Raw genomic sequence first — 72089 nt, forward strand, 5'->3', positions numbered from 1 at the left:
GCCCCTACACGTACAGTCATGCTCAAAACTATCCTAACGCCCGAATTGAATTTCGCCTGATTCACATGCAACCCACATAACGCAACTGTCTAGCAGGTCCCCTTATCGCTCCTTGGTACAGTCTTTTGACTATTGAAAATGGTTCCAACAAATCACCACAAGAAAACACTGTTCTGTATCGCAATAACTCAAGATGTAAAGTAATACCACGATACTACAAATGTCACGGAACACCTTATCACAGATAAGACTGCCCTTAAGGCTTGTAGCTCACATTTATTACAATAAATGACATACCTGACATTTTACCACTCTCATTATTATTACGTCAGATAGGTAATGCACATTGTAAATTCGTCGAATTCATGATTTACTCTTCAAAGTAACATACCGTACTTATTATTTAACACAAAATAAGATTAAAAATTAAAGGTATTCACGAGCAGCTAATTGAGAATATTTATGAACTTCAAATGACACGACGAACCGTCTCGTTCTGCATATGGATGCAAACTCAGGTCATGCAGACTAAGCAAAGATTTCGTGCCTGACGGAAACTAACAGTCACTCGTGATTAGGCATACAGAGAGTGATATACCTCGATTTTAGACTGAGCCAGTTTGCAAATACCAACTTTAAATTACATAGCGCAAGTATTTTTGCCGGACGCGAATTCCTACCCAGCACCTATTCTCCCTGTTAACGAACGACGAGAGATGTTGAATCTTGGTTCTTAACAAGTAACTTACTTGAATTGCCGTGAGGTAAGGCTTTGTACTGGGCAGGGATTCGAACTCAGAACTTAATCGAATAGATATCGACGCACAATCAACTGTGACATTTCGGATTTTCTCGGCAGTAGCTAGATGTTTTAACTGAAATGACGAGACGAAACATACATTTTTTTTCCTTCCCAAGACTCCAACCCGGCATCTATCGCTGTTATATTCTAGAGAAAACGAACGTTAAATATGGGTTTGTTGCACCAGCAGCGGCATGTGAGCGTGTTGGAACTAGAAATAATATGACGAAGAGTTCAGTGCTCACTGGGAATACAGCTCCACACATCATATCGCTTTTGACTACACACAAAGATACGTCAGCTTCCGAATTTTTGTCCAGCTCGGCCTAACATCTTGAACTTAACAGTGATCTCGCAAATAGTCCTGTGTCTCACTGGGTGTCAAAACGTCACATATCGTTAGTGTTGACAACGAATGAAAATACATTAAACATTAAAATAATTATCCACCAGCAGATAGGTGTTCTCATGCTAGAGCTTGATAATACATAATGAAATCTATAGTGCCGGGCCAGGATTCGAACCCATTCACGCGCAGTATGTGGAGATGTTGAGGAATCTGCAGTTCTGAACAAACAACAAATAGGAGCCGTGCTGTATTCTCACGAAGGGATCAAATTGAGCGTTAAGTACGGTCTAAGTTGCATTCCCAGTTCAGAACCGATTTTATCGACATACAGAAGCTCAGATAAAATATGGACTAAATGTCCTTTGAGCGTTATTTAAGCATCACAAGACTGCACATACATGCAATCGATTTCGAGGTGCAAAGTGTTTATCTTACTTTGGTGACAGGTGGGCATAAGAGATTTCCAAAAACTTTTTATCGTACTGAAATAATCTTTTGTCGGAAAGAAACAAGGTAAGTGTTTTATTTGTATATATTTTGTAGGAAACTGTAATCGAGATGGAAGATTATACACCTTAATGTTTGACACAACTGCTAGGAGAAAACGCTGCATCCTAACCAAACCCTGCGGTTCCTCTCCATATCCCCGTAAGACACGAGCAGGGGATTCTCCACGCATACCGCTACACAGCTGTTCCTAGCACACCTGAGATTTGGCAACATCGTCACAAACATTAGGCAACACTGTGACAATGCAATCACTTCCGCCTATGGTACTGAATTGGCTCACTAAATTTACTTGATATTACCTTTCCATTTGAATGGCTCATGCTGTATAATCCTTACGTAAACTAAGATACTGAGGCAGAAAATTCAATTTTTTGGCTAAAGAAATGCTATTCTTCACATAAGTGGCAACTTTTATTATCTTTCACGATGCGTTATGAGGCTGAGCGACCAATACCATGATGAGAGTGGTGCAAAGGTAGCAGTGTGTCTGTAACCCGGTGGTACCGCCCATGTCTCGTGTCAGAACGGCTCAATCAGTCGTCAGTTCCAACTGAGGTAGGGACCATCGTGTGCGAGCTTTTTTTTTTAAGGAGCTGCGAATTTCCAGAAAAAATTATGTATCGAAATCGGAAGAAAACCTTTACACATCAAATCTTCTTGGTAGCTCGACTCAGTAAGTTGTGTTAATCGTCATAGATCATGGCGTTCTGACTTCCAAGCTGCTTCGCAATACCAGCGTCTCTGAAGAAATTCGAATCGATCATCAACGATACGAATTTCAATACTGTTCTTCACTTAAGACTCACATTCCAGGGTGATAAGTATGAAGGAAATGAGCCTCTTGATTACTCTATGCTAAACTTTCCTGCAGACATGTGCTGACAGTGTCTCTAGCAACTTGCTTTTTCTCTGGGTTGCTTCAAATGTGGCAGTTTTGTCGCCTTAAATCCAATTGAATATTCTAAATATCATTTGTGAACAGCGTTCACTTCTCCATTAATTAATTTATGGACCTCAAAAGAAGCAATTTGCCTTAGTAGCTATAGAGCAGGTTCTGATAGGAATTGACGCAATCTTTTTCATCCATTTACCATAGAAAATCAAAGAAAGAAACCAAACATTACATTGCATTTACTCCCTGTGCCTTGAGTAACACATATGAATCCATGACAATAATAAATTATTTGAAGAATCTCCTGTGCAAGGAAAAGAACAGAATGGGACGCTTTAATTATAGCGCACTGGATCAGAAACAATGAAATTAATTCTGTGTCACATTGATGTACTGCATTCTAATGTAATAAAATAATCATCAAATAAAAACGGTTTTGTGCCTCCTTTGCTATCAAGAGTGAAACACAAATCGTAGACAGATTTTATGGGTCACTACTCAACAACATTAAAGCATTTTACATGGTTGAGAGTGTGGAGTGGAGCAGATGTTGTCGGCAGAAGGCAGCGCAGTGCCTCAGCCCCCGCCGGTAGGCAGCAAACGGGTCCCAGAGAACTCAGACGCATGCGGTGTTCAGAGGCAGATGCTCGGTAAAGAAATCTTTCGCTAAAACATTGTTCAACCAAACTATTATTACCAGTGTGACACAAAGCGAAATATATTGTAGATTCGCTTGAATTACACGCATAGCTTCAGCACCGAGAGGAAAGGGGCGATAAAAATTTTGTCGTTGTCTGCTTCCGGTCGCCAGACGTCATATTAGCTAGTCTCACGTTTTACCTCAAGACTACGGCCTTAGTCAAGAATAATGTACTAAGACTGAACTCAAGACTTCCTCTGGGAGGTGCCGCAGTCTACAATGTTGCAGATCGAACTTACTGCCGGACACAGTATCATGAGAGGAGCACGACTGTGTTGTCCACCTTATGTGGACGGCTCGGCGGTCAATGTTTTGCTCTAAGGCTGTATCTACAACACATATTGCATCCTGAACATCTAGAAGAATTAAAATAACAAAAGTAGTTTATGAGAGCAACGTTAACTATGGCGTTCGAAGTATTCATAGTGTTGTGTTCGTGTGTGCAAACGCCTTCCAATGCCCACTCAAGGAGGGCAAGGATACAAAGTCTAGCTTCAGTATTATAAAATCGCTACAGTCTGCGGATAAACTCAAACTTGGGTTGATAATTAATTTGAATATTTAGCAATACTATACCCATTGGTGTTAAACTCGTTATTAACCAATGATTCCCACAGCTACAGGGACACTACTTGTGATACTTAGGCAGTGCTATCAGACGAAAAGATCAACCTGACACAAACTGTGGGAAGTTTGTTTTACAAACTTCGTACCAGGATAATGAGCTTTTACGTATTTGGGATGTCTGTGAACGTTGCTGCTTGAGACGATTTAAGACGAAAGTAAATTCCTTTAGCAACGACAATGTTTGAAGAAACCGTCTTAACGGGACTAAATCGTGATTTGTAAATCGTTTACCGGCCGTACTCTACCGCATTTCGCTGATTGGAAGGCAAATAGATTACGGAAAAATGTCACAGAAGGAAAAGGGAGAACGAAATGTCTCCCACTGGAAGGTCATGTTGTCTTATTTAAATGATTACAAAATCAGGTAAAACGACCAGTCAGATTGTCAGTATAAGAACATTATTGTTGTCAGTATGATGTAGCACTGCTCAGGGCCTGTAACGATAAAGGGCCCGTTTAGGTCAGTCATATTGTATAAAGAAGTGGAAGAGAGAGCACCGCTAAATTCCACAATCCGTATGCATTGGAGACACACAGAAATTACTGTTACAGTGTACTAATGGAGCCCAATTAATGAGAGAACTGCGTATTATCCGGTGAGAGAGAGCACTGGCAAATAATCTTCGCTAAATTAGGTTACTTAATCTGGTGTCACTCTGAGCCAGAATTTATGGCCGGCGGCTGAGTGTAAGGTCAGTGGGCCGGATCCGAGTTTTGCAAGTGCGAAATACTTTCCTACATTATAGAAGCGAATATTAAACTGGAACTAATATTCCAAAAATTTTGAACTTGGATAGCTTAGAATGAAAATCTTTTTCTTTATTGCAAAGGAAAACAATTGATTTTCTAAAACATTCTCTGTCATACACAACTTGAAACAGGTCACGTCGACCAAATCATATGGAAAAATTGCCAGCGGCGTATATCGGCAGGCAGTAAGATCTCTTGGCTTTTGGTTTGGCAGTACTCGACAGCCATTTCTAGGCGCAAGTAATAGAAGAAAGGCAGAGCGTTATTGTTATCAAGTAACGTCTTCATCGATTACTTTAGTTTTAATGTAATCTATGAGTAATTACTCATAGATATTAACATGAAAAGAATTCTGTAGACAGAGAAAGAACCTCTTCTTGGGAAACTACTTGTATAGTGACCAAAAGGCACGAACTGATATTCAAGTACAGTGTTCCAGCAGCGGCATGAAGAAAATGATAGTAATAATGACGGTAATAATCCAATTACCCGGTAACTTCACACTTCCCAGTGGATCTTCACGAACTAAGAAAATATCTGAATTTGTGAACATTTCAAAATGGCTTCACATCGAGCCTATGATGCCTACAAGGGTCTTTACATCCTGCTGACATGAGAATAGCATAATCTCCGCGTCAGAAGCTTGTTTCTACTTAAAAATTTAATAGACTCGCGTTTTATCCACCGTGACTACTTTTGTAAGCTCAGCACATCATCCGTTGCAGCTCACTCCTGGGGCTGGGAAATATGGGCACAATGGCCTGGTGGAACTATCACAGGAGCAATGCGTGGGTTCAGACATTTACTTTTAAGAAGCACAAACAGATTTACTTTGCGTCTGGTAACCTCAAAAGAAAGACGTTATAATCCAGAATTCGCAATACAAATCACGTTCCATCATTACCAACTGGGCAGAGCCAGGTTACGTTGGGAAATGACATAGCGGAAGTCATCGTAAACAGAAATACAGTCGCCAGTAAACTTACTTACATTAGAAAATTTTATTTTATTTTATGAACCGATAGCCATTTAAAGGCTGGGGCTCTTATTTTACTTGTAATTGATTCAACTAGAGACGTTGAAAAATTTGGTGCTGGACTGTGATTCGAATTCGTTTCTCCTCTTTCGAGGATCTGAATCTCTCGGGACATTATAGTTCAACCATTTCGTCCCTTTTCGCAAGACTGCAACCTTCTCTGGGTCTCCTCCAAAGGTAAGTATGTGGGTCCGAATCCTGATCCAATACAAAAATATTCATAGTTTCAGTTCAAGCCCTATAACGTGCACACCGTCCCGCTAGTGAAAACCAACGTGCGCTTTTAATGTCTATTCATGTGTTGCCAACAATCGCAATAGGTGTCATTATTTCTTGTCAAACACGCACACACCTTACCGTTGGTGAGTAAGCAACTGATATTTAAGCTATATTTGTGGATGCACGGTAGGCGTGTAGTTAGATTGTCGCTTAGGTACAAAAGTTTGTATCCTTAGTTTAGATTCAAACACCTAGCAGCTGGTAAGAAAGACCGATACGTAAATTTGATTTTACTTAATTAACAATACGATTACGTGTTGGGTTCGTATCTCCGTCATATAACTTCACATCATGCACTTAATCTTTAAATGCATGCGCACTTTGTTACTTGAGCATGGAGGTATATCAGACATCTTTCGTGGTTAGTTAACAGGGACGAAATTGTCTTGTTAGGAGTCCCGGTTTATTAAAAAAATTGTCGTCTTTTATTTTCAAGTTTAGATTTCATTACTGGTATTGGCAAAAATTTCGGTAATTCATGACTCTTCATGGATAGCCATCAATATGATATGATTAGATTACATTAGATCAATTCTTGTTTCATAGATCATGAATACGATATTTCGTAATGACGTGTAACGTGTAATTTTAATGAAAGATTTCTTTACATACCATGATTCAATTTCTTTACAACAATTTCTTACTCTCTCTCATTCTTTTTGATTTCTCTCTCTCTCTCTCTCTCTCTCTCTCTCTCTCTCTCTATCATACACACACACATTCTTTTTTTCTTTATTTGTTTGTTTTGCTCGACTATCGGCGAGGCATGAAAACGTCTCTGAATGAGCTTCTTAGTTTTTAGTACACTTACGAAATAAATATAAAAATAACTGTGAGAGTTACTGATATATGATGCTTAGTTTTCAGTCAGTTCCGAGTATTATTAGTAACCACGCTCCAGTCCCTAAACCTAGTTACAGAAATGCGAATCAGACGCATTACGTATTCCAGGCCGTAGCAACCGCGACTTGGAGACACCAGCTATGGTCACTTCCCAGACCGCTGTACGATCACATCGGTTCGTCTTCTTTCTGCTGGTACTGTAACTGAGATTTGACAACAAGGCAACGTATGTTTGGCAACTCTGTGATCGACCAGTTGCTTCCTGGTGTGCACGGAATTTATCCTCAAAGTTCACTTGATTTTACCTGTCATTTCCATTGAATAATCTGATTTATTATCGCTTTACGTGTAACAAAAGATTGTAAATTTACGGTTTTCAGCCCAGGAAAGTCGTTCCACGTGGAAATCGCAACTAATCTCGTCCTTTAAATAGCGGTTTACGAGTGCTAGACATTATCGATCTCGTAAGAGTAAGCTAAGACACGTACTTCTACTCCAGCTCTATGGTAATGCGCTGACCTGAGAAATAGCATCTGTTATGGTTCGCACTTCCAGTCTCACTGACTGTAACGTTTCTATCCCTTCTGTGAAAGAGCTACTAACAGTCAGATAAAACATCGATAAGGAAATCGCAAAAAAATACTTTCGGCTCATAGTTCAATGGTGAAAACTTACAATGCTGCACAACGGGTAACTCCTCTTCCCGCCGCTGACAAGCAAATTTTGGGTTTCTAGGAATACAAAACTTTACTTATGAAATGCGACATTTGTACTGCACGACGTTTTCAACAAAGAGATGGCGCAATACAGTAGCTCAAGTGGAAAGAAACACTTCCTTTTCAAATTTGTGCATCCTACACTGTTGGCTGTTCTGTGTAGGTGGCAGGTACGTGATTTTATTTCGGTCGAATTTATGCACTGGGTAGTCGAGGCAGCTAGTTCATTGTGATTCGGTCAACCAAGTAAATGAATTTACTGAACCTGCTGCAAATTACTACAGGAAGCCTGTGTGTCAATTCTCATCCAGTGTGGTGCAACGGCGTTACGATAGAAAAATGAGCCACATACTTATAATATGCTTGAATATCTATGGACTGGGTTCGATTCCAACTTCTGTCAATGATTTTAGATAAGAAGAGACAGATTCCATTCTCTTCTGGCTACACCAAGTGAAGAAGATATAATGACATTGTGGTCTGAAATTGACATGAAAAATGATATTCCTTTTCTACAAAGTAGACGTTAGGATGAATCACAATAAAGACTGGAGCGGCGACACGTAGAAACCTTTCTTATACTTGTTATTTATTTCTAGTGACGAAACAAACGCTATGTAGGCTCACAGGACATTTAGTCCATATTTTATCTGAGCTTCTGTATGTCGATAAAATCGGTTCTGAACTGGGAATGCAACTTAGACCGTACTTAACGCTGAATTTGATCCCTTCGTGAGAATACAGCACGGCTACTATTTGTTGTTTGTTCAGAACTGCAGATTCCTCAACGTCTCCACATACTGCGCGTGAATGGGTTCGAATCCTGGCCCGGCACTATAGATTTCATTATGTATTATCAAGCTCTAGCATGAGAACACCTATCTGCTGGTGGATAATTATTTTAATGTTTAATGTATTTTCATTCGTTGTCAACACTAACGATATGTGACGTTTTTGACACCCAGTGAGACACAGAACTATTTGCGAGATCACTGTAAGTTCAAGATGTTAGTCCGAGCTGGACAAAAATTCGGAAGCTGACGTATCTTTGTGTGTAGTCAAAAGCGATATGATGTGTGGAGCTGTATTCCCAGTGAGCACCGAACTCTTCGTCATATTATTTCTAGTTCCAACACGCTCACATGTCGCTGCTGGTGCAACAAACCCATATTTAACGTTCGTTTTCTCTAGAATATAACAGCGATAGATGCCGGGTTGGGGTCTTGGGAAGGAAAAAAATTAATGTTTCGTCTCGTCATTTCAGTTAAAACATCTAGCTACTGCCGAGAAAATCCGAAATGTCACAGTTGATTGTGCGTCGATATCTATCCGATTAAGTTCCGAGTTCGAATCCCTGCCCAATACAAAGCCTTACCTCACGGCAATTCACGTAAGTTACTTGTTAAGAACCAAGATTCAACATCTCTCGTCGTTCGTTACAGGGACAATAAATTCGCGTCCGGCAAAAATACTTGCGATATGTAATTTAAAGTTGGAATTTGCAAACTGGCTTTGTCTAAAATCGAGGTATATCACTCTCTGTATGCCTAATCAGGAGTGGCAGTTAGTATCCGTCAGGCACGAAATCATTGCTTAGTCTGCATGACCTGAGTTTGCATCCATATGCAGAACGAGACGGTTCGTCGTGTCATTTGAAGTTCATAAATATTCTCAATTAGCTGCTCGTGAATACCTTTAATTTTTAATCTTATTTTGTGTTAAATAATAAGTACGGTATGTTACTTTGAAGAGTAAATCATGAATACGACGAATTTACTACGTGCATTACCTATCTGACGTAATAATGAGAGTGGTAAAATGTCAGGTATGTCATTTATTGTAATAAATGTGAGCTACAAGCCTTAAGGGCAGTCTTATCTGTGATAAGGTGTTCCGTGATATTTGTAGTATCGTGGTATTACTTTACATCTTGAGTTATTGCGATACAGAACAGTTTTTTCTCGTGGTGACTTGTTGGAACCACTTTCAATAGTCAAACGACTGTACCAAGGAGCGATAAGGAGACCTGCTAGACAGTTGCGCTATGTGGGTTGCATGTGAATCAGGCGAATTTCAATTCAGGTCGTTCGGATACTATTGGGCATGAATGAACATCACGTGTATCGATTTCCATCGCGCTGGGGTAAGTCCTCCGGGATACGTTTATTCTCCTTAGTGTGTAAATATATTTGGAGCATGTCATTCAAAAACGTTTGAAACGACATAGACGGGAGCGGGTTGTTGTTAGGAGAGCAGAATGTATTAGACTCGCGGATCATGTGGTGTTATTGGCAGAGAGCGAAAGAAGTATGACTGAAATGTTAAAAAATTCAACAAGAGGCGTGAGTAAATTGGAATGAGAAATAATAAGGAAATCGCCAAATGTCCGGTGATAGGTGCAAGAAAAGCAAGAACAACTATAATGTTAGGCAGGAAGATACACAACAATTTAGTGTTTTTAGATAACTGCGACGTGCTATTATGGACGACATTGGAAGTAATATGGAGGTGAAAATACGTATAGCAATTGCCAACGAGACGTTTCATAACAGGAGGCTTTTATGTGGGTGCGTTGATAGGGGATAAAATAGGCAGGCACAGTGAGAAATGAGGTGGTGTTGAGTGGGAGAACAGAGAGAAATTTTAAAGGTTGCAGGATGAGCAAACACAATTGGCATGGACACTGAATGAGAAGAGATTGTTTATTGATGGTATGGAGGAAACGGTGAATGCAAGAAGAAGAAGAAGAAGAAGAAGAAGACGATGAACATACCAGGTGATGGACAGCGTAAGAACAGAAAATAGTTGTGAGAAAACAAGAGGGTAACAAATGATGGGACTGCATGGAGAGCTACATGTGAAGACCTGCCCTAGGGCAGAACACTCATGGTGGTGGTGTTGATGAAGAGGAGACTTATGTAGGACATTTTGCAAAACGCCCATTTTCTTGTAATCCAAATTTAAACAAAACATAGGCAGCTTATAATTTGTAGTCTATAAATGACCGTGAATTGCGTGACAGATGGAACTTGCCAGTATACCTGTTATTAGGACTTATTCCCACTCCACTGACGTATGGAGCGTGCGAACTGTGGCTGCTTAAAAGCCTCTGTGCGTGCTGTGCTTAGTCTCTTCTGGTCTTCACGCTTCCTACAGTTACAATACGTAGGCGGTTTAAGTATATTCCATTCCTACTTTCATCATGTAACGTCAGTTCTAGAAACTCTCTAATTAGGTCTCCTCGCGATACTTTGCTCTTCCACGGGATAGTCTGTGTCTACCATGAACTGCCCGTTAGGCAGTAAGTGGAATAATTGGTTTTCCGACACATGTCACCATGTTACTGTCGCCCTGTCTCCACGTCAGAGAGACGGAAATTCTGTGTGCCACATTTGAAGATGAGTCTGTTAAGGTTACAAAACTAGTTAATGGAATTACAAATAGTTCAAAAAGTGAGTTTTTGCAGTTTTCCGTATTTACATTCAATGCACTAGTCACAGGCTCTAGGCGATCCTTAGGGGATGTGACGGTTCCATTTAAAATCTCTAGAAATTTTTCCACCCAGGTATTCATGTGGGTTGAGCGATTGCGAATTTGACTCGCTGCACTATACTCGTAGGATAAGGTTATATCGTTTTGTGAACCGAACAATTTTACATTTCGGGAACATTTAAACTAAGTTGTCATGCTTTGCACTACACTGAAATCTTATGAGGGCGTGGCTTCTTTCAAACAGAACTTTATTACAGGCAACAGCATCATTTGCGGAAACACTGAAGATCCAAATAGACCGCGTAACCACCGCCCCTTCTCCTCTCCAAATTGCTGTCTCAAAACGGTAAGTCCCATATGTAAACCACCTTCAGAAGTTCGTTCACTTTCCGTATCAGTTAATGTGTTAAAAACTTGACCTGAAGAAACATAACCCTTTGCAGTTGAAGACGCTCTGTTGTAAGAGAAGCTAGTTTTTCGAAAACGTCTCAATATTTATGTACTGAACTAGGTGTTGTACAATTCTATAATTTTCAGGTACATTTGGCGACGTATGTGGATACTGTCTGACAAATGTGTTGCGAATAAAGTGAGTAGTAAAGAAGTAATGAAGTGAAACATCAAGCCTGATGCTGACACTTTACTGCACGAACAGCGAAAATGTAGAAGTGATAAAAGTCTTTTTCCTTTCATCATTCTGTCAGGGATGTCAGAGGGAAAAAAAGTTTCGCCAAGTTTCGAAATTATGTGTGAAGTTTGTTGGAAGTCGCCACGTGCTGCCTTTCACAAATGCTCGGTGAATTTAGTCTCGATAATTTGCGCTCCATGAAATTATGCTGCCTTAGACGAGTACGCAGTTTGTAACTTTTAACGCCCGACTTATTGCGTAAACCTATGCCTTTAAATGAAGGACGGAAGGAGGATTGCATTTAATGTGCTATCGATGTCGAGGTCATTAGAGACGGAGCAGGAGTTGGCAATGCGTCAGGGAAGGGTAAAAGAAGTCCGCCGTTCCCTTTCAAAGGAATCATCCCAGCATTTGCTTGGAGCGATTCAGGAAAGTTACGGAAAACGTATCAGGATGGCCGGATGCGGATTTAAACGTCATCCTCCCGAATGCGAGTCTAGTGTACTAGTTGACAGCTCGTCGTGTAGAAGCTAGCGTTGCTGGTGATGGGATTCCGGGTTCGATTCACGGCTGGGTTGCGTTCTCCGCCCGGGAAGTAGGTGTCTGTGATGCCATCATTTCATCATCATTCGTGAAGGTGGCGAAACTGGACTGTGTAAAGGTTGGGGCTTTGTACAGGCACTGATAACCGTGCAGTTAAGCGCCCCAAAAACCAAACATCATCATCATCATCATCATCAACATACCATGTACTAACCACTGCGGCAGCTCGTTCGGTATACATTTAAATGAGCAGATTAAGTCAGCATTTTTAGTATTTACATTGACTTCGTTCTTCATAAATGAAAGCAGGAACTACGACAAGACAAAAGAATTGGGATAACGAATGAGAAATACCTGATTGTGCTTCTGTTTGTAGATGACATGATTCACGTTCACGAAATGACCTCCAAAGATCTATATACCACCTGAACGAAATATGCAATGAATACAACTTTAAAATTTCTAGTAATAAAACGAAAATAAGTGCACTCCGAGGAAAATACTCAGTCATTTTAAAACTAGTTTTGGATAATCCTGCTTTAGAACTGGTCTCTTAATCTTTCACTTAGGCTACGCTGTAAGATCTGATTTTTACTCTGATACTTAAAATAAATTACACAAATTCTAAGCTGTCTGTGACACTATTATCTGAATATTGGGCAATAAAGTACAAAAAGATTGTTCCGAAATTCTATAACGTGGTCCCGGTTCCTGTATTATGCAATGAAAGCGAAAACATGGTTAAAAAAAAAGCAAAAAAAATCACACGGCAGAGATGAGGTTCCTAAGAAATTCGAAGAGCTGCACAACAAGAAATGATTAGGAATGAAGATACTAGAGAAAAATTAAGTATTTTCAACAGAAACTAAAAAATTCAAAAATATCGTGAAGACTGGTGAGAATGCTACGTCCCAGACTTCCCCAAAATATTCTGAACTACAAACGGAATGGAAGACGTGATATTGAAAGGCCTCGGACGTGGGAGCAATTTCGTTTGAGAGACTATCCCGCACGGCGACTACTGAAGTACTTATACATTATAGAATTCTTAAGTTATACAAGCAAAATAAGTAAGTTTTAATGTAGTTTACGTTCACTGATGCAAAAAAAAATTTTTCTTGCTTTTTAAAGTGGGCTATGTTCTTTCTCAGAGTTCGAACTGTCTCCATGCCAAATTTGAACAATATCTGTTAAGCGGTTTGGACTCGAAAACGAAACAGACTGTGTTTCAAAGCAGAAAAGCAACTGAGAGAAAGAAGCGGCGTCGGTTTCTGCAGGAGGCGGACATCATTTTGTAGGACAATGTTCGGGCACGCTCGGTTCAAGTCGTGACTGATTTGATCGGTATATGGGGATGGGGAGCGCCGCATCACGCACCACACTCATCTACATCTACATTTATACTCCGCAAGCCACCCAACGGTGTGTGGCGGAGGGCACTTTACGTGCCACTGTCATTACCTCCCTTTCCTGTTCCAGTCGCGTATGGTTCGCGGGAGGAAAGACTGTCTGAAAGCCCCTGTGCTCTCTCTAATCTCTCTAATTTTACATTCGTAATCTCCTCGGGAGGTATAAGTAGGGGGAAGCAATATATTCGATACCTCATCCAGAAACGCACCCTCTCGAAATCTGGCGAGCAAGCTACACCGCGATGAAGAGCGGCTCTCTTGCAGAGTCTGGCACTTGAGTTTGTCAAACATCTCCGTAACGCTATCACGGTTACCAAATAACCCTGTGACGAAACGCGCCGCTCTTCTTTGAATCTTCTCTATCTCCTCCGCAAACCCGATCTGGTACGGATCCCACACCGATGAGCAATACTCAAGTATAGGTCCAACGAGTGTTTTGTAAGCCACCTCCTTTGTTGATGAACTACAGTTTCTAAGGACTCTCGCAATGGATCTCAACCTGGTACGCGCCTTACCAACAGTTAATTTTATATGATCATTCCACTTCAAAAAGTTCCGCACGCATACTCCGAGATATTTTACAGAAGTAACTGATACCAGTGTTTGATCCGCTATCATATAATCATACAATAAAGGATCCTTCTTTCTATGTATTCGCAATACATTACATTTGTATATGTTAAGGGTCAGTTGCCACTCCCTGCACCAAGGGCCTATCCGCTGCAGATCTTCCGGCATTTCGCTACAATTTTCTAATGCTGCAACTTCTGTGTATGCTACAGAATCATCCGCGAAAAACCGCATGGAACTTCCGACACTATCTACTACCTCATTTATATATATTGTGAAAAGTAATGGTCCCATAACACTCCCCTGTGGCACGCCAGAGATTATTTTAACGTCTGTAGACGTCTCTCCAGTGATAACAACATGCTGTGTTCTGTTTGTTAAAACTCTTCAATCCAGCCACAGAGCTGGTCTGATATTCCGTGGGCTCTTACTTTACTTATCAGGCGACAGTGCGGAACTGAATCTAACGCCTTCCGGAAGTCGAGAAAAATAGCATCTACCTGGGAGCCTGTATCTAATATTTTCTGGGTCTCATGAACAAATAAAGTGAGTTGGGTCTCACACGATGGATGTTTCCGGAATCCGTGTTGATTCCTACAGAGTAGATTCTGGGTTTCCAAAAACTACATGATACTCGAGCAAAAAACATGTTCTAAAATTCTACAACAGATCGACGTCAGAGATATAGGTCTATAGTTTTGCGCATCTGCTCTACGACCCTTCTTGAAGACTCGGACTACCTGTGCTCTTTTCCAATCATTTGGAGCCTTCCGTTCCCCTAGAGACTGGCGGTACACGGCTGTTAGAAGGGAGGGCAAGTTCTTTCTCGTACTGTGTAGAATCGAATTGGTACCCCGTCAGGTCCAGTGGACTTTCCTCTGTTGAGTGATTCCAGTTGCTTTTCTACTCCTTGGACACTTATTTCGATGTCAGCCATTTTCTCGTTTGTGCTAGGATTTAGAGAAGGAACTGCAGTGCGGTCTTCCTCTATGAAACATCTTTGGAAAAAGGTGTTTAGTATTTCAGCTTTACGCCTGTCATCCTCTGTTTCAATGCCATCATCACCCCGGAGTGTCTGGACATGCTGTTTCCAACCACTTACTGATTTAACGTGAGACCAGAACTTTCTAGGATATTCTGTCAAGTCGGTACATAGAATTTTACTTTCGAATTCACTGAACGCTTCACGCATAGCCCTCCTTACGCTAACTTTGACATCGTTTAGCTTCTGTTTGTCTGAGAGGTTTTGGCTGCGTTTATACTTGGAGTGAAGCTGTCTTTGCTTTCGCAGTAGTTTCCTAACTTTGTTGTTGAACCACGGTGGGTTTATCCCGTCCCTCACAGTTTTACTCTACACGTACCTGTCTAAAACGCATTTTACGATTGCCTTGAACTTTTTCCATAAATACGCAACATTGTCAGTGTCAGAACAGAAATTTTCGTTTTGATCTGTTAGGTAGACTGAAATCTGCCTTCTATTACTCTTGCTAAACACGTAAACCTTCCTCCCTCTTTTTATATTCCTATTAACTTCCATATTCAGGGATGTTGCAACAGCCTTATGATCACTGATTCCCTGTTCTGCACATACAGAGTCGAAAAGTTCGGGTCTGTTTGTTATCAGTAGGTCCAAGATGTTATCTCCACGAGTCGGTTCTCTGTTTAATTACTCGAGGTAATTTTCGGATAGCGCACTCAGTATAATGTCACTCGATGCTCTGTCCCTACGACCCATCCTAAACATCTGAGTGTCCCAGTCTATATCTGGTAAATTGAAATCTCTACCTAAGACTATAACTTGCTGAGAAAATTGATGTGAAATGTATTCCAAATTTTCTCTCAGTTGTTCTGCCACTAATGCTGCTGGATCGGGAGGTCGGTAAAAGGAGCCAATTATTAACCTAGCTCGGCTGTTGCGTGTAACCTCCACCCATAATAATTCACAGGAACTATCCACTTCTAATTCACTACAGGATAAACTTCTACTAACAGCGACTAACTCTCCACCACCGGTTGCATGCAATCTATCCTTTCTACCTGTCTGTACCTTTGTAAAAATTTCGGCAGAATTTCTCTCTGGTTTCAGCCAGCTTTCTGTACCTATAACGATTTCAGCTTCGGTACTTTCTATCAGCGCTTGAAGTTCCGGTACTTTACCAACGCAGCTTCGACAGTTTACCATTACAATACCGATTGCTGCTTGGTCCCCTCATGTCCTGCTTTGCCCCGAACTCGTTGAGGCTGCCGCCCTTTTTGTACTTGCCCAATGCCATCTAACCTAAAAAACCGCCCAGCCCACGCCACACAACCCCTGCTACCCGTGTAGCCGCTTGTTGCGTGTAGTTGACTCCTGACCTATCCAGCGGAACCCGAAACCCCACCACCCTATGGCTCAAGTCGAGGAATCTGCAGCCCACACGGTCGCAGAACAATCTCAGCCTCTGATTCAGACCCTTTACTCAGCTCTTTACCAAAGGTCAGCAGTCAGTCCTATCGACGATGCTGCAGATGGTGAGCTCTGCTTTCATCCGGCTAGCGAGACTGGCAGTCTTCACCAAATCAGATAGCCAGGGAGGGTTTCCTCCGATCCATAGCGACACACATCATTGGTGCCGACATGAGCGACCACCTGCAAATGGGTGCAACCTGTACCCTTCATGGCATCCGGAAGGACCCTTTCCACATCTGGAATGACCCACCCCGGTATGCACACGGATTGCACATTGGTTTTCTTCGCCTCTCTTGCTGCCATATCCTTAAGGGGCCCCATTACGCGCCTGACGTTGGAGCTCCCAACTACCAGTAAGACCACCCTCTGCGACTGCTCGGATCTTGCAGACTGAGGGGCAACCCCTGGAACAGGACAAGCAGCCACGTCAGGCCGAAGATCAGTATCAGCCAGAGACAACCCCGGACTTGCGCCCTTCTGAGCTCAGCTTGATTCCTGACGTGAAGGTAGCGTTCTCGCTTTCCGCTTCTGGGTTCCGGGGTTCGATTCACGGCGGGGTCAGGGATTTTGTCTGCCTCGTGATGGCTGGGTGTTGTGTGATGTCCTTAGGTTAGTTAGGTTTAAGTAGTTCTAAGTTCTAAGTTCTAGGGGACTGATGACGATAGATGTTAAGACCCATAGTGCTAAGAGTCATTTGGGGTATTCGGTTCGGAGCTGTTATGGAGATACGTCAGACAATAGACCGCTCCATTCGAACTACCTATACAACTGGCGTAGTTAGGGGTATCTTGCTCTTTCGACATCACTGGCGATGGCTTATATACATGAGCTGTTCAAAAAATATCCGACCTTTTTTAATTGTTGAAATCAACAATGGTATCAGGGCGCGCATGCGCTCATGTTTTCAGGCATATTTAGCACACATACCTGATTTTCTCCACTACTTTGGAACGCTTGCAAGTGGTACACGTTGGATTTAGTATTCTGAGCAAAATGACGTCTTTACATCACATTTGGCTCCAAGCTTGGCGATTCTCAAGTTGAAACCATCGTGTGTTTGTGGACAAAGTAATGGGTACTGCAGGGCTAAGGAGTGGTACAACCATTTCGAAGGTAGCCGCTAATCAATGAAGACAGAAGCCAGTTAAGGTACGCCCGCAGTATCCGCAAATCAGGTCGTTACTGATCCCGCAATATTGCTGGTGAAGCAGAATGGACGAATCACTATCAGAGAAGTTGCAGTCTAATCTAAAAGCCGTAAAGTCAACTAAATAACTAGGTGTTACAATAACTAACGTCCGCCCGCGGTAGCTGAGTGGTCAGCACGACAGACTGTCAATCCTAAAAGACCGGGTTAGATTCCCGGCTGGGTCGGAGATTTTCTCCGCTCAGGGACTGGGTGTTGTGTTGTACTAATCATCATTTCATCCCCATCGACGCGCAAGTCGCCGAAGTGGCGTCAAATCGAAAGACTTGCACCAGGCGAACGGGCTACCCGATGGGAGGCCCTCGTCACACGCCATTATTATTATACAATAACGAACAACTTAAATTGGAAAGAACACATAGAAAATGTTGCGGTTAAGGCTAACCGAAGACTGCGTTTTATTGGCACAACACTTAGAAAACGTAACAGACCTACAAAGGAGACTGCCTACACTACGCTTCTCCGTCCTCTTTTAGAATACTGCTGGAAGATGTGGGATCCTTACAAGATAGGACTTACGGAGTAGATCGAAAAAGTCCAAAGAAAGGCAGCACGTTTTCTATTATCGCGAAATATGAGAGAGTGTGTCACACAAATGATACTGGATTTGGGCTGGACATCATTAAAAGAAAAGCGTTTTTCGTTGCGACAGTATCTTCTCACGAAATTCCAATCACCAACTTTTTCCTCCGAATGCGAAAATATTTTGTTGACACCGACCTACGTAGGGAGAAACGACCACAACGATAAAATAAGGGAAGTCAGAGCTCGTATGGAAAGACACAGGTGATCATTCTTTCCGGGTGCTATGCGAGATTGGAATAATAGAGACTTGTGAAGGTGGTTCGATGAACAATCTGCCATGCACTTAAATGTGACTTGCAGAGTATCCATGTAGATGCAAGTATAGGTGGTCACATTTTTACTATCCCCTGTATGTGCATATCGCTTCACACGACCTTTGTTACCTCAATGTCGATATCGGCATCATTTTCGAAATATGTGAGCTTACTTATATTATCTGTAATGTTAATATACAACAGGAACAATAAGGCTCCCAACACACTTCCCTCTGGCACAAGTGGTTACTTTTACACGTATAGATGAACTCTCCATTTAGGATGAGATGATGTGTCCCCCCTACAAAAATTTTTTATTGGCCGTACTTTATACGATGCAGGCAAACGGTCAACTACAATTGTTGTTTACTGTGCGGTAACCTCTAGCGTATCAGAAGCAGTTTAGGAACATTTTTTCAAATGAGTATACGCACTCGTATTTCGGCAGGTGCACAGTTTTGCCATTTCAATTTTTGCACGTTTCACAGATACCTTTTCGAAAATTTCGAGCAAAACAAATCGAAATCTTTATTACATCATGAAACAATGAAGAAGCAAATGCGGGTTTGTTCGCAAGCCCGAAGCAACATCTGGTACAAGAATCATGGATTTTAATAAAGTAGCTGTCGATAGGTTTTTTTCGTTGCTTACAGATGTAACTGACAATCACAAACTAATGACTTCTCAAATAACTAATTGTGATGGAACAGGCGTCTCGGTTAATGCTAAAAACTAATCGAACTTCGCAGCTTGCAAAGGGAACCGTCCAGTGCGATCGTTAACATCTGCAGAAAGGGGCGAAACTGCAACCAGCCTCATTAGTACGTCAGCAAGCGGAGCTGACATTCCTCCTACGATTATTTTTCCACGAAAGAAGAAGCAGAAAGAATTTGAGTTAGGACAGGCAGCAGGAGGTTGCGCTGAGGTCCACAGCACAGCATGGATGGCCACAGAGTCATTCTTTGTATGGTTTACACAATTAGTGGTATTTTCTAAGACATCAAAGCACGTCCCAGTTCTCCTTATATCAGATGGCCACTCAGCTCATACCACGAACAATGACGTTATGGACTACGCGAGGGAGAGTGGCGTTTCTTCACCACCACATTGCTCTCACAGACTTCAGCCGCTTGATGTTTGTTTTATAAATCCTCGTTATAGTGATCAGCTTCGAAAATGGCTGCGAAGCCACGCAGGGAAAGTCGTAACTATCTTTGAAATTTCAACGCTTTTTGGTTCAGCTTTCGTCTAAAGCGCAACAATGAAAACCGCTATTAAAGGTTTCGAAGCTACTGCAATATGGCCCACGGACCCATCCATATTCAAGACGCACACTTCCTATCGGCACACACAACTGACAGCGGACGTGATAGGCCGTCAGATGAAGGGGTTATTATATCTGAACAATTGGAATTGCCTCCAACTAGCACACCAGCTGAAAAAGACGACTCAAACGGGCTGGATAATCAAGGGGACGAGGTTTCAGCGAATTGTTACAATGAACTGCCGCCTAAGAATAACAAAGTTATTGGGGCTAATTGTTCTAATCTTGGGTGCTCTTGGATGACAACTGACAACACGACCTCCTCATTTCATATTTCACCTGAGATTCTGATTTTCTTGTCAAAAGTTAACGAAAGCAAGAAAAGAGCGAGACTGAAAAGGGGGAACAACGTTGTTTTAACTGATTCGCCGTACAAAAAAGAGTTAAAAGTCATTAATGGGAGAAATAGAAAAAAGAACTATGACAAAGAAGAAAGAGCAAACAGAAAACTTTTTGCGAAAGAGAATAAAATTAAGAACTCAAAAACGAGAGAAAGAGCCTGAAGATAAATGGAAGAAAGGAGTAAGAATACTATACTAACGAGAGTGATTATGAGGTAAGTTCTGACTGTCAGTGTGTATATTGTGGTGGGTTATATTCAAAATCAGTTGGAGGTTGGGTCGCTTGTTCCACGTGCAAAAAATGGACACACGATTCTTGTGCAGGAATAGATAGCGAAGATGGTGAGTGTCTCCCCGTGTGTGAATTTTGTAAACAGCCTCAAGAAAAGGATACGATACATGAAAACTGTAGTTTGACATTAATTCTCACTTTAAACTAAAAAAAAATAACGAGCAAGCCAATATTTTCTGCATTTCCGATAATTTTATACGTTTTTGTAATCACTTGTATTTACCACCCCATTCTGCCGCGTGCAAATGATATAAATTTCTGTTTTTGAGTGAGAAAATATTGTTGTTTTATTTTATGGCAATGTTCTTATATTTTTGTGATTAATACATCATAATGTGTTCATATAAAAATTTGTAACTCTCTTATTTATCAATTTTGTACATTTAATCAAAGTTTTCAACTGTGTACCCCATTATACCTTGGATTCCCCAACGTGTCGGATAAGAAAGATAAAAATACAATCACTACTCGTTTCTTCAACGACAATTTAAGCTGTGTTCTGTGGTTCCTCCCAGAGTTCATCACGATATATTCCGAAGAAAATCATAGTTAACGAACGTTATAAATTGCTCTAGAAACGAAGGCAATCCCAGTTAACATTTAATAAGGCCACTGGTATCCTTCGAAATGCGACTAATCAAAGTAATGCAGAACGTCGTGGGTCACAGCGGATGGGTGGAATCGAAATATGACATTTACCCACGATCGCTTCTTTTTGTCAATTTGTGCCATTAATTTCTCTGCTCCCTAATCTGATTTCGTATCTCCCCATCAGCTATTCGATCAAAACTTTTTTAGCATTCTTCTACACCACCACATTTCGGAAGTTTCTAGTCGTCTCCTGTTTGGGGAACCAGGCATGTTAACTGCTGATTCGCAATATATTTATTCCGAAAGGCAAAAGGAACCCCGAAAACAATGAAAATAATTTTGTTTATTGGTGACTGTACCAGTTTGATTTACACTTAGTGCGAATATGAAAGTATTTTATTCCAAATCCTTATTTGAAGGTACTAAAATGTCGGTTTAAATGGCAGCTTGCTATGTAAGACATGCCCACTTGTTTCTCTGTGCCATATCTTCTTTGAGATGATAAGCCTAGGGACATTTTACCCGTAGTTTTTGAGCTTTCACCTATTGAATACATTTTTTCTTGTCTCGTAGTCAGTTGTTTGCTACAGTAATAACGTTTCTCAACAAAACAAATGCCAAGATCTACCCACAAAGTTTTCGAGAGAAGTTCTAGAAGACTTGCAAGAAATAAAAAAGTAAATATCATGAAACAAATGTTATGTTTTTGTACAGCATGCATACTATTGGAAAGTGAAAGAAACTATGAATTTAAATGAGTGCATGTACGACGTTAAGTGCAATGCAACTTTAAATTTTCCGTAACTTTTCTAACTAAATGTACCTTTCCTCTCAAACCATTTATCCCAGAACCATGGAATTCTAACGGTCAGTTTTCTTACTCGAGGGCATGAAGAGTCGAGGGATATGAAAGGGAAGCAGTGGTTGGGAAGGGAGTGAGACAGGGTTGTAGCCTATCTCCGATGTTATTCAATCTGTTTGCTGAGCAAGCAGTAAAGAAAACAAAAGAAAACTTCGGAGTAGGAATTAAAAACCATGGAGAAGTTGTATTATAATGAACACTATGGTCTTTTTACTTTTGAAATTTGCCTGCAAAACCTCTCTTTCAAAATTTTTCTAAAAATTTCAGTATTAATATATTATTCATGAAAAATTGTCAGCTTGTTGGAAAACAGTGCAAATGCATGTAAGTAATGTTTGGTGTTTTACCGTTAATATAACACAACTTAGAATAAGGATCATATAAATAGATCAGTTAACATGGTGGAGATGGAAGATACGTTCTCCCCGTGAATATTGTGTTTAAAAACAAATGAATATTTTCAAATCAACAGCTCATTTCATGAAGTCATAACTAGAAGTGAATAATCTCCACAAAAATTGGTAAGTTAATTACTTTGGTGCAAGAAAGTCTCCATCATTAAGGAGAACGATGTTTTCAATAACTTGCCGGCAGCCACAAAAAGCTTTACTACTGACAGATTTCAGTTTACGAGGAGCCTAAAGGATTTCTTGCTAACCATCTCTTCCGACACCATTAATGAATTGAATTATTTATTAGAACTAGCGCGCGCGCGCGATTGAGAGTGTGTGTGTTTGTGTGTGTGTGTGTGTGTGTGTGTGTGTGTGTGTGTGTGTTAGAGAGAGAGAGAGAGAGAGAGAGAGAGAGAGAGATAGAGAGAGAGAGAGAGAGAGAGAGAGAGAGAGAGAGAGAGAGAGAGAGAGAGAGAGAGAGGGGGGGGGGGTCAAATAATACGTGTACAATCAGAAGTGTGACTAAATTTTCATTCCTCGTTCATGATCAGTCCATTTGCGGTCTGTGGATAGTAAATTAGCATATTATTTTCTCATTGAGTATCTCCCCATTATGGATCAATTTCAATGGAAAGTACATATAATCTAACCCTCTTGTCTGCCCCACTTCTGTTGAAGGTTACACATCACACAAATACCTTGTTGTTGTTGTTGTTGTCTTCAGTCCACAGACTGGTTTGATGCAGCTCTCCATGCTACTGTATCGTCTGGAAGCTTCATCTCCCAGTACCCACTGCAACCTACATCCTTGTGAATCTGCTTAGTGTATTCATCTCCTGGACTCCCTCCTCGATTTTTACCCTCCACGCTGCCCTCCAATATTAAATTCGTGATCCCTTAATGCCTCAGAACGTGTCCTACCATCCGACCCCATCTTCTAGTCAAGTTGTGCCACAAAGTTCTCTTCTCCCGTATCCTATTCAATACCTCCACATTAGTTATGTGATCTACCCATCTAATCTTCAGCATTCTTCTGTAGCACCACATTTCGAAAGCTTCTATTCTCTTCATGTTCAAACTATTTATTGTCCATTATTCACCTCCATACGTGGCTACACTGCATACAAATACTCGGAGAAAAGACTTCCTGATACCTAAAGCTATACTCGATGTTAGCAAATTTTTCTTCTTTAGAAACACTTTTCTTACCATTGACAGTCTACATTTTATATCCTCTCTACTTCGACCGTCATCAGTTATTTTGCTCCCTAAATAGCAAAACTCCTTTACTACTTTAAATGTCTCATTTCCTAATCTAATTGCCTCAGCATCACCCACCTTAATTCGACTACATTCCATTATCCTCGTTTTGCTTTTATTGATGCTGATCTTATATCATCCCTTCAGGACACTTCATTCTGTTCAGCTACTCTTCTAGGTTCTTTGCTGTCTCTGAATTACAAAGTCATCGGCAAACCTCAAGGTTTTAGTTTCTTATCCATGGATTTTAATTTCTACTCAGAATTTTTCTTTTGTTTCCTTTACTGCTTGCTCAATAAACAGATTGAATAACATTGGGGATAGTCTACAACCCTGTCTCATTCCCTTCCCAACCACTGCTTCAATTTCATATCCCTTGACTCTTATAACTGCCACCTGCTTTCTGTACAAATTGTAAATTGAATTCGCTCCCTGTATTTTACCCCTGCCACCTTCAGAATTTGAAAGAGAGTATTCCAGTCAACATTGTCAAAAGATTTCTCTAAGTCTACAAATGTTAGAAACGTAGGTTTGCCTTTCCTTAATCTACTTAATAAGGTAAGTCGTAGGGTCAGTATTGCCTCACATGATCCAGTATTTCTACGGAATCCTAACTGGTCTTCCCTGAGGTCGGCTTCTACCATTTTTTCCATTCGTCTGTAAAGAATTTGCGTTAGTATTTTGCAGCTGTGACTTATTAAACTGATAGTTCGCTAATTTTCACATCTGTCAACACCTGCTTTCTTTGAAATTGGAATTATTTCATTCTTCTTGAAGTCTGACGGTATTTCGGCTGTCTCATGCATCTTGCTCATCAGACGGTAACGTTCTGTCAGAGTTGGGTCTCCCAAGGCTGTCAGTAGTTCTAATGGAATGTTGCCTACTCCCGGGATCTTGTTTCGATTAAGGTCTTTCAGTGCTCTGTCAAACTCTTCACGCAGTATGTCATCTCCCATTTCATCTTCATCTACATCCTCTTCCATTTCCATTATATTGTCCTGAAGTACACTGCCCTTGTATAGATCCTCTATATACACCTTCCACCTTTCTGCATTCCCTTCTTTGCTGATAACAGGGTTTCCATCTGAGCTCTAGATATGCATACAAGTGAATCTCGTTTCTCTAAAGGTCTCTTTAATTTTCCTGTAGGCAGTATCTATCTTACCCCTAGTGATATGCGCCTCTACATCCTTACGTTTGTCCTCTAGATATCCCTGCTTAGCCATTTTGCACTTCCTGTCGATCTCATTTTGAGACATTAGTATTTCTTTTTGCCGGCTTAATTTACTGCATTTTTGTATTTTCTCCTTTCATAAATTAAATTCAATATATCTTCTGTTACCCTCTTTCTCTGCGCATGTCAAGTTCCGTAGGCCCAAATTGAGGAGCAAATCTTCAAGGTCATGGAACGTGTCAGTATCTACATCTACATCCGTACTCCGCAAGCCGCCTAACGGTGTGTGGCGGAGGGTACCCTGAGTACCTCTATCCGTTCTCCCTTCTATTCCAGTCTCGTATTGTACGTGGAAAGAAGGATTCTCGGTATGCTTCTGTGTGGGCTCTAATCTCTCTGATTTTATCCTCGTGGTCTCTTCGCGAAATATAAGTAGGAGGGAGCAATACACTGTTTGACTCTTCGGTGAAGGTATGTTCTCGAAACTTCAACAAAAGCCCATGCAAAGCTACGGAGCGTCTCTCCTGCAGAGTCTTCCACTGTAGGTTATCTATCATCTCCGTAACGCTTTCGCGATTACTAAATGATCCTGCAACGAAGCGCGCTGCTCTCCGTTGGATCTTCTCTATCTCTTCTATCAAACCTATCTGGTGTGGATCCCACACTGCTGAGCAGTATTCAAGCAGTGGGCGAACAAGCGTACTGTAACCTACTTCCTTTGTTGTCGGATTGCATTTCCTTAGGATTCTTCCAATGAATCTCAGTCTGGCATCTGCTTTACCGACGATCAACTTTATATGAACATTCCATTTTAAATCACTCCTAATGCGTACTCCCAGATAATTTATGGAATTAACTGCTTCCAGTTGCTGACCTGCTATTTTGTAGCTAAATGATAAGGGACCTATCTTTCTATACATTCGCATCACATTACACTTGTCTACATTGAGATTCAATTGCCATTCCGTGCACCATGCGTCTGTTCGCTGCAGATCCTCCTGCATATCAGTACAATTTTCCATTGTTGCAACCTCTCGATACACCACAGCATCATCTGCAAAAAGCCTCAGGGACTTTCCGATGTCATCCACCAGGTCATTTATGAATATTGTGAATAGCAACGGTCCTATGACACTCCCCTGCGGCACACCTGAAATCACTCTTACTTCGGAAGACTTCTCTCCATTGAGAATGACATGCTGCGTTCTGTTATCTAGGAACTCCTCGATCCAAGCACACAACTGATCTGATAGTCCGTATGCTCTTACTTTGTTCATTAAACGACTGTGGGGAACTGTGTCAAATGCCTTGCGGAAGTCAAGAAACACGGCATCTACTTGTGAACCCGTGTCTAAGGCCCTCTGAGTCTCGTGGACGAATAGCGCGAGCTGGGTTTCACACGGCCGTCTTTTTCGAAACCCATGCTGATTCCTACAGAGTAGATTTCTAGTCTCCAGAAAAGGCATTATACTCGAACATAATACGTGTTCCAAAATTCTACAACTGATCGACGTTAGAGATATAGGTCTATAGTTCTGCACATCCGTTCGACGTCCCTTCTTGAAAACGGGGATGACCTGTGCCCTTTTCCAATCCTTTGGAACGCTTCGCTCTTCTAGAGACCTACGGTACACCGCTGCAAGAAGGGGGCAAGTTCCTTCGCGTATTCTGTGTAAAATCAAACTGGTATCCCATCAGGACCAGAGGCCTTTCCTCTTTTGAGCGATTTTAATTGTTTCTCTATCCCTCTGTCGTCTATTTCGATATCTACCATTTTGTCAACTGTGCGACTTCAAGAGAAGGAAGCACAGTGCAGTCTTCCTCTGTGAAACAGCTTTGGAAGAAGACATTTAGTATTTCGGCCTTTAGTCTGTCATCCTCTGTTTCAGTACCATTTTGGTCACAGAGTGTCTGGACATTTTGTTTTGATCCACCTACCGCTTTGACATAGGACCAAAATTTCTTATGATTTTCTGCCAAGTCAGTACATAGAACTTTACTTTCGAATTCATTGAAAGCCTCTCGCATAGCCCTCCTTACACTACATTTCGCTTCGCGTAATTTTTGTTTGTCTGCAAGGCTTTGGCTATGTTTATGTTTGTTGTGAAGTTCCCTTTGCTTCCGCAGCAGTTTTCTAACTCGGTTGTTGTACCACGGTGGCTCTTTTCCATTTCTTACGATCTTCCTTGGCACATACTCATCTAACGCATATTGTACGATGGTTTTGAACTTTGTCCACTGATCCTCAACACTATCTGTACTTGAGACAAAACTTTTGTGTTGAGCCCTCAGGTACTCTGTAATCTGCTTTTTGTCACTTTTGCTAAACAGAAAAATCTTATTACCTTTTTAATATTTCTATTTACGGCTGAAATCGTCGATGCAGTAACCGCTTTATGATCGCTGATTCCCTGTTCTGCATTAACTGATTCAAATAGTTCGGGTCTGTTTGTCACCAGAAGGTCTAATATATTATCGCCACGAGTCGGTTCTCTGTTTAACTGCTCAAGGTAGTTTTCAGATAAAGCACTTAAAAATATTTCAATGGATTCTTTGTCCCTGCCACCCGTTATGAACGTTTGAGTCTCCCAGTCTATATCCAGCAAAATTAAAATCTCCTCCCAGAACTATAACATTTCCCTAAGGGGCTCCATCACTAGCCTAACGTTGGAGCTCCCAATAACTAATAAACCCCTCCCCCCGTGTGCCTGCTCGGACCTTGCTGAAGGAGCAGCCACATGTCCATTCACAGGCAGAGCGGGCGATGCCACACGGCCAGCCTCCACATTGACCCTCCGCCTCGTGCGCCGCGAACGCCACTGAACCCGCCACTCCCCTTGGGGAGAGGGTGGCCCAACCGCGCCCGGTACCCGCGAAGATCTCTCGACAGCAGGGACAGTGGGTGAAGCATCTAATACCTGGGGTGCACCATGCGACGCACCAGACTCCCCACTGCCACTACACTCCGAGGCAGCAGCCTGAAGACGGCTGACCGCGGCCATCAACACGCTCAGCTGTTCGCGAAGAGTGGCCAGCGTCCGTACACAGCAGTCACACATCCTATCCATCCTAAGGAATCAATTTACCGAAGAGACTTAATCAACTTTTAAGTAGACTGCTAATTCACTAAAGGCGATTGATTACTGACTAAACTGTGATTGCTAACCACTTCTTGTGGAAAACAATGAAAATAGCACTACCTGTCTCTGGACTGTATTCAAAACAAACACTAGCACTACTGGCACTATGGCTGACTACAAGGACTCTCTCTGACTGTATTCAAAACAAACACGAAATCTATGTAACACTATTACTAGCACTCGACAATTAAAGCTTCCTAAAAGCAAAAACACACGGAAGAAGAAGTGACAAGTAAGAAAAATAGAGTTAATACTTAAATTAAGGTAGCTCGCTGCACAGCAGACGTGAAGCAGCCGGCGGTTAGGGCGACACATGAACTTACAACAAAAAAGTAATAACAGATAGAAATACATGTTCATGAACCTGAGAGAAAATCAGTCCATAAGTTTAAGCAAACGCTATCAGCAGTACAATGAGAATCAGCTTAATTTTTCAATTAACTCCTCGACAGAATAAAAGGAGTGACCCATGAGGAAACACTCCAGTTTCGATATGAAAGCGCGTGGATTACTGCTAAGAGTTTTGAATTCGAGTGGCAGCTTATTGAAAATTGATGCAGCAGTATACTGCACACATTTTTGCACATGAGTTAAGGAAGTCCGATCCAAATGGAGGTTTGATTTCTGCCGAGTATTAACCGAGTGAAAGCTGCTTATTGTTGGAAATAAACTAATATTGGTAACAAGAAACGACAATAAGGAATATACATATTGAGAGGCCAATGTCAAAATACCCAGACTCCCTGAACAGAAGTCGACAAGAGGTTCGTGAACTCACACCACTTTTTGCCCGAACCTCCAGTTTCTGAGCCAAAAATATCCTTCTAGAATGGGAAGAGATACCCAAAAACATAATACCATACGACATAAGTGAATGGAAATAAGCAAAGTAGACTAATTTACTTGTCGAAGTATCACTCACTTTCGGCACCGTTCCAATAGTGAAAATGGCAGTATTAAGTCTTTGAACAAGATCCTGAACGTGGGCTTTCCACGACATCTTACTATTTATTTGAACACCTAGGAATGTGAACCGTTCAGTTTCACCAATCATATGCTCATGCTGTGAAATTAAAACGTCAGGTATTGTTGAACTGTGTGTTAGAAAATGTAAAAACTGAAGCTTACTGTGATTTAACGTTAGTTTATTTTCTACAAGCCATGGACTGAGGTCATGTACTGCACTACTTGAAACGGAGTCAATGTTGCACCCAACATCCTTTACTACCAAGCTAGTGTCATCAGCAAACAGAAATATTTTAGAGTTACCCGTAATACTTGAGGGCATATCATTTATATAAATAAGGAACTGGAGCGGCCCCAACACTGATCCCTGAGGAACCCCCTCCCCCTTGACAGTACATCACTCAGATCCCTCATCACACTGTATTACTTTCCCCCATTCCCGTAGATCGTTCCCTAATGATCTTCCTGAAACACTCTACAACTTCTGATTCTGTCAGTTCTTTCAGGTCCCATCTCCTGAAATTCCCACCTTTTTACAGTTTCTTCAGTTTAATCTACAGTTCATAATCAATATATTGTGATCAGAGTCCACATTTGCCCCTGGAAATGTCTTACAATTTAAAATCTGGTTCCTAAATCTCTGTCTTACCATTATATAATATATATGAAATATTGCAGTATCTCCAGGTCTCTTCCACGTAAACAACCTTCTTTCATGATTTTTGAACCAAGTGTTAGCTATGATTAAGTTATGCTCTGGGCAAAAACCTACCAGGCGGCTTCCTCTTTCATTTTTTACCCCCATTCCATATTCACCTACTACGTTTCCTTTTCTTCCATTTCCTACTGTCGAATTCCAGTCACCCATTAATATTAAATTTTCATCTCCCATCACTATCCGAATGATTTCTTTTATCTCATCACACATTTCATCAATTTCTTCATCATCTGCGGACTACTTTTACGACTTTAGGAGGCGTGGGATTCGTGGCTATCTTGGCCACAACAATGCGTTCACTATGCTGTTTGTAGTAGCTTACCCGCATTCCTATTTTTATTAATTATTAGACCTACTTATGCATTAGCTTCATATTAGCCTTCCTAATACTAAAATCTATATCCGATGTTAACAATGACGCCAGTGGATGGACTATCAGGAAATTACTGACCGTCGAGAAAGTCACAAATATAACCGACAAGCTAATGGGCCCTTCACAGGAAAAGGTTTTTTGCCAGAAAACGGGGAAAATTGAAACCCAGCAAATGAGTAAAAAAATGTATATCCACTGACAAAAAAAATAGTGTACGCACACAACTTACACAACAATAGTCTGGGATTACTCTATTACGTAATACAGTTTTTGTGATTGTATCTTGCAGCTTTAGTTATTTTTAATTAAAAGAGGCTTTAAAAGGACAGAAAGAACGTGTTGGACTACGCTACAGATCGTTCTGTTAGCACAGTCTTTACTTTGTAATCACTTTCGTTGACTTCGGCAACTCTCAACAGAAATCTCCAACCTAACCGAGACAATGTGCTACGATACAGCCGAGATCATGACAAGAGAATGGGCTACATCACACTCGAAGTAAATGTATATAGGTAAGGATCCCCATGACCTGTATACGTCTGTTATAAAAAATCTCCAAGCCACTCTCCTCAAATAGACCGCAATCTTCTCTTGACCTTCAACTGTTACTATTTCAGAATTAGAAACCAGATTCAAAGAAAATTTGGCTACAAGGCACAAAACTAGAAAAATAAAAATAATAAAAGTGAGAACGTGAAACATGTTAGCAATAACCATAAACAGGAGATTTACAGAAAATATAATTGAGAAAGGAAATCATTAATATTATCGACCGTTTAGGAACTCTAGGCTACGAAATGGATAAAACCACATATCGAATAAGTGGTGGAAGAGTTAGTGTGTTTTAAGATTAAATCCAAACAAGAATTAGAGAAAAATATATCGAAGCAAGGCCTCTATTACGAAAAATTGCTAAATCTCGAGACAAATTGTGTCCTTCTGTATTAGATGAAATGTTTTGGCCCCTAGTACGGATGAAACAGTATCTGCAGTATCAACAGGAACTTCGGACATGTGTTTCATATTTCATCCAAGCCTGCAGTCTATAAATATTTAAACAAAATACTAAAACAAAATACCACTACAGGGGAATTACTTAGGAAGTAGTTCTTGGTAAAGAAACACAGGACACAATTACGTATGTAGGCTTAATATGAACTACAACTGTGTTTATAAATCGCTATAGTTGCCTTGGACTAACGACGAGCAAATATCAATGTAATCTGTACGCTTTTCAAAGCTGTTATCCATTAAAAAGCCAAACTACGTATCGTGAACAAAATACAATTTAACACCGAAACAATGACATTAGCTGACAATGGGCACAGACTTTAGTCAATGGGCACTGTTGAAAATTTGTGCCAGACCAGGATTAGCACCCGAGTCCCCTGGTTACGAGGGAGAGGCAATGATCACTATGTCCGAATTACACAGTGGTCAACAGAATAGCACGAACTGCCCGAGCATGCCGTTCTTTAGATCCAAATTCTCAATTTCTCCATAGACTGCTAAAGCACTGCTCCTTGAACATAATCCTCCTCCCCTTAATTATACAGTACATGGCGAAAAAAACAGACACCGAATATATGCAAACTTGGCCTTACGAACATTGCAGACGTCGTCTATGTAAGACACGTCAAACTTCAAAGAATTTACCAATTCGTTGCATTGTTTACTATAGACCACAAATCAAGTAACGTAAAAAAAGCACTGCGTCTATTGAGATCATGATTCAGAGTTAAAAAAAAAACTAATAAGTCGCCTACATATTACAGTTGCTGCCGAAAGAGGAGAACCATTATTTTCCCACAAAAGGAAATATAGTTAAAATTACGCTTCTATTTCGGTTAGTTTATGCGGTTACTAAAATTTGCAGTGAAAGTTACATAGTGGACTCTACCCTCCCCCCACCAGAAACGTAGTTATCGTGGCTGTTGTGAGACTTTTGTACACAGTTAGAGAAAGTGTGTTAAATGTGGCGCGGACGGAAACGCTAGGCTACGCTACAGGGCAATCTGCTCGCACAACGTTTAGTCGGCATTCATAATCGTTGGCGTAAACAACTCTCAATCAAATTACCACCTTCCAACCTAACTTAGATCTCGGGCTACACTACCAATCGGCCTGTCATCACAACCAAAAATTCATTGAGGGGGATGGGGGGATTTCCTGTAGCTCTCTCTAATGTATCTCTAGGCAAAACTGCCAGTTTTGTCAGACTCAACAGCAAGATTTACCAATGGTAAACACTTTTGAGACGGCTCGTAATTTTAGAATAGTCCTCTTCGTCTTACTTGGCATAAATTGTTCGCTGGCGTCCCAGCAGCTAGCTCCCTCAGTGTCTGCTTCTGCCATTGCACCACGCTAGTCTGCTGTTGTCCTAGCAGACCGAACGCACCGCACATCCGATACCTTCGGAACCACTCACTGGCCAGTTAGCAACTGAGCGGAACACTGTTTACATCGTGAAAGGAAAACTATGCAAAGATGTACCCTTAAATGGCACGACTGAGTAGCACACACACAGTAATATCTGAGGAATGTCCTTCGACACGCGCAGAACGAAAGTCTTCTCGCGAACGTACAGCGTCTCTGGAAAAAAATCTCGTGACTATATTCCGGCGTTACGGCCAGGTTCTCATACAAATGAGCAAAAAAGGGTACATTTGAAATTCTTTTTGAGACAATGAAAATACATTCGAAAGATCTGTTTGGAAATTACGAGTGATAATACTATGAGCTTAATTTTAGATTTCCAATAAAAAATGGCGCCCGTAATTATGATTTGATCAAGGGCCTGCGAGACTGGAGTACGCAGAGCGCGTGCAGTGTGGCACCTCATATGTTACCTGAATTCAAAAATGGGTAACATCAGTTGATACTACATTATTCCTCTGAAATTGAAAATGGATAACATCAGTCGATAAAACATAAAATTTATGGGAGCGTATACCTAACCGCAATGAAACAACCTTAAATTTAACGATACAGTGCTAATTCGAACTTTGAGTTCAATTTTTGAGGGTTTGTTTCACTCCTTATGCCTACACAAAAATTAGTTAATATTAACAAATGTCATATTATAGCTATAAGTTCCTAAGAAAAGTGTTTACTTTTAGGGGTCAGAGGTAGATGTTAAGAGAACGAACCACTTTTAATTTATGCTGCATGCCGTTCTGAGAAAATAGTTACCCGAAAAAAATGTGTTCAAAGTTTAGGGAAAACATTTAGTTATATTATTACTTCGATTTGCATGAACTGAGTGTTACATATATATTTTTAATGTCGCTGAAAACGAATCTGAAGTCAGATTTTCAATATTCAAAACAGCTAATCCAATACGGAGGGCAACCGATTATGTTTTGACCAATTTTTACCAAAAATGTATTTTCGTTATTTACGTTTAGTCTGCAAGTCAAGGAGTATTTATCAACCCTTCCTCTACCTCTGATTGTTCCTAGACAGCAACTTCCTGTTCTTCTTGGCAGGAAAAGCCGATCTGTCAAAGCTGGATATGCAGCACTCGGCAGCCTGCACTTGATATTCGTCCGTATTTTCGGTGAGTATGTTTGCATGCATTCTGCAGTATGAATCATTTTGAGCACGTGCGACACGGGACGAGTTATCATCTACATCTATATGGATACCCTGCAAAACACATTTAAGTGCCTGGCAAAGGGTTCATCGAATCACCTTCACAACTGATAATTAATTGAAACCCTCAGCTGCCGACAGGTGTTGTTGATATACTTCGATGGGGACAGCTGAAAAGTGTGCCCCTACTGGGACTCGAACCCAGAATCTCCTGCTTACAAGGCAGACGCTCAATCCATCTGAGCCATCGAGGGCACACATGAACAGCACGACTGCAGGAATTTATCCCTCGCACGCTTCCCGTGAGACTCACATCCCCAACCGTCCACAATCCGCATACGTAATGTACTTAATAGGTATTTGTCCATCCACTCATTACTGGCTCACACTAAGGTGACGATTCCCGTAAGAGTTCCGGCAACCTGTGCGCATTCGCACAGACGAAGGTCAATGGCTGGGTAACGTTTAACCATAGATATGAAGATAGTAACTGCTCTCGAAAGAACAGGCGCCACTGACGACCTTGCAACTCTTCTAGAATACATGATAGACCGGCCGATGTGGCCGAGCGGTTGTAGGCGCTTCAGTCGGGAGCCACGCGACCGCTACGGTCGCAGGTTCAAATCCTGCCTCGAGCATGGGTGTGTGTGATGTCCTTAATTTAGTTAGGTTTAAGTCGTTCTAAGTTCTAGGAAACTGATGACCTCAGATGTTAAGTCCCAAAGTGCTCAGAGCCATTTGAACCATCAGTCCCTATGTTTACACACTACTTACAGTAACTTATGCTAAGGACAACACACACACAACCATGCCCGAGGGAGGACTCGAACCTCCAACAGGGGGAGCCGCGCGAACCGTGACAAGGCGTTGGACACATGGCGGGTACCCCGCGCGGCTCATGGCAGCTGTGACACTGCTTCAAACAATGGACTGTAGAAACTTTTGTAAAGCACGGATTAAAAAAAAAACTTTCTGTTCCAAGAGTCTAGACAAGTACACCTTTAAAAAATGCAACTACAAAGAAATTGAATTTTCGAACGTTTTGAATGAGAACCTGTCCTTATGGAACACCGTTGATCAAATGTCACAGGGATTATATACTCAGCTTTCACATGTGGATTAACACTTTCTAATCAATATCCGGAATGAGCAGGGCTTAAAACTTTGAAGAGTTAAATTTCAAGGGCCGTTCTCTTGTATGCAAATAGTTTCACAGTAGAAATTTCTCTAGTTTTATTTATTAATTAATTTATTTATTTTTTGCTGTAGGTAAAGAAGGATAGCATTGTGAGGAGGGGGAAGAGGGGGGGGGGGAGGAATCTTGCATCTCCCACCTTGGAATTCTCAGTACAGAATTTTTATTCATTACGAGATTCTTAGCCACTTGCAGAAGTGATTTCGAGTGATTCTGCAAAACTTTTCCTTTAGCCAATCGTAGCAACTATAGGATTCCGTTCCTGCTGCATGACATGTCTCGGAACTTAAACTGACCAACTCATTTGCATAAAGAGCTAGCTTATCATCCGCTTCTTTACTTGCGTAGACCGTTCATGGTCTGCAAAGAATTTTTTTCTTTAATCGTTTTTTTATGTCTTTTATAAACTGCAACACTTTCTAAACTTTCTAAACTTAGCGCCGTTGAAGCATGGTCTTTTACTGAATGATCAAAAAGCAATGCTGACAGCTGGAGTCCAAGGTTTTTGTTAATCAAGCCGTTTGTATTCTTGTGGTGATATCTCCGTACAGTCTTTCATTCCCTAACGCATATTTCTTTATATCTAATTGAGAAGTGAAATACCGGTTTTCATAGATGCAGATTTAAAATATTTTAATATAACGCAATAAATATTTCATTAAAATTTTCATCCCCTTATGCTCGAAGTTCCAAAACCAGAAAAACACGTAGTTTTTAAAAATTGTAACATATTAGCCGAATACGAATTGTCAGATATATTTAGCAATCCTTTCATAATGAACCATTTTCTGAAACATCTCACACCCTTTAGGGGTTGGGTTTCAAAAACAATTAAACACGTATTCTTCTATTTAGAGCCGAGGAGCCAAATTCAAATCTTCATCCATTTAATTCTAAAAATGCTTTCATAGTGAAATATTTCATAAAACATTACATCCCCTATTTCACTCTATTAGTGAGTTAAATTTCCAAAAGCAATGAAACACATTTTTTTTACATCCAACCGAGATGTCAAATACCTATTTTCATAGATGTAGCTATAAAAATGCTTCAGTAGTTCTTTAATAATGATTTATTTTCAAAAAACCTTCACTAATTATTTTATCCCCCAATGGAAGAATTTCGGAAAATGCTAAAAACCTGTTTCTTTTTTGTATCTGACTGAGACACCAAATGTCAATTTTCGTAGTTTTGTAGTTATAGCTTCAATAGGGACATAGGGACATATTTAAAAAAAAAGACTTTCAACCCATGTTTCACCCCCATAGGAGTGAAATTTCGAACAATCTCTTCTTAAATGATGCTTTCAGCGTAAGATTTACACCTTCATCAAATTTCAAGTCCGTATACTTTGCAGGTTGGGCTGGAAGGCTATGGGTCAGTGAAACCTGTGCCCCTATTGCACCTTCTTGGAGGTTGTAGTTCCAAAAACAGTGAAACACGTAGTTTTCAATAACACAATATTCATAGATTTCGCTTTAAAAACTCTTTCGCACTGAAATACTTTCATAAAACATTACATCCTATATTCCATCCTCTTAATCGTTGAATGTATCAAAAACAGGTTTTCATATATTTCATGAAACATTTCATCCTCTGTGATATGGGGTATGGTAGTGACACACCAAAATCACAATAGTAATCCGTTGTAGTTGCTACATATTTTATTACAATCAAAAGCATTATAAAATCACAAGGCCAGATCAGTTGGACAAATAATAAATAAATTTCGTTAAGTGGAACGAGACCCGTAAAACTTGAAATTTGAATATGACTAGGTATATATACTTAGGTAAAGCTTTACTTAAATAGCACAAATGTCCATAAAATTCATAGCAGAACTCTCACTACTTGCAATCAGGGGAGAAACAGATTAAGCGTAAGAATACAGATATTTAACGTTCGGCTTGCCAACTTTCCTAAACAAAACTGTATAAAAATGACTAAAACAATTAAGGGGGTCCTTTAATTTTGACTAAACGGACCTTCAAATTTACTTACTCAGTTGATTAATCAACAATATTCTTAGAATGATTACAACTAGAACATGACTATATGACAATACCCTTAAAATAAGGTTGCTTCAATATTTCGTGTGAATTGGTGATAGACGCGAGCAGACCAAGGATTCAAATCAATACAAGAGATCCACGAGGCAGAGAATGACATAGAAATATACTCAACATGGCAATGCAATTGAACTTTGGATCCTATAGTTCAGCACCGGAAAGATGGAATCACGCAAAAGTGACAACATAACCCAAGATGTAAAGGAGAGGACATGGCCTCAAATATCTCTCTGCCGCCGTGGTGCTCTGCTCCCAGTATGCTAGCGTCGACCGCTGCCAGTTATCTCTAACACAACACACATCAAGAGCAGACAATTTTCTGAGACATAAACTACACAACCCTATCTGGAGAACAGGTGAGCAATACAACTGGACTGAAACCAATGAGCCTCCGTGAGTTACTTGGCCAGTGCCAGCCCTTAAACTTTGATTAATAAGATCGCTAAAAATCATACCAAAGTTAAGATGACGAGACTTATCTCCAGGTTCGCCATATTAGTGGCAGAGACAATGAATTGGCGACGCTCTTATCCGTATGTTCGCGGCAGAGTCTGGGGAAGGCAAGGGCCACGTGGAGCCGGATCTGGGGGTCAATTTCCTTCTCTCCGAGACACCCGGCTTCTTCTGCGACTTAGCCGGCAAACAGGCCGAGGACCCCGGGTGGGGACCGATTCGGCAGCAGTTGGCGGATGGCGAGGTCTTCGGGGGGTGGGGTGGGCGGGGGGTGTCTTGTGTAAAGGGGAAGACAACCGTGGTGAAGGGAAGGTCTGTATTCCACAGGAACGAGTTAGCATGGCACTCAGATATTTCCACGATTCGGCGGTAGGGGATCATTTGGGGTTCTACAAGACCTTGAACAGAGTTCGGGAACACATGTTTTGGCCCAACCTATATGGCGATGGCATGCGATTTGTTGGCAACTGTGTCCAGTGTAAGCGCGGTAAGCCCCATGTTGGGCCGCACAGAGAACTACTACAGTCGGTTAGCGAGCAGTGTCCTATGGACCGCGACTCAAAGATCGAAACATCGATCGACGGAAACTGGCGCCAGAAACGCACCAGCTCACTCTATTTCATCCCCTTAGGGGTTGAACTTCCAAAAACACGAAAATACGTATTTTCTTATTTGTAACCTTGAAGTCAAATACCAATTTTCGTAGATATAGCCTTAAAAATACTTCCATAGTCCTTCCGAAATTTTTTATCTCAAGATAAAATGTTCACCTACTATTTCACCTCATAGAGGTTAAATTCCCAATAATACTGGAACACATATTTCTTTATTTCTGACCTAGAAACCAGATACAAATTTTCGTCTGCCTAGCTTCAAAATTACCTTAATAGCTACATGTTTCAAAAATCCTTTCATTTCCTGTGTATCCCCCTTAGAGGTGGAATTTCGAAATATGCAGTATAAGCGGTATAAGATCAACAACCTTTCCAAATCTCAAGGTTTATTTTCCTTTGCGGTCTGGACTGTGTGAATTTCATAGTAATGGCCTCCACACACACACACACACACACACACGCACACACACACACACACACACACACACACACACACACACACCACTAACAATGCCACCACCACCTCCTGGGGAAATTTCTGCAGACGCTCTTGTTCCACTGCAGTCATATTTTGCCGACGACCTACATTTAGCAGCGTGGGAGGGATAGTGTCGTGCAACAGACAGTATACTCAGTAGACAACGAACTGTTCGTTGTGAAATCAGGGACCTAGGAACCGAGACTGACACAGAAGGTGCTGAAGGTGAAGCACACTAGACTCGTGTCTACCACGGCTTCAAATAGTATCGATTTACTATGAACGGAAGTTCCGAAAAGTGAGCAAGTAATTTTACAGTAAATTCAGTACCGATGGTGAGGATATACAACGAAAAACATTTCTATAATATTTCAGAAATAATGAAACATTCCACTCAAGTCGCGCGGCAGAAAACGCAATGGATATGCTTGCACTTAAGACGGAAGGCCCCACGTACTTACGCAGGCTTACGACAGATCGCAAAATTCGGCAGTAGGCGTAAGCCAACCTCTTGTGCTGCCATCTGTTATTGATGCCAGGCATCAAGGTCTCAGTAGTACGACCATCCACTGGAGAGTAGTTTGCTTTGTAAGCACTCCGTCTTCAGGCCACGAGTGACCTACTGGGACAGCACCATCCGACCGCCGTGTCATCATCCGTGGAGGATGCGAACAGGAGGGGCGGGGGTCAGCACACTGCTCTCCCGGTCGTTATGTTGGTATTTTTTGACCGGAGCCGCTACTATTGGGCCGAGTAGCTCCTCGATTGGCATCATGAGGCGGCCTGGATGATCACCCATCCAAGTGCCTTCAACGCCCGACAACGCACTTAACTTCGGTGATCTCACGTGAACCGATGCAACCTCCGCGGTTGACCTAGCACAGACCACACCATTCACAATGAAACGCATCACTTAGTAGATGGTGAAGTACTTTGAAGCTAGCCAGATAGAAACAGAACCTCCTGGCACTGTATCTAACCCAAATTCTAATCTTACACTAATCTCTTGTATGTAACTACCACGCCCTCAAAGAACCAACGATTTACTATTATCAAAAGTTCCGAAAAATGAGGAAGAAATTGACCCACACTTTTTTCCGTTGTTCATTATTTCGATTACCCCATAAAGGGAATGGACTTGTAGCCACAGGTTACACAAGCGACAAATGGTTTAAAATACATAAAAAGAGATGACAATAGGAAACGATTTTTAAAAACACAATGATGCGGCTTTTACGATTTTTACAGGAAAAAGAAATGGATGACAAAATAAAGGTTTTTCAAAAATATGCTGGTGGACAATATTGGGGATTTTTTATCTTTATAGATGACTAGCGGAAAAGCTTGGTGTTGACCAGGCATTTATTTACAGCTGTGCGTCCACGTCCGTACTATGCAGCGTCTGGCCTTGTCCTGAGTTTTTATGACGTATCTCCTGAAACATGTGTCGTACAATGATATAATTTTGTAGGTGCATTCAGCGTCATATGCGGATACTGTCTGCAAAATTTATTGCGAATATAGTAGCAAAGAAGTAACAAATTTAAATGTCACGAATGCTGTGATCCCCACACACTTGGGTGCAACCAATGTACACAGGATGCTTGGCTCGATCATTATGGCTACCATCACCGCTGGTCGAAATTGGACCAGCTGTGTCGACGTAGTGAAAATATAAATGTGCATAACATGGTAAACGTCCATTCTTTCCAGCCATCAGACCTGATCTACGATCACAAATATCATGTAAAAGTGGTAGGGGCAACGGCCTTGCCGCAGTGGATACACCGGTTCCCGTCAGATCACTGAAGTTTAGCACTTTCGGGCGTGGTCGGCACTTGGATGGGTGACCATCCGGGCCGCTATGCGCTGTTTCCATTTTTCGGGTTGCACTCAGCCTTGCGATGCCAATTGAGGAACTACTCGACCGAATAGTAGCGGCTCCAGTCAAAGGAAACTACCACAACGATTGGGAGAGCCAGCTCCTCCTCCACCCTCAGTGAGAATGACGTGGCGGTCGGATGGTCCTGATTGGCCACTTGTGGCCTGAACACGGAGTGCTTTCTTAAAGGAGTGCTCCCTACATAAAACTGACAGTCTTGACTCAGGGACTGTCCACGGTAAATGCTGCATTGGACCTACAAATACTATTAAAATAACGGTTTGAGTTCTCTTTAGTTGTCCAATCATCTGAAGTGAGTCCTTATTGAAGTAAGCTGAAAAATACATTTTATGTTAATGGCGGATAAATTTTATGTTAATGGCGGCAAATTAACTTTACCCTAATGACACACAAGGCCAATGCCGTTCTATCACGTAAAGTATTCTCAGATCGAAATGTTTTGCATTACCAAATCTCCAATGTAGATCCATCATACCGCAATTATAATTCTCAAAATAATTTGGAGCTACGTTCAATGCATATTTAAATGCATCTTTCAAAACAATACCAGAATTCTCATTAGATCATCATTATCAGTGCCTAGAGTATTCCTATTATTTCGTCTACCAAAAACCGCGTCTCACTTTGGCTTTTTCAGTACGCTGTTTTGTTTTCCACTGCTGACAATAGAAACGATCTGGCAGATGTGACATTGTAGATGTCCAGTATGCGTGTCTTAATGCAAATAAACCGTCTGGAACATTTACCCTTGAACCTCCCTAGAATGGGATTTCATGGAACGTTATTACTTTCCTGTGTCCATTTCTATCACACCAGCTGATCGCCACGACTGGGGAGAGTGAGGAGGGGGTGGGGTGAAAGTTGGCAGCACTTTGAGTGGCAGAAACCTCACGTTTCCGTCATTTGTTTTCATAATGACGTAGTGCCAATTCGTTACATTGGACGCTTTTCTCTCGGAAACGTTTACATTCATCGTCTGGATATCAATGTCGCCTTCTGAGGTATGCAGTCGCACCACTCTGTACGAAATAGGTTCTAAGCTGATGCAGTCGACAAGTAACGTCGAAATATATCGTCACCTCGAAATATATCGACACCTCGAAATAAATCCACACCCAGAAATAAATCGCCAACCCGAAATAAATCGCAACCTCGAAATAAATCGACACCATGAAAAAAATCGAAACTTCGAAATAAATCGACACCTCCAAAAGACAGCTACATCGAAATGATTCGATATCCCGAAATATATCGACATCTATACGCATTTCAGCTTACCATATAGATCGATATCTCGAATCTCACGGACCTCTCGAGATAAATCGAGGTATAGAAATATATCGATATCTTGAAATATATCGGTACCTAGTAATATACAGATATCTCTAAAAATACAATATCTAGAAATTTATGGATTACTTGAGATATAGAGGTTTCTTGATATATATCGATATCTCGAAAGGAATCGATATCTGAAGTACACCGATACATGGAAATATATCGATAGCTCGAAATAAACAGACAACCCGATTTGTTTTGGTATATCAAACTAAATCGATATCTCGACATAAACGGATACTTCGAAATCAATTGATACCTCGAAATAAATGGATGCCTCAATATAGATAGATATCTCGAAATAAATCGACATCTCGATATAATGAGTGCTTCGACATAAGTCGATATATCGAAATAAATCGATAATGGGAAAGAATGGACGTCTTGAAAAAAATCTGTACCCCTAAGAAAACGATTCTCGAAATAAATAGGTATATCGAAATATATCGCTATCTCGATAAATACCGATATCTAGTGGTCGGATATATGTTTCAAGTTGACTTGACATATCAGTATAGTTCGATATACATCAAAATACTTTGGATTTTCAATATACCGATAGATTTCTAGACCTCGGGGAAAAAATCGCCGATCCGACCTCAGTGCAAAAACGCAGACCTAGGGAAAAAACGCCGACCTCGGGGAAAAACGCAGACCTCGAGGGAAAAACGTCGACCTCGGGGTAAAACGCCGACCTCGTGGGAAAACGCCGACCTTCGGAAAACTGCCGACCTCAGGAAAAATCCAGTTCCATTAATTTACACAGACACTAATGTATGTCACCATTAGGTTCTCAAAATACAACCAAATTCCTGGTATTTATCACCTCACACAAAAAGTGGTCGTGACAGAAAAGTCTCGTTCTTTAGAAAGTTTAGAATGAGATGTTCTAAATATTGCAGTTTATCCATTTACAATAATCTACAAGCGCTGCACAATGAGAAGAGACTGTCAACCACAGCACTTTGAAATAGTGGACAGCCAGGAAGACAGAGGTTGCATTGCTGTTTCTAATCCTCTGGTACTTGAGATTTAGAATCCAGGATTGCCTCGAATGAGAACAGCAATAATGGATGTCCTGCACCAGTGTAGAACTTACTCTGGAACTCCACAGAAAATCACAAGGCACAATTATATCACATCATTCTCAGCAAACTACAGAAGCCTCTAATGGACGTAACAACGTTGTCACCTCCTTCACCAGTGAAAGATCTTAGTAGCTATTGAGTCAAGAGTAGGTGGCCAATTAATAATTTGTTGTTCAAAGCTAACTTCAGTGTATATGGGAATACTCAGTGGACATCTTTAACCATCATATTTTACTGTCTAAGATATGTCAACTTCCCAGACTATAAGTATAAGCAGAGCTTGGCCTTTCCCAATCCGAGATTGTTTAGAATGGGTATCAAGGGAATCAGATCCACTGGGCATTTAGAGCAACCTGCTTTAAACAATATGAGCAGGCAGTAGACACAGACACAGAATTTGGAATTTCTCTGTGAAGTGGTTACCTTCATCGTCTGAAAACTTATGTTGTGTGCTGCGCTATGTGGAGGTACTAATAGCAACACAGTAAAACACAGAAGAAGCTTATAAGTTGATGTAATCAGCCAGTAAGAAGCAGTAAACTTTAAGTTTTAGTAATCGATTATTGACTTATTATCCGGCTTTGGTGCCTTGACATTACCGACGACCTTAAGATTTTGCATGAAGAGAGGCCTAAAAGCCACGTTACACGAGAGAATGTGAAAAGTGTTCATATGTAGTAAAAACCTAAGAAATAAGCCCGTTTTCGTCATTTGCTATCAAATCGACGTATTGCCAGAGCGTTACATTGGCAGCTTTTCTCTCTGAAACGGTTACATTTATCGTCTGCAAACTTATGTCGCGTGCTAAGGAATGCAGAGACACTAAAAACAACACAGTAGAACATAGAGGATGCTTCTAGGTTGATGTAATTAGCCCGTAGGAAACAGTACAATTCAGGTTTTAGTTATCGATTAGTTGGGAGCTCCAATGTTAGGCGCGTAATGGGGCCCCTTAGGGATACGGCGGCTAAGGAGGGGAAGAAATCCAGTGTGCACTTCGTGTGCATTCCGGGAGGAGTCATTCCTGATGTGGAAAGGGTCCTTCCGGATACCATGAAGAGCACAGGGTGCAGCCAGCTGCAGGTGGTGGCACATGTCGGCACTAATGACGTGTGTCGCTTTGGATCTGAGGAAATTCTCTCTGGATTCCAGCGGCTATCTGATTTGGTGAAGGCTGCCGGTCTTTCTTACGAGATGAAGGCAGAGCTGACCATCTGCAGCATCGTTGAGAAAACCGACTGCGGACCTTTGGTGCAGAGCCGGATGGAGGGTCTGAATCAGAGGCTCAGACGGTTTTGCAACCTTATTGGCTGCAGATTCATTGACTTGCGCCATAGGCTGGTGGGGTTTCGGGTTCCGCTGAATAGGTCAGGAGTTCACTACACTCAGCTGGCGGCTACACGGGTAGCGGAAGCTGTGTGGCGTGGACTGGGCGGTTTTTTAGGTTAGAAGGCCTCGGGAAAGTGCGGGATGGGCTGCAATGTCAAAGGGTGCTTGGCAATTACAGGACGTGCTTGGATCAAGGAACAGTCGGAATTATAGTTGTAAATTGTTGTAGTTGCGCTGGAAAAGTCCCTGAGCTTCAAGCGCTAATAGAAAGCACAGAAGCTGATATCGTTATAGGTACAGAAAGCTGGCTAAAGCGTGAAATAAGTTCTGCAGAAATTTTTACGAAGTCTCAGACGGTGTTCAGGAAAGATAGATTAGGCAGAATTGGTGGTGGAGTGTTGGTGTCTGTCAGTAGTGGTTTATCTTGTAGTGAAGTCGAAGTAGATACTCCGTGTGAATTGGTGTGGGTGGAGGTTATACTTAAAAGCCGAATTAAGTTAATAATTAGCTCCTTCTACCGACCCCCAGACTCCGATGATACAGTTGCGGAACAGTTCAGAGAAAGTTTGAGTCTCGTAACAAATAAATACCCAACTCATACGGTTATAGTTGGTGGGGATTTCAACCTACCCTCGGTATATTGGCAAAAATACTTGTTCAAAACCGGTGGTAGGCAGAAAACGTCTTCCGAGATTGTCCTAAATGCATTCTCCGAAAATTATTTCGAGCAGTTAGTCCACGAACCCACGCGAATTGTAAATGGTTGCGAAAACACACTTGACCTCTTGACCACAAACAATCCAGAGCTGATAGAGAGCATCATGACTGGTACAGTGATTAGTGATCACAAGGTCATTGTAGCTTGGCTCAATACCATTTCTTCCAAATCCATCAGAAACAAACGCAAAATAATTTTATTTAAAAAAGCGGATAAAGTGCCACTAGAAGCCTTACTAAAAGACAATTTCCATTCCTTCCGAACTGACTATGCGAATGTAGACGAGATGTGGCTCAAATTCAAAGACATAGTAGCAACAGCAATTGAGATATTCATACCTCATAAATTGGTAAGAGATGGAACGGATCCCCCGTGGTACACAAAAAAAGTCCGAACGCTGTTGCAGAGGCAACGGAAAAAACATGCGAAGTTCAGAAGAACGCGAAATCCCGAAGATGGGCTAAAATTTACAGACGCGCGAAATTTGGCACGTACTTCGATGCGAGATGCCTTTAATATGTTCCACAACGAAACATCGTCTCGAAATTTGGTAGAAAATCCGAAGAAATTCTGGTCGTATGTAAAGTAGACAAGCGGCAAGACGCAGTCAATACCTTCGCTGCGCAGTGCCGATGGTACTGTTATCGACGATTGTGCTGCTAAAGCGGAGTTATTGAACGCAGTTTTCCGAAATTCCTTCACCAGGGAAGACGAATGGAATATTCCAGAATTTGAAACACGAACATCTGCTAGCATGAGTTTCTTAGAAGTAGATACCTTAGGGGTTGCGAAGCAACTCAAATCGCTTGATACGGGCAAGTCTTCAGGTCCAGATTGTATACCGATTAGGTTCCTTTCAGATTACGCTGATACTATAGCTCCCTACTTAGCACTCATATACAACCGCTCGCTCACCGATAGATCTATACCTACAGATTGGAAAATTGCGCAGGTCGCACCAGTGTTCAAGAAGGGTAGTAGGAGTAATCCATTTAACTACAGACCTATATCATTGACGTCGGTTTGCAGTAGGGTTTTGGAGCATATACTGTATTCAAACATTATGAATCACCTCGAAGGGAACGATCTATTGACACGTAATCAGCATGGCTTCAGAAAACATCGCTCTTGTGCAACGCAGCTAGCTCTTTATTCGCACAAAGTAATGGCCGCTATCGACAGGGGATCTCAAGTTGATTCCGTATTTCTAGATTTCCGGAAAGCTTTTGACACCGTTCCCCACAAGCGACTTCTAATCAAGCTGCGGAGCTATGGGGTATCGTGTCAGTTGTGCGACTGGATTCGTGATTTCCTGTCAGGAAGGTCGCAGTTCGTAGTAATAGATGGCAAATCATCGAGTAAAACTAAAGTGATATCAGGTGTTCCCCAGGGAAGCGTCCTGGGACCTCTACTGTTCCTGATCTATATAAATGACCTGGGTGACAATCTGAGCAGTTCTCTTAGACTGTTCGCAGATGATGCTGTAATTTAACGTCTAGTAAGGTCATCCGAAGACCAGTATCAGCTGCAAAGCGATTTAGAAAAGATTGCTGTATGGTTTGTCAGGTGGCAGCTGACGCTAAATAACGGAAAGTGTGAGATGATCCACATGAGTTCCAAAAGAAATCTGTTGGAATTCGATTACTCGATAAATAGTACAATTCTCAAGGCTGTCAATTCAACTAAGTACCTGGGTGTTAAAATTACGAACAACTTCAGTTGGAAGGACCACATAGATAATATTGTCGGGAGGGCCAGCCAAAGGTTGCGTTTCATTGGCAGGACACTTAGAAGATGCAAGAAGTCCACTAAAGAGACAGTTTACACTACACTCGTTCGTCCTCTGTTAGAATATTGCTGCGCGGTGTGGGATCCTTACCAGGTGGGATTGACGGAGGACATCGAAAGGGTGCAAAAACGGGCAGCTCGTTTTGTATTATCGCGTTATAGGGGAGAGAGTGTGGCAGATATGATACACGAGTTGGGATGGAAGTCATTACAGCATAGACGTTTTTCGTCATGGCGAGACCTTTTTACGAAATTTCAGTCACCAACTTTCTCTTCCGAATGCGAAAATATTTTGTTGAGCCCAACCTACATAGGTAGGAATGATCATCAAAATAAAATAAGAGAAATCAGAGCTCGAACAGAAAGGTTTAGCTGTTCGTTTTTCCCGCTCGCTGTTCGGGAGTGGAACAGTAGGAGATAGTATGATTGTGGTTCGATGAACCCTCTGCAAAGCACTTAAATGTGAATTGCAGAGTAGTCATGTAGATGTAGATGTAGATGATTTATTAGCCGGCTTTGGTGCCAGTGAAATAACCGACTACCTTAAGATTTGGCATTAAACAAGGTCTGGCAGCCACGTTACACGAGAGAATGTGAAAAGTGTTCATATGTACTAAAAACCAAGGAAATCCGCCCGTTTTCACATCTGCTTTCGAATCCACGTAATTCCAGATCGTCACATTGGCCGTTTCCTCTCTGAAACGGTTACATTTATTGTTTGCATAGCTATGTAGCGTGCTGCGGTTTGCGGAGACACTAAAAGCACCATAGTAAAACACAGAAGAAGCTTTTAATTTGGTGTAATAGCCAGTAAGAAGCAGTACAATTCAAGTTTTTGTTATCGATTATTGAATTTTTAGCAGGCTTTGGTGCCTTGGACATGAGCTAGGACCTTAAGATTTGGCATGAAGGGAGGTCTGGCAGCCACGTTGCACGGGAGAAAGTGAGAAGTTTTTATGTGCAGTAAAAACCTAAGAAATCCGCATGTTTTCGTCATCTGCTTTCGAATCGACGTAATGCCAGATCGTCACATTGGCCGTTTTCCCTCTGAAACGGTTACATTTATCGTGTGCAAACTTATGTCGCGTGCTGCGGTATGCGGAGACACTAAAAGCAACATAGTAGAACACAGAAGAAGCTTCTAAGTTGATGTAATAGCCAGTAAGCAACTGTACAATTGAAGTATTAGTTATCGATTAGTGAATTTTTAGAAGGCTTTAGTGCATTCGACATGAGCTAGGACCTTACGATTTAGTATGAAGGGAGGTCTATGAGCCATATCGCACGGGAGAATGTGAAAAGTGTTCACATCTAGTAAAAACCTGAGAAATCCGTCCGTTATCGTCATTTGCTATCGAATCGAATTAATGCCAGATCGTCACATTTTCCGCTCTTCTTTCTGAAACGGTTACATTTATCGTGTGCCATGCTATGTCGCTTGCTGCGGTAGTCGGAGACACTAAAAGCACCATAGTAGAACAGAGAAGAGGCTTCTAAGTTGATCTAATAGCCAGTAAGCAGCTGTACAATTCAAGTATTAGTTACCGAGTATTGACTTTTTAGATGGCTTTAATGCATTGGACATGAGCTAGGACCATACGTTTTAGTAAGAACGGAGATCTAGCAGCCACGTTGCACGGGAGAACGTGAAAAGTGTTCACATCTAGTAAAAACCTGAGAAATCCGCTCGTTTTCGTCATTTGCTATCCAATCGACTTAATTACAGATCGTCACATTGGCCGCTCTTCTCTCTGAAACGATTACATTTATCGTGTGCAAAGCTATGTCGCGTGCTGCAGTATGCGGAGACACTAAAAGCACCATAGTAGAACAGAGAAGAAGCTTCTAAGTTGATGTAATAGCAAGTAAGAAGCAGTACAATTCAAGTTTTAGTTGTCAGTTATAGACTTTTTAGATGGCTTCAGTGCATTGTACATGAGCTAGGACCTTAAGATTTAGTATGAAAGGAGGTCTAGCGGCCACGTTGCACGGGAGAACGTGAAAAGTGTTCATATCTAGTAAAAACCTGAGAAAACCGACCGTTATAGTCATTTGCTATCGAATCGACTTAATGCCAGATCGTCACATTTTCCGCTCTTTTTTCTTAAACGGTTACATTTATCGTCTCCAAAGCAATGTCACGTGCTGCGGTATGCGGAGACACTAAAAGCACTATACTAGAACACATAGGAAACTTCCAAGTTGATGTAGTAGCCAGTAACACGTAGTACAATTCAAGTTTTTGTTATCGATTATTCACTTTTTAGCCGGCTTTGGTGCCTTGGACACGAGCTAGGACCTTAAGATTTTGCATGAAAGGAGGACTAGCAGCCGCGTTGCACGGGAGAATGTGAAAAGTGTTCTTATGTAGTTAAAACCTGAGATATCGTCACATTGGTCGCTCTTCTCTCTGAAACGATTACATTTATCGTCTGCAAAGCTATGTCGCGTGCTGCGGTATGCGGAGACACTAACAGCACCATAGTAGAAAACAGATGAAACTTCTAAGTTGATGTAATTGCCAGTAAGAAGTAGTACAATAAAGTTATAGATACCGATTATTGACTTTTTAGCTGGCTTTGGGGTATTGGACATGAGCTAGGACCTTATGATTTTGCATCAAAAGAGAACTAGCAGCTGCGTTGCACGGGAGAATGTGAAAAGTGTTCATATGTAGTAAAAACCTGAGACATCCGTCCGTTTTCGTCATTTTTCTTATCAAATCGACTTAAAGCCAGATCGTCACATTGGTCGCTCTTCTCTCTGAAACGGTAACATTTATCGTCTGCAAAGCTATGTCGCGTGCTGCGGTATGCGGAGACACTAACAGCACCATAGTAGAAAACAGATGAAACTTCTAAGTTGATGTAATAGCTAGTAAGAAGTAGTACAATAACGTTATCGATACCGATTATTGACTTTTTAGCTGGCTTTGGGGTCTTGGACATGAGCTCGGACCTTAAGAATTTGCATCAAAAGGGAACTAGCAGCTGCGTTGCAGGGGAGAATGTGAAAAGTGTTCATATGCAGTAAAAACCTGAGAAATCCGTCCGTTTTCGTAATTTCTTATCAAATCGCCTTAAAGCCAGGACGTCACAGTGGACGCTCTTCTCTCTGAAAATGTTACATTTATCGTCTTTAAAGCTATGTCACGTGCTGCGGTATGCGCAGTCACTAACAGCACCATAGAAGAACACAGATGAAACTTCTAAGTTGATGTAATAGCCAGTAAGAAGTAATACAATAACGTTTTAGATTTCGATTATTGACTTTTTAGCTGGCTTTGGGGCCTTGGACATGAGCTCGGACCTTAAGATTTTTCATCAAAGGAGGACTAGCAGCTGCGTTGCACGGGAGTATGTGAAAAGTGTTCATGTATAGTAAAAACCTGAGAAATCCATCCGTTTTCGCCATTTCTGATCAAATCGACTTAAAGCCAGATCGTCACATTGGTCGCTCTTCTCTCTGAAACGGTTACATTTATCGTCTGCAAAGCTATGTCGCGTGCTGCGGTATGCGGAGACACTAACAGCACCATAGTAGAACACTGATGAAACTTCTAACTTGATGTAATAGCCAGTAAGAAGTAGTACAATAACGTTTTAGATATCGACTATAGACTTTTTACCTGGCTTTCGGGTTTTGGACATGAGCTAGGAACTTAAGACTTTGCATCAATTGAGGACTAGCAGCTGCGTTGAACGGGAGAATGTGATAAGTGTTCATATGTAGTAAAAACCTGAGAAATCCGTCCGTTTTCGTCATTTCTCATGAAATCAACTTAAAGCCAGATCGTCACATTGGTCACTCTTCTCTCTGAAACGGTTACATTTATCGTATGTAAAGCTATGTCACGTGCTGCGGTATGCGGAGAAACTAACAGCACAATAGAAGAACACAGATGAAACATCTAAGTTGATGTAACAGCCAGTAAGAAGTAATACAATAACGTTTTAGATTTCGATTATTGACTTTTTAGCTGGCTTTGGTGTCTAGGACATGAGCTAGGACCTTAAGACTTTGCATCAAAGGAGGACTAGCAGCTGCGTTGACGGGAGAATGTGAAAAGTGTTCATATGTAGTAAAAACCTGAGAAATCCGTCCGTTTTCGTCATTTCTTATCAAATCGACTTAAAGCCAGATAGTCACATTGGTCGCTCTTCTCTCTGAAACGATTACATTTATCGTCTGCAAAGCTATGTCGCGTGCTGCGGTATGCGGAGACACTAACAGCACCATAGTAGAAAACAGATGAAACTTCTAAGTTGATGTAATTGCCAGTAAGAAGTAGTACAATAAAGTTATAGATACCGATTATTGACTTTTTAGCTGGCTTTGGGGTATTGGACATGAGCTAGGACCTTATGATTTTGCATCAAAAGAGAACTAGCAGCTGCGTTGCACGGGAGAATGTGAAAAGTGTTCATATGTAGTAAAAACCTGAGACATCCGTCCGTTTTCGTCACTTTTCTTATCAAATCGACTTAAAGCCAGATCGTCACATTGGTCGCTCTTCTCTCTGAAACGGTTACATTTATCGTCTGCAAAGCTATGTCGCGTGCTGCGGTATGCGGAGACACTAACAGCACCATAGTAGAAAACAGATGAAACTTCTAAGTTGATGTAATAGCCAGTAAGAAGTAGTACAATAACGTTATCGATACCGATTATTGACTTTTTAGCTGGCTTTGGGGTCTTGGACATGAGCTCGGACCTTAAGAATTTGCATCAAAAGGGAACTAGCAGCTGCGTTGCAGGGGAGAATGTGAAAAGTGTTCATATGTAGTAAAAACCTGAGAAATCCGTCCGTTTTCGTCATTTCTTATCAAATCGACTTAAAGCCAGATAGTCACATTGGTCACTCTTCTCTCTGAAACGGTTACATTTATCGTCTGCAAAGCTATATCGCGTGCTGCGGTATGCGGAGACACTAACAGCACCATAGTAGAAAACAGATGAAACTTCTAAGTTGATGTAATAGCCAGTAAGAAGTATTACAATAACGTTTTAGATATCGATTATTGACTTTTTAGCTGGCTTTGGGGCCTTGGACATGAGCTAGGGCCTTAAGATTTTGCATCAAAGGAGGACTAGCAGCTGCGTTGCACGGGAGAATGTGAAAAGAGTTCACATGTAGTACAAACCTGAGAAATCCGTCCGTTTTCGTCATTTCTTATCAAATCGACTTAAAGCCAGAACGTTACATTGGCCGCTCTTCTCTCTGAAACGGTACCATTTATCGCCTGCAAAGCTATGTCTCGTGCTGCGGTATGCCGAGACACTAACAGCACCATAGTAACGCAGAAGAAGCTTCTAAGTTGATGTAATAGCCAGTAAGAAGTAGTACAATAACGTTTTAGATATCGATTATTGACTTTTTAGCTGGCATTGGGGACTTGGACATGAGCTAGAACCTTAAAATTTTGCATCAAAGGAGGACTAGATGCTCCGTTGCACGGGAGAATGTGAAAAGTATTCATATGCAGTACAAACCTGAGAAATCCATCCGTTTTCGTAATTTCTTATCAAATCGACTTAAAGCCAGGACGTCACATTGGACACTCTTCTCTCTGAAAAGGTTACATTACTCGTCTACAGAGCAATGTCGCGTGTTGCGGTATGCGGAGACACTAACAGCACCATAGTAGAACACAGATGAAATTTCTAAGTTGATGTAATAGCCAGTAAGAAGTAGCACAATAACGTTTTAGATATCGATTATTGACTTTTTAGCTGGCTTTGGGGACTTGGACATGAGCTAGGACCTTAAGATTTTGCATCAAAGGAGGACTAGCAGCTGCGTTGCACGGGAGAATGTGAAAAGTGTTCATATGTAGTAAAAACATGAGAAATCCGTCCGTTTTCGTCATTTCTTATCAAATCGACTTAAAGCCAGATCGTCACATTGGTCGCTCTTCTCTCTGAAACGGTTACATTTATCGTCTGCAAAGCTATGTCGCGTGCTGCGGCATGCGGAGACACTAACAGCACCATAGTAGAACACTGATGAATCTTCTAAGTTGATGTAATAGCCAGTAAGAAGTAGAACAATAACGTTTTAGATATCGATTATTGACTTTTTAGCTGGCATTGGGGTCTTGAACATGAGCTAGGACCTTAAGACCTTTCATCAAAGGAGGACTAGCAGCTGCGTTGCACGGGAGAATGTGCAAAAAGTTCATATGTAGTAAAAACCTGAGAAATCCGTTCGTTTTCGTCATTTCTTATCAAATCGACTTAAAGCCAGATCGTCACATTGGTCGCTCTTCTCTCTGAAACGGTTACATTTATCGTCTACAAAGCTATGTCGCGTGCTGCGGTATGCCGAGACACTAACAGCACCATAGTAGAACACAGAAGAAGCTCCTAAGTTGTAGTAATTGCCAGTAAGAAGTAGTGCAATAACGTTTTAGATATCGATTATTGACTTTTTAGCTGGCTTTGGGGCATTGGACATGAGCTAAGACCTTAAGACTTTGCATCAAAGGAGGACTAGCAGCTGCGTTGCACGGGAGAATTTGAAAAGTGTTCATATGTAGTACAAACATGAGAAATCCGTCCGTTTTCGTCTTTTCTTATAAAATCGACTTAAAACCAGATCGTCACATTGGTCGCTCTTTTCTCTGAAACGGTTACATTTATCGTCTGCAAAGCTATGTCGCGTGCTGCGGTATGCGGAGACACTAACAGCACCATAGTAGAAAACAGATGAACCTTCTAAGTTGATGTAATAGCCAGTAAGAAGTAGTACAATAACGTTTTAGATATCGATTATTGACTTTTTAGCTGGCTTTGGGGCCTTGGACATGAGCTCGGACCTTAAGATATTGCATCAAAAAAGGACTAGCAGCTGCGTTGCACGGGAGAATGTGAAAAGTGTTCATATGTTGTAAAAACCTGAGAAATCCGTCCGTTTTCGTCATTTCTTATCAAATCGACTTAAAGCCAGATCGTCACATTGATCGCTCTTCTCTCTGAAACGGTTACATTTATCGTCTGCAAAGCTATGTCGCGTGCTGCGGTATGCGGAGACACTAACAGCACCATAGTAGAACACTGATGAAACTTCTAAGTTGATGTAATAGCCAGTAAGAAGTAGTACAATAACGTTTTAGATATCGATTATTGACTTTTTAGCTGGCTTTGGGGTCTTGGACATGAGCTAGGACGTTAAGACATTGCATCAAAGGAAGACTAGCAGCTGCGTTGCACGGGAGAATGTGAAAGTGTTCATGTGTAGTAAAAACCTGAGAAATCCGTCCGTTTTCGTCATTTCTTATCAAATCGACCTTAAGCCAGATCGTCACATTGGTCGCTCTTCTCTCTGAAACGGTTACATTTGTTACATTTATCGTCTGCAAAGCTATGTCGCGTGCTGCGGTATGCGGAGAGACTAACAGCACCATAGTAGAAAACAGATGAAACTTCTAAGTTGATGTAATAGCCAGTAAGAAGTAGTACAATAACGTTTTAGATTTCGATTATTGACTTTTTAGCTGGCTTTGGTGCCTTCGACGTGAGCTAGGACCTTAAGATTTTGCATCAATGGAGAACTAGCAGCTGCGTTGCACGGGAGAATGTGAAAAGTGTTCATGTATAGTAAAAACATGAGAAATCCGTCCGTTTTCGTCATTTCTTATCAAATCGACTTAAAGCCAGATCGTCACATTGGTCGCTCTTCTCTCTGAAACGGTTACATTTATCGTCTGCAAAGCTATGTTGCGTGCTGCGGTATGCGGAGACACTAACAGCACCATAGTAGAAGACTGATGAAACCTCTAAGTTGATGTAATAGCCAGTAAGAAGTAGTACAATAAAGTTTTAGATATCGATTATTGACTTTTTAGCTGGCTTTGGGATCTTGGACATGAGCTAGGACCTTAAGACATTGCATCAAAGGAGGACTAGCAGCTGCGTTGCACGGGAGAATGTGAAAAGTGTTCATATGTAGTAAAAACCTGAGAAATCCGTCCGTTTTCTTCATTTCTAATCAAATCGACTTAAAGCCAGATCGTCACATTGGTCGCTCTTCTCTCTGAAACGGTTACATTTATCGTCTGCAAAGCTATGTCGCGTGCTGCGGTATGCGGAGACAGTAACAGCACCATAGTAGAACACTGATGAAACTTCTAAGTTGATGTAATAGCCAGTAAGAAGTAGTACAATAACGTTTTAGATATCGATTATTGACTTTTTAGCTGGCTTTGGGGTCTTGGATATGAGCTAGGGCCTTAAGATTTTGCATCAAAGGAGGACTAGCAGCTGCGTTGCACGGGAGAATGTGAAAAGTGTTCATATGTAGTAAAAACCTGAGAAATCCTTCAGTTTTCGTCATTTCTTATCAAATCGACTTAAAGCCAGATCGTCACATTGGTCTCTCTTCTCTCTGAAACTGTTACACTTATCATCTGCAAAGCTATGTCGCGTGCTGCGGTATGCGGAGACACTAACAGCACCATAGTAGAACACAGATGAAACTTCTAAGTTGATGTAATTGCCAGTAAGAAGTAGTACAATAACGTTTTAGATATCGATAATTGACTTTTTAACTGGCTTTGGGGTCTTGGACATGAGCTAGGACCTTAAGACATTGCATCAAAGGAGGACTAGCAGCTGCGTTGCACGGGAGAATGTGAAAAGTGTTCATATGTAGTAAAAACCTGAGAAATCCGTCCGTTTTCGTCATTTCTTATCAAATCGACTTCAAGGCAGAACGTCACATTGGCCGCTCTTCTCTCTGAAACGGTTACATTTATCGTCTGCAAAGCTATGTCGCGTGCTGCGGTATGCGGAGACACTAACAGTACCATAGTAGAACGCAGATGAAACTTCTAAGTTGATGTGATAGCCAGTAAAAAGTAGTACAATAACGTTTTATATATCGATTATTGACTTTTTATTTGGCTTTGGGGCCTTGGACATGACCTAGGACCTTACGATATTGCATCAAAAAAGGACTAGCAGCTGCGTTGCACGGGAGAATGTGAAAAGTGTTCATATGTCGTAAAAACCTGAGAAATCCGTCCGTTTTCGTCATTTCTCATCAAATCGACTTAAAGCCAGATCGTCTCATTGGTCACTCTTCTCTCTGAAACGGTTACATTTATCGCCTGTATAGCTATGTCACATGCTGCGGTATGCGGAGACACTAACAGCACCATAGTAGAAAACAGATGAAACTTCTAAGTAGATGTAATTGCCAGTAAGAAGTAGTACAATAACGTTATAGATACCGATTATTGACTTTTTAGCTGGCTTTGGGGTATTGGACATGAGCTAGGACCTTATGATTTTGCATCAAAAGAGAACTAGCAGCTGCGTTGCACGGGAGAATGTGAAAAGTGTTCATATGTAGTAAAATCCTGAGAAATCCGTCAGTTTTCGTCATTTCTTATCAAATCGACTTCAAGGCAGAACGTCACATTGGCCGCTCTTCTCTCTGAAACGGTTACATTTATCGTCTGCAAAGCTATGTCGCGTGCTGCGGTATGCGGAGACACTAACAGTACCATTGTAGAACACAGATGAATCTTCTAAGTTGATGTGATAGCCAGTAAAAAGTAGTACAATAACGTTTTATATATCGATTATTGACTTTTTATTTGGCTTGGGGCCTTGGACATTACCTAGGACTTTAAGATATTGCATCAAAAAAGGACTAGCAGCTGCGCTGCACGGGAGAATGTGAAAAGTGTTCATATGTAGTAAAAACCTGAGAAATCCGTCCGTTTTCGTCATTTCTCATCAAATCGACTTAAAGCCAGATCGTCACATTGGTCACTCTTCTCCCTGAAACGGTTACATTTATCATCTGTAAAGCTATGTCACATGCTGCGGTATGCGGCGACACTAACAGCACCATAGTAGAAAACAGATGAAACTTCTAAGTTGATGTAAATGCCAGTAAGAAGTAGTACAATAACGTTATAGATACCGATTATTGACTTTTTAGCTGGCTTTGGGGTATTGGACATGAGCTAGGACCTTAAGATTTTGCATCAAAAGAGAACTAGCAGCTGCGTTGCACGGGAGAATGTGAAAAGTGTTCATATGTAGTAAAAACCTGAGACATCCGTCCGTTTTCGTCATTTCTTATCAAATCGACTTAAAGCCAGATCGTCACATTGGTCGCTCTTCTCTCTGTAACGGTAACATTTATCGCCTACAAAGCTATGTCGCGTGCTGCGGCATGCCGAGACACTAACAGCACCATAGTAGAACACAGAAGAAGCTTCTAAGTTGTAGCAATTGCCAGTAAGAAGTAGTGCAATAACGTTTTAGATATCGATTATTGACTTTTTAGCTGGCATTGGGGTCTTGGACATGAGCTAGGACCTTAAGACTTTGCATCAAAGGAGGACTGGCAGCTGCGTTGCACGGGAGAATGTGAAAAGTGTTCATGTGTAGTAAAAACCTGAGAAATCCGTCCGTTTTCGTCATTTCTGATCAAATCGACTTAAAGCCAGATCGTCACATTGGTCGCTCTTATCTCTGAAACGGTTACATTTATCGTCTGCAAAGCTATGTCGCGTGCTGCGGTATGCGGAGACACTAACAGCACCATAGTAGAACACAGATGAAACTTCTAAGTTGATGTAATAGCCAGAAAGAAGTAGTACAATAACGTTTTAGATATCGATTATTGACTTTTTAGCTGGCTTTGGGGCCTTGGACATGAGCTAGGACCTTAAGATTTTGCATCAAAGGAGAACTAGCAGCTGCGTTGCACGGGAGAAAGTGAAAAGTGTTCATATGTAGTAAAAACCTGAGAAATCCGTCCGTTTTCGTCATTTCTTATCAAATCGACTTAAAGCCAGATCGTCATATTGGTCGCTCTTCTCTCTGAAACGGTTACATTTATCGTCTGCAAAGCTATGTAGCGTGCTGCGGTATGCGGAGACACTAACAGCACCATAGTAGAACACTGATGAAACTTCTAAGTTGATGTATTAGCCAGTAAGAAGTAGTACAATAACGTTTTAGATATCGATTATTGACTTTTTAGCTGGCTTTGGGGTCTTGGACATGAGCTAGGACCTTAAGACAATGAATCAAAGGAGGGCTAGCAGCTGCGTTGCACGGGAGAATGTGAAAAGTGTTCATGTGTAGTAAAAACCTGAGAAATCTGTCCGTTTTCGTCACTTGTTATCGAATCGACTTAATGTCAGATCGTCTCATTGGCCGCTCATATCTCTGAAACGGTTACATTTATCGTCTGCAAAGCTATGTCGCTTGCTGCGGTATGCGGAGACACTAAAAGCACCATAGTAGAACACAGAAGAAGCTTCTAAGTCGATGTAATAGCCAGTAAGAAGTAGTACAATTCAAGTTTTAGTTATCGATTTTTGACTTTTTAGTCGGCTATGTAATAGCCAGTAAAATGTAGTACACTTCAAGTTTTAATTATTGATTATTGAATTTTTCGCCTTCTTTGTTGCCTTGGACATGACCTAGGACTTAAAGATTTTGCATGAAAGGAGGAATAGCAGCCGCGTTGCACGGGAGAATGTGAAAAGTGTTCATATGTAGTAAAAACCTGAAAATCCGTCCGTTTTCGTCATTTGTTATCGAATCGACTTAAAGGCAGATCGTCACATTATCCGCTCTTCTCTCTGAAACGATTACATTTATCGTCTGCAAAGCTATGTCGCGTGCTACGTTATCCGGAGACACTAAAAGCATCATAGTAAAACACAGATGAACCTTCTAAGTTGATGTAATAGCCAGTAAAAAGTAGTACTATTAAAGTTTTTGTTATCGACTATTGACGTTTTACCATTCTTTGGTGCTTGGACATGAGCTAGGACCTTAAGATTTGGCATGAAGGGAAGTCTAGTGGCCGCGTTGCAGGGGAGAAAGTAACAAGTGTTCATATGTAGTAAAAATCTGAGAAATTCGTCCGTTTTCGTCATTTGTTATCGAATCGACTTAAATCCAGATCGACACATTGGCCGCTCTTCTCTCTGAAACGATTACATTTATCGTCTGCAAAGCTATGTCCGGTGCTGCGGTATGCGGAGACACTAAAAGCACCATAATACAATACAGATGAACCTTCTAAGTTAATGTAATAGCCAATAAGAGGTAGTACAATTCAAGTTTTAGTTATAGATTATTGAATTCTTAGCCGGCTTTGGTGCCTTTGACATGAAATAGGACCTTAAGATTTTGCATGAAATTCAGGACTAGCAACCGCGTTGCACAGGGGAATGTGAAAAGTTTTCATATGTAGTAAAAACCCTGAAAATTGTCCGTTTTCGTCATTTGTTATCGTAACGAATTAAAGCCATATCGTCATATTAGCCGCTCTTCTCTCATAAACGGTTGCATTTATCGTCTGCAAAGCTCTGTCGCGTGCTGCGGTATACGGAGACACTAATAGCACCATAGTAGAACACAGATAAAGCTTCTAAGTTGATATAATAGCCAGTAAGAAGTAGTACAATTCAAGATTTAGTTATCGATTATTGACTTTTTAGTCGGCTTTGGTGCCTTTGACATGAGGTAGGACTATACGATTTTGCATGAAAGGAGGACTAGCAGCCGCGTTTGCACGAGCGAATGTGAAAAGTGTTCATATGTAGTAAAAACCTGAGAAATCCGTCCGTTTTCGTCATTTGTTATCGAATCGACTTAAAACCAGATCGATACATTGGGCGCTGTTCTCTCTGAAACGGTTACATTTATCGTCTGCAAAGCAATGTCTCGTGTTTCGGTATCCGGAGATACTAATAGCACCATAGTCGAACACAGATGAAACTTATAAGTTGATGTTATAGCCAGTAAGAAGTAGTACAATTCAGGTTTTAGTTATCGATTATTGACTTTTTAGCAGGCTTTGGTGCCTTGGACATTTGCTAGGACCTTTGGATTTCGCATGAAAGGAGGACTAGCAGCCGCGGTCCAAGGGCGAAAAAGTGTTCATATGTAGTAAAAATCTGAGAAATTCGTCCGTTTTCGTCATTTGTTATCGAATCGACTTAAATCCAGATCGACACATTGGCCGCTCTTCTCTCTGAAACGGCTACATTTATCGTCTGCAAAGATATGTCGCGTGCTGTGGTATGCAGCGACACTAAAAGCACCATAGAAGAATACATATCAAACTTCTAAGTTTATGTAATAGCCAGTAAGAAGTAGTAGAATTGAAGTTTTAGCTATCGATTATTGACTTTTTAAACTTCTTTGGCGCTTGGACATGAGTTAGGGCCTTAAGATATTTCATGAAGGGAAGGCTAGTGGCCACGATGCACGGGAGAATGTGAAAAGTGTTCATATGTAGTAAAAATCTGAGAAATTCGTCCGTTTTCGTCATTTGTTATCGAATCGACTGAAATCCAGATCGACACATTTGCCGCTCTTCTCTCTGGAACGATTACATTTATCGTCTGCAAAGCTATGTCGCGTGCTGCGGTATGCGGAGACACTAAATCCATAATAGTAGTACACAGATGAAGCCTCTAAGTTGATGTAATAGCCAGTAAGAAGTAGTACATTTCAAGTTTTCGCTATCGATTATTACTTTTTAGCCGGCTTTGGTGCAATTGACATGAGCTAGGACCTTAAGATTTTGTATGAAAGGAGGACTAGCAGCCGCGTTGCACGAGCGAATGTGAAAAGTGTTCATATGTAGTAAAAACCTGAGAGATCCGTCCGGTTTCGTTATTTGTTATCGAATCGACTTAAAGCCAGATCGATACATTGGGGGCTCTTCTCTCTGAAACGGTTACATTTATCGTCTGCAAAGCAATGTCTCGTGTTTCGGTATCCGGAGATACTAATAGCACCATAGTAGAACACAGATGAAACTTATAAGTTGACGTAATAGCAAGTAAGAAGTAGTACATTTCAAATTTTAGTTATTGATTATTGACTTTTTAGCCGGCTTTGGTGCCTTGAACATGAGCTAGGACCTTAAGATTTTGCATAAAAGTATGATTAGCAGTCACGTTGCATGGGAGAATGTGAAAAGTGTTCATATGTAATAAAAACCTGAGAAAGTCGTATCGACTTAAATCCAGATCGACACATTGGCCGCTCTTCTCCCTGAAACGTTTACGTTTTCACGTCTGCAAAGCTATGTCGCGTGCTGCGGTATCCGGAGACACTAAAAGCAGCATAGTAGAGCACAGATGAAGCCTCTAAGTTGATGTAATAGCCAGTAAGAAGTAGTACAATTCAAGTTTTAGTTATCGATTACTGACTTTTTACCCTTCTTTGGAGCCTTGGACTTGAGGTAGGACCTTAAGATTTTACATGAAGGGAAGTCTATCAGCCGCGTTGCACGGGCGATTGTGAAAAATGTTCATATGTAGTAAAAACCTGAGAAATCCGTCAGTTTTCGTCATTTGGTATCGAATCGACTTTAATCCAGAACGACACGTTGGCCGCTCTTCTCTCTGAAACGGTTACGTTTATCGTCTGCAAAGCTATGTCGCGCGCTTCGGTATCCTGAGATACTAATAGCACCATAGTAGAAAACAGATGAAACTTATAAATTGATGTAATAGCCAGTAAGAAGTAGTACAATTCAAGTTTTAGTTATTGATTATTGACTTTTTAGCCGGCTTTGGTGCCTTGGACATGAGCTAGGACCTTAAGATTTTTCATGAAAGGAAGATTAGCAGTCACGTTGCATGGGAGAATGTGAAAAGCGTTCATATGTAATAAAAACCTGAGAAAGTCGTATCAACTTAAAACCAGATCGCCGCATTAGCCGCTCTTCTCTCGGAAACGGTTACATTTATAGTCAGCAAAGGTATGTCGCCTGCTGTGGTATCCGGAGACACTAAAAGCACCATAGTAGAACACAGGTGAAGCTTCAAAGTTGATGTAATACCCAGTACGAAGTAGTACAATTCAAGTTTTAGGTATCGATTATTGTCTTTTTACCCTTCGTTGGTGCCTTGGACATCAGCTAGCAACTTAAGGTTTTGCATGAAAGGAGGACTAGAAGCCGCGTAGCACGGTAGAATGTGAAAAGTGTTCATATGTAGTAAGAATCTGAGAAATCCGTCCGTTTTCGTCATTTGTTATTGATTCGACTTAAATCCAGATCGACACATTGGACGCTCTTCTCTCTGAAAGGATTACATTTATCGTCTGCAAAGCTATGTCGCATGCTACGTTATCCGGAGACACTAAAAGCATCAGAGTAAAACATAGATGTACCTTGTAAGTTGATGTAATAGCCAGTAAGAAGTAGTACTATTCAAGTTTTTGTTATCGATTATTGACTTTTTACCATTCATTGGTGCTTCGACATGAGCTAGGAAGTTAAGATTTTGAATGAAGGGAAGTCTAGTGGCCGCGTTACAGGGGAGAATGTGAAAAGTGTTCATATGTAGCAAAAAACTGAAAAATTTGTCCGTTTTCGTCATTTGTTATCGTATCGAATTAAAGCCATATCGTCAAATTAGCCGCACTTCTCTCATAAACGGTTACATTTATCGTCTGCAAAGCTATGTCGCGTGCTGCGGTATACGGAGACACTAAAAGCACCATAGTAGAACACAGATAAAGCTTCTAAGTTGATGTAATAGCCAGTAAGAAGTAGTACAATTCAAGATTTAGTTATCGATTATTGACTTTTTAGCCGGCTTTGGTGCCTTTCACATGAGCTAGGACCTTAAGATTTTGCATGAAAGGAGGACTAGCAGCCGCGTTGCACGGGATAATGTGAAAAGTGTTCATATGTAGTAAAACCTGACAAATCCGTCCGTGTTCGTCAATTGTTATCGAATCGACTTAAAGCCAGATCGTCACAGTGGCCGCTCTTCCCTCTGAAACGGTTACATTTACCCACTGCAAACCTATGTCGCTGGGTGCGGTATGCGGAAACACTAAAAGCACCATAGTAGAACACAGTAGAAGCTTCTAAGTTGATGTAATATGTAGTAAGAAGTAGTACAATTCAAGTTTTAGTTTTCGATTATTGACTTTTTAGCCGGATTTGGTGCCTTGGGCATGATCTAGGGCCTTAAGATTTTGCATGACAGGACGACTAGCAGCCGCATTGCACGGGGCAATGTGAAAAGTGTTCATATGTAGTAAAAACCTCAGATATCCGTCCGTGTTCGTCATTTGTTATCGAATCGACTTATAGCGAGATCGTCACATTGCCCGCTCTTCTCACTGAAACGGTTTTATCTGTCGTCTGCAAAGCTATGTCGCTGGGTGCAGTATGCATAGACACTTAAGGCACCATAGTACAACACGGAAGAAGCTTCTAAGTTAATGTAATAGCCCGTAAGAAGTAGTACAATTCAAGTTTTCGTTATCGATTATTCACTTTTTAGCCTGCTTTGATGCCTTGTACATGAGCTAGTACCTTAAGTTTCTGCATGAAAGGAGGAATATTAGCCGCGTTGCACGGGACAATGTAAAAAGTGTTCATATGTAGTAAAAACCTGAGAAATCCGGCCCTTTTCGTCATTTGTTATCGAATCGACTTAAAGCCAGATCGTCACATTGGCCGCTCTTCTCCCTGAAACGATTACAATTATCATCTGCAAAGCTATGTCGCATGCTGCGGTATGCGGAGACACTAAAAGCACCATAGTAGAACACAGATGAAGCTTCTAAGTTGATGTAATAGCCAGTAAGAACTACTGCACTTCAAGTTTTAGTTTTCGATTATTGACCTTTTAGACTTTTTTGGTGCCTTGAACATGAGCTAGGACCTTAAGATTTTGCATGAAAGGAGGACTAGCAGCCGTATTGCACGGGAGAATGTGAAAAGTGTTCATATGTAGTAAAATCCTGAGAAGTCCGTCCGTTTTCGTCATTGTTATCAAATCGACTTAAAGCCAGATCATCACATTGGCCGCTCTTCCCTCTGAAACGGTTAAATTTACCGTCCTAAGTTGATGTAATACCCAGTAAGAAGTAGTACAATTCAAGTTTCAGTTTTCGGTTATTGACTTTTTAGCCGGCTTTGGTGCCTTGGGCATGAGCTAGGACCTTAAGATTTTGCATGAAAGGACGACTAGCAGCCGCATTGCACGGGACAATGTGAAAAGTGTTCATATGTAGTAAAAACCTCAGAAATCCGTCCGTGTTCGTCATTTGTTATCGAATCGACTTATAGTGAGATCGTCACATTGCCCGCTCTACTCACTGAAACGGTTTTATCTGTCGTCTGCAAAGCTATGTCGCTGGGTGCAGTATGCATAGACACTTAAGGCACCATAGTACAACACAGAAGAAGCTTCTAAGTTAATGTAATAGCCCACAAGAAGTTGTACAATTCAAAGTTTTTGTTATCGATTATTCACTTTTTAGCCGGCTTTGGTGAGTTGTACATGAGCTAGGACCTTAAGATTTTGCATGAAAGGAGGACTATCAGCCGCGTTGCACGGGAGAATGTGAAAAGTGTTCATATGTAGTAAAAACCTGAGAAATCCGTCCGTTTTCGTAATTTGTTGTCGAATCGACTTAAAGCCAGGACGTACATTGGCCGCTCTTCTCTCTGAAACGGTTATATTTACCGTCTGCAAAGCTATGACGCGTGCTGCGGTATGCGGAGACACTAAAAGCACCATAGTAGAATACAGAAGATGCTTCAAAGTTGATGTAAGAGCCAGTAAGAAACAGTAAAATTCAAGTTTTAGTTATCGATTATTGACCATTTAATTTTCTTTGGTGCTTTGGAAATGAGCTAGGACTTTCCGATTTTGCATGTAGGGAAGTGTAAGAGCCGCTTCGCACGGGATAATGTGAAAAATGTTCATATATACTAAAAACATGAGAAATCCCTCCGTTTTCGTCATTTCTTATCGAATCGACTTAAAGCCAGATAGTCAAATTAGGGGCTCTTCTCTCTGAAACGGTTATATTTACCGTCTACAAAGCTATGTCGCGTTCTGCGGTATGCGGAGACACTAAAAGCACCATAGTAGAACACTGAACAATCTCCTAAGTTTATGTAATAGCCAGTAAGAAGTAGTACAATTCACGTTTTAGCTATCGATTATTGACATTTTAGCCGGCTTTGGTGCCTTGGACATGAGCTAGGACCTTAAAATTTTGTGTGAAAGGAGGACTAGCAGCCGCGTTACACGGGTGAATGTGAAAAGTGTTCATATGTAGTGAAAACCTGAGAAATCCGACCGTGTTCGTCAATTCTTATCGAATCGACTTAAAGCCAGATTGTCACATTGGCCGCTCTTCCCTCTGAAACGGTTTTATTTATCGTCTGCAATGCTATGTCGCTGGGTGCAGTATGCATAGACACTTAAAGCACCATAGTACAACACAGAAGAAGCTTCTAAGTTAATGTAATAGCCCGTAAGAAGTAGTACAATTCAAGTTTTCGTTATCGATTATTCACTTTTTAGCCTGCTTTGGTGCCTTGTACATGAGCTACGACCTTAAGTTTTTGCATGAAAGAAGGACTATTAGCCGCGTTGTACGGGACAATGTAAAAAGTGTTCATAAGTAGTAAAAACATGAGAAATCCGGCCCTTTTCGTCATTTGTTATCGAAAGGACTTAAAGCCAGATCATCACATTGGCCGCTCTTCTCAATGAAACGATTACAATTATCATCTGCAAAGCTATGTCGCATGCTGCGGCATGCGGAGACACTAAAAGCACCATAGTAGAACACAGATGAAGCTTCTAAGTTGATGTAATAGCCAGTAAGGAGTACTGCAATTCAAGTTTTAGTTTTCGATTATTGACTTTTTACCTTTCTTTGGTTCCTTGGACATGAGCTAGGACCTTAAGATTTTGCATGAAAGGAGGACTAGCAGCCGCGTTGAACGGGAAAATGTGAAAAGTGTTCATATGTAGTAAAAACCTGAGAAGTCCGTCCGTTTTCGTCATTGTTATCAAATCGACTTAAAGCCAGATCGTCACATTGGCCGCTCTTCCCTCTGAAACGGTTAAATTTACCGTCTGCAAAGCTGTGTCGCGTGCTGCGGTATGCGGAGATACTAAAAGCACCATAGTAGAACACTGAAAAAACTTCTAAGTTAATGTAATAGCCAGTAAGGTGTAGTACAATTCACGTTTTAGCTATCGATTATTGACTTTGTAGCCGGCTTTGGTGCCTTGGGCATGAGCTAGGACCTTACGATTTTGCGTGAAAGGAGGACTAGCAGCCGCGTTACTAGGGTGAATGTGAAAAGTGTTCATATGTAGTGAAAACCTGAGAAATCCGTATGTTTTCGTCAATTGTTGTCGAATCGACTTAAAGCCAGATCGTCACATTGGTCGCTCTTCCCTCTGAAACGGTTATATTATTCGTCTGCAATGCTATGTCGCTGGGTGCAGTATGCATAGACACTTAAAGCACCATAGTACAACACAGAAGAAGCTTCTAAGTTAATGTAATAGCCCGTAAGAAGTAGTACAATTCAAGTTTTAGTTTTCGGTTATTGACTTTTTAGCCGGCTTTGGTGCCTTGGACATGAGCTAGGTCCTTAAGATTTTGCATGAAAGGAAAACTACCAGCCGCGTTACTGGGGTGAATGTGAAAAGTGTTCATATGTAGTGAAAACCTGAGATATCGGTATGTTTTCGTCAATTGTTGTCGAATCGACTTAAAGCCAGATCGTCAAAATGGCCGGTCTTCTCTCTGAAACGGTTAAATTTACCGTATGCAAACCTATGTCGCTGGGTGCGGTATGCGGAGTCACTAAAATCACCAGAGTAGAACACAGAAGTAGCTTCTAAGTTGATGTAATACCGAGTAAAAAGTAGTAAAATTAACCTTTTTAGTTATCGATTATTGACTTCTTAACGAATTTTGACGCTTTGGGCATGAGCTAGAACCTTAAGATTTTGCATGAAAGGAGGACTAGCAGCCGCATTGCACGGGAGAATGTGAAAAATGATCATATATAGTAAAAACCTGAGAAATCCCTCCGTTTACGTCATTTGTTATCGAATCGACTTAAAGCCAGATCGTCACATTGGCGGCTCTTCTCTCTGAAACGGTTACATATATTGTCTGCAAAGCTATGTAGCGTTCTCCGGTACGCGGAGACACTAAAAGCACCATAGTAGAACACTGAAAAAACTTTTGAGTTTATGTAATAGCCAGTAAGAAGTAGTACAATTCACGTTTTATTATCGATTATTGACTTTTTAGCCGGCTTTGGTGCCTTGGGCATGAGCTAGGACCTTAAGATTTTGCGTGGAAGGAGGACTAACAGCCGCGTTACACGGGTGAATGTGAAAAGTGTTCATATGTAGTAAAAACCTGAGAAATCCCTCCGTTTACGTCATTTGTTATCGAATCGACTTAAAGCCAGATTGTCACATTGGCCGCTCTTCTCCCTGAAACGATTACAATTATCATCTGCAAAGCTATGTCGCATGCTGCGGTATGCGGAGACACTAAAAGCACCATAGTAGAACACAGTAGAAGCTTCTAATTTGATGTAATAGGTAGTAAGAAGTAGTAGAATTCATGTTTTAGTTTTCGATTATTGACTTTTTAGCCGGCTTTAGTCCCTTGGACATGAGCTAGGACTTTAATATTAGCATGAAAGCAGGACTAGCAGCCGCGTTGCACGGGAAAATGTGAAAAGTGTTCATATGTTGTAAAAACCTGAGAAGTCCGTCCGTTTTCGTCATTGTTATCAAATCGACTTAAAGCCAGATCATCACATTGGCCGCTCTTCCCTCTGAAACGGTTAAATTTACCGTCTGCAAACCTATGTCGCTGGGTGCGGTATGCGGAGACACTAAAAGCACCGTAGAACACAGAAGAAGCTTCTAAGTTGATGTAATACCCAGTAAGAAGTAGTACAATTCAAGTTTTAGTTTTCGGTTATTGACTTTTTAGCCGGCTTTGGTGCCTTGGACATGAGCTAGGTCCTTAAGATTTTGCATGAAAGGAAAACTAGCAGCCGCGTTACTGAGGTGAATGTGAAAAGTGTTCATATGTAGTGAAAACCTGAGAAATCGGTATGTTTTCGTCAATTGTTGTCGAATCGACTTAAAGCCAGATCGTCACATTGGCCGCTCTTCCCTCTGAAACGATTAAATTTACCGTCTGCAAAGCTATGTCGCTGCGTGCGGTATGCGGAGACACTAAAAACACCATAGAAACCAGAAGAAGCTTCTTAGTTGATGTAATAGCCAGTAAGAAGTGGTACAATTCACGTTTTATTATCGATTATTCACTTTTTAGCCGGCTTTGGTGCCTTGGACGTGAGCTAATACCTTAAGATTTTGCATGAAAGGACGACTAGTAGCTGCGTTGCACGGGAAAGTGCGTAAAGTGTTCATATGTAGTAAAATCCTAAGATATTGGCCCGTTTTCGTCATTTGTTATCAAATCGACTTTATGCCAGATCGCTACATTGGAAGCTCTTCTCTCTGAAACGGTTACATTTATCGTCTTCAAAGCTATGTCGCGTGCACCGGTATGCGGAGACACTAAAAGCACCATAGTAGAACACATAAGTAGCTTCTACGTTGATGTAATAGCCAGTTAGAAGTAGTACAATTCAAGTTTTAGTTATCGATTATTGATTTTTACCTGGCTTTTGTGCCTTGGACTTGGGCTAGGACCTTAAGATTTTTCATGAAAGGAGGGCTAGCAGCCGCGTTGCACGGTAGAATGTAAAAAGTGTTCATATGTAGTAAAAACCTGAGAAATCCGTCCGTTTTCGTCATTTGTTGTCGAAAAGACTGAAAGCCAGATTGTCACATTGGGGGCTCTTCTCCCTGAAAGGGTTACATTTATCGTCTGCAAAGCTATATCGCGTGCTGCGGTATTCGGAGACACTAAAAGCACCATAGTAGAACAGAGACGAAGCTACTAAGTTGATGTAATAGCCAGTTAGATGTAGTACAATTCAAGTGTTAGTTATCGATTACTGACTTTTTACCCGGCTTTTGTGCCTTGGACATGGGCTAGGACCTTAAGATTTTGCATGAAAGGAGGACTAGCAGTCGCGTTGCAGGATAGAATGTGAAAAGTGTTCATATGTAGTAAAAACCTGAGAATACCGTCCGTTTTCGTCATTTGTTGTCGAAACGACTGAATGCCAGATCGTCACATTGGCCGCTCGTCTCTTTGTGACGTTTACATTTATCGTCTGCAAAGCTATATCGCGTGCTGCGGTATTCGGAGACACTAAAAGCACCATAGTAGAACACAGATGAATCTTCTAAGCTGATGTAATAGAAAGTATGAAGTAGAACAATTCAAGTTTCAGTTATCGATTATTGACTTTTTAGCCGGCTTTCGTGACTTGGACAGGGGCTAGGGCCTTAACATTTTGCATGGAAGGAGGACTAACTGACGCGTTGCACGTGAGAATGCGAAATGTGTTCCTATGTAGTAAAAACCTGAGAAATCCTACCGTTTTCGTCATTTATTATGGAAACGACTGAAAGCCACATCGTCACATTGGCCGCACTTGCCTCTGAAACGGTTACATTTATCGTCTGCAAAGCTATGTTGCGTGCTGCGGTATGCGGAGACACTAAATCGCCATAGTAGAACACTGAAGAAGCTACTAAGTTGATGTAATAGCCAGTAAGAAGCAGTACAATTCAAATTTTAGTTATCGATTATTGACTTTTACCCTTCTTTGGTGCTTGCAGATGAGTTATGATCTTACGATTTTTCATAAAAGGAGGAATAGCAGCCGCGTTGCACGGGAGAATGTGAAAAGTTTACATATGTAGTAAAAACCTGAGAAATCCATCCGTTTTCTTCATTTTTAAACGAATCGACTTAAAGCCAGATCGTCATATTGGCCGCTCTTCTCTTTGAAATGGTTACATTTATCGGCTGCAAGGCTATGTCGCGTACTGCTCTATGCGTAGACACTAAAAGCACCATAGTAGAACACAGAAGAAGCTACTATGTTGATGTAATAGCCAGTAAGAATCAGTACAATTCAAGTTTTAGTTATCGATTATTGACTTTATACCCTTCTTTGGTGATTTGGACATGAGCTAGGACCTTACGATTTTGCATGAAAACAGGACTAGCAGCCGCGTTGCACGGGCGAATGTGAATAGAGTTCATATGTAGTAAAAACCTGAGAAACTTATTCGTTTTCATCATTTGATATCGAATCGATTTAAGCCAGAGCGTTACATTGGCCGCACTTCTCTCTGAAACGGTTACATTTATCGTCTGCAAAGCTACGTCGCGTGCTGCAGTATGCGGAGACACTAAAAGCACCATGGTAGAACACAGACGAAGCTTCTAAGTTGATGTAATAGCCCGTTAGATGTAGTACAAATCAAGTGTTAGTTATCGATTATTGACCTTTTACCCGACTTTTGTAGCTTGGACATGGGCTAGGACCTTAAGATTTTGCATGAAAGGAGGACTAGCTGCCACGTTGCACGGTAGAATGTGAAAAGTGATCATATGTAGTAAACACCTGAGAAATCCGTCCGTTTCCGTCATTTGTTGTCGAAACGACTGAAAGCCAGATCGTCACATTGGGGGCTCTTCTCTCTGAAACGGTTACATTTATCGTCTGCAAAGCTGTGTCGCGTTCTGCGGTATGCGGACACACTAAAAGCACCATAGTAGAACACAGAAGAAGCATCTAAGTTGATGTAATAGCCAGTACGAAGCAGTTCAATTTAGATTTTAGTTATCGATTATTGACTTTTTACTCTTCTTTGGTGCCTTGGACATGAGCTTGGACCTTAAGATTTTGTATGAAAGGAGGACTACTAACCGCGTTGTACGGGGGAATGTGAAAAGTGTTCATATGTAGTAAAAACCTGAGAAATCCGTCCGTTTCCGTCATTTCATAACGAATCGACTAAAACCTGGTCGTCACATTAGCCGCTCTTCTCGCTGAAACGGTTACATTTATCGTCTGCAAATCTATGTCGCGTGCTGCAGAATGCGGAGAGACTAAAAGCACCATAGTAGAACACAGGACATGCTTCTAAGTTAATGTAATAGCCAGTAAGAAGCAGTAAAATTCAAGTTTCAGTTATCGATTATTGACTTTTTAGGCGGCTTGTGTGCCTTGGGCATGAGCTAGGACCTTAAGATTTAGCCTGAATGGAGGACTGGGAGCCACGTTGCATGGGTGAATGTGAAACGTGTTCGTATGTAGCATAAACCTGATAAATCCGTCCGTTTTCGTCTTTTGTTATCTCATCGGCTTAATGCTAGATCGTCACATTGCCCGCTCTTCTTTCTGAAACGTTTACTTTTATAGTCTGCAAAGCAATGTCGCGTGCTCCGGTATGCGGAGAGACTAAAAGCAGAATAGCAGAACACATAAGAGGCTTCTAAGTTGATCTAATAGCCAGTAAGAAGCAGTACAATTCATGTTTTAGTTATCGATTATTAACTTTTTAGATGGATTTGGTGCCTTAGACATTAGCTAGGACCGTAAGATTTAGCATGAAAGGAGGACTGGCAGCCGCGTTGCAAGGGAGAATGTGAAGTGTGTTAATATGTAGCATAAACTTGAGAAATCCGTCCGTTTTCGTCATTTGTTTTCGAATCGACTTGAAGCCAGATCGCCAAATTGGCCGCTCTTCTCTCTGAAACGGTTACATTTATCGTCTGCAAAGCTATGTCGCGTGCTGCGGTATGCGGAAACACTAAAAGCACCATAGTAGAACACAGATGTAGCTTCCAAGTTGATGTAATAGCCAGTAAGAAGTAGTACAATTCATGTTTTAGTTATCGATTATTGACTAATCACCCCTCTTTCGTGCCTTGGACATGAGCTAGGAACTTAAGTTTTTGCATGAAAGGAGGAGTAGCAGCCTCGTTGAACGGGAGAATGTGAAAAGTGTTCATATATGGTAAAAACCTGAGAAATCCGTCCGTTTTCGTCGTTTGTTATGGAATCGACTTAAAGCCAGATCGTCACATTAGCCGCTCTTCTCTCTAAACGGTTACATTTATCGTCTGCAAACCTATGTCGCGTGCTGCGGTATGCGGAAACACTAAATGCACTTAGTAGAACACAGATGAAGCTTCTAAGTTGATGTAATAACCAGTAAGAAGTAGTACAATTCAAGTATTAGTTATCGATCATTGACTTTTTACCTAGCTTTGGTGCCTTGTACATGAGGTATGCCCTTAAGATTTTGCATGAATTGAGGACTAGCAGCCACGTGTCACGGGAGAATGTGAAAAGTGTTCATATGTAGTAAAAACCTGAGATATCCGTCCGTTTTCATCATATGTTACTGAATCGACTTACAGCAAGATCGCCACATTTTCAACTCTTCTCTCTGAAACGGATGCATTTATCGTCTGCAAAGCTATGTCGCGTGCTGCGGTATGCGGAGACGCTAAAAGAACCATAGTAGAACACAGATGAAGCTTCTTAGTTGATGTATTAGCCAGTAAGAAGTGGTACAAACCAAGTTTTAATTATCGATTATTGACTTTTTAGCCGGCTTTGGTGCCTTGGACATAAGCTAGGACCTTAAGATTTTGCATGAAAGGATCAATAGCAGCCGCGTTCCACGGGATAATATGAA

General features: G+C 41.2%; 1 non-coding gene across 1 annotated transcript; it reads right to left on the reverse strand.

Moving 5' to 3' along the window:
* Positions 1 to 33848: 33848 nt before the first annotated feature.
* On the reverse strand, positions 33849 to 33923 carry Trnat-ugu (transfer RNA threonine (anticodon UGU)). The gene has a single exon. It is a non-coding gene; the product is annotated as a tRNA-Thr (tRNA).
* Between the last annotated feature and the right edge of the window lie 38166 nt (positions 33924 to 72089).

The sequence above is a fragment of the Schistocerca gregaria genome, chromosome 6, assembly GCF_023897955.1.
Source record: "Schistocerca gregaria isolate iqSchGreg1 chromosome 6, iqSchGreg1.2, whole genome shotgun sequence".
NCBI classification, from domain to species: domain Eukaryota; kingdom Metazoa; phylum Arthropoda; class Insecta; order Orthoptera; family Acrididae; genus Schistocerca; species Schistocerca gregaria.